This window comes from Rhinopithecus roxellana, chromosome 5 (genome assembly GCF_007565055.1).
Source record: "Rhinopithecus roxellana isolate Shanxi Qingling chromosome 5, ASM756505v1, whole genome shotgun sequence".
In the NCBI taxonomy this organism is placed as follows: Eukaryota; Metazoa; Chordata; class Mammalia; order Primates; family Cercopithecidae; genus Rhinopithecus; species Rhinopithecus roxellana.
This window is the reverse complement of record NC_044553.1, coordinates 17,281,641-17,353,729: the sequence shown is the minus strand read 5'-3', so window position 1 is coordinate 17,353,729 and position 72,089 is coordinate 17,281,641. Positions and strand designations below refer to the sequence as shown.

At 36.9% G+C, this 72,089-nt stretch overlaps 4 protein-coding genes and 1 pseudogene across 4 annotated transcripts; all 5 read left to right on the top strand.

Annotated features, from left to right (window-relative positions):
- Positions 1-6,757: 6,757 nt before the first annotated feature.
- Positions 6,758-7,666, top strand: LOC104682648 (olfactory receptor 4F3/4F16/4F29-like). The gene has a single exon (XM_010389358.2). It carries the CDS (start codon positions 6,758-6,760, stop codon positions 7,664-7,666), a length of 909 nt encoding a protein of 302 aa, XP_010387660.2.
- Positions 7,667-27,977: 20,311 nt separating this feature from the next.
- On the top strand, positions 27,978-28,916 carry LOC104682641 (olfactory receptor 4F15-like). Its single transcript, XM_010389352.1, has one exon. It carries the CDS (start codon positions 27,978-27,980, stop codon positions 28,914-28,916), a length of 939 nt encoding a protein of 312 aa, XP_010387654.1.
- Positions 28,917-41,210: 12,294 nt separating this feature from the next.
- On the top strand, positions 41,211-42,145 carry LOC104682642 (olfactory receptor 4F6-like). The gene is given in 2 exon segments (XM_010389353.2): positions 41,211-41,727; positions 41,730-42,145. Coding segments are annotated over 2 exon segments (933 nt in total).
- A 10,364-nt stretch (positions 42,146-52,509) lies between these two features.
- Positions 52,510-53,482, top strand: LOC104682644 (olfactory receptor 4F15). Its single transcript, XM_010389354.1, has one exon. It carries the CDS (start codon positions 52,528-52,530, stop codon positions 53,464-53,466), a length of 939 nt encoding a protein of 312 aa, XP_010387656.1. The 5' UTR covers positions 52,510-52,527; the 3' UTR covers positions 53,467-53,482.
- Positions 53,483-62,772: 9,290 nt separating this feature from the next.
- On the top strand, positions 62,773-63,706 carry LOC104682645 (annotated as a pseudogene).
- The last annotated feature ends 8,383 nt before the right edge of the window (positions 63,707-72,089 follow it).

Below are 72,089 nucleotides of genomic sequence, written 5' to 3'. Positions count from 1 at the left end.
CACCATTTATTAAATAGGGAATCCTTTCCCCATTTCTTGTTTCTCTCAGGTTTGTCAAAGATCAGATGGCTGTAGATGTGTGGTATTATTTCTGAGGACTCTGTTCTGTTCCATTGATCTATATCTCTGTTTTGGTACCAGTACCATGCTGTTTTGGTGACTGTAGCCTTGTAGTATAGTTTGAAGTCAGGTAGCGTGACGCCTCCAGCTTTGTCCTTTTGACTTAGGATTGTCTTGGCAATGCGGGCCCTTTTTTGGTTCCATATGAACTTTAAAGCAGTTTTTTCCAATTCTGTGAAGAAACTCATTGGTAGCTTGATGGGGATGGCATTGAATCTATAAATAACCTTGGGGAGTATGGCCATTTTCACGATATTGATTCTTCCTATCCATGAGCATGGTATGTTCTTCCATTTGTTTGTGTCCTCTTTGATTTCACTGAGCAGTGGTTTGTAGTTCTCCTTGAAGAGGTCCTTTACATCCCTTGTAAGCTGGATTCCTAGGTATTTTATTCTCTTTGAAGCAATTGTGAATGGAAGTTCATTCCTGATTTGGCTCTCTGCTTGTCTGTTACTGGTGTATAAGAATGCTTGTGATTTTTGCACATTAATTTTGTATCCTGAGACTTTGCTGAAGTTGCTTATCAGCTTAAGGAGATTTTGGGCTGAGACGATGGGGTTTTCTAAATATACAATCATGTCATCTGCAAACAGGGACAATTTGACTTCTTCCTTTCCTAACTGAATACCCTTGATTTCTTTCTCTTGCCTGATTGCCCTAGCCAGAACTTCCAACACTATGTTGAATAGGAGTGGTGAGAGAGGGCATCCCTGTCTTGTGCCAGTTTTCAAAGGGAATGTTTCCAGTTTTTGCCCATTCAGTATGATATTAGCTGTGGGTTTGAATGACTACTGGGTACATAACGAAATGAAAGCGGAAATAAAGATGTTCTTTGAAACCAATGAGAACAAAGATACAACATACCAGAATCTCTGGGACACATTTAAAGCAGTGTGTAGAGGGAAATTTATAGCACTAAATGCCCACAAGAGAAAGCTGGAAAGATCTAAAATTGACACTCTAACATCACAATTAAAAGAACTAGAGAGGCAAGAGCAAACACATTCAAAAGCTAGCAGAAGGCAAGAAATAACTAAGATCAGAGCAGAACTGAAGGAGATAGAGACACAAAAAACCCTCCAAAAAATCAATGAATCCAGGAGTTGGTTTTTTAAAAAGATCAACAAAATTGACAGACCGCTAGCAAGGCTAATAAAGAAGAAAAGAGAGAGGAATCAAATAGATGCAATAAAAAATGATAAAGGGGATATCACCACTGACCCCACAGAAATACAAACTACCATCAGAGAATACTATAAACGCCTCTATGCAAATCAACTAGAAAATCTAGAAGAAATGGATAAATTCCTGGACACTTACACTCTCCCAAGGCTAAACCAGGAAGAAGTTGAATCCCTGAATAGACCAATAGCAGGCTCTGAAATTGAGGCAACAATTAATAGCCTACCCACCAAAAAAAGTCCAGGACCAGATGGATTCACAGCTGAATTCTACCAGAGGTACAAGGAGGAGCTGGTACCATTCCTTCTGAAAGTATTCCAATCAATAGAAAAAGAGGGAATCCTCCCTAACTCATTTTATGAGGCCAACATCATCCTGATACCAAAGCCTGGCAGAGACACATCAAAAAAAGAGAATTTTAGACCAATATCCCTGATGAACATTGATGCAAAAATTCTCAATAAAATACTGGCAAACCGGATTCAGCAGCACATCAAAAAGCTTATCCACCATGATCAAGTGGGCTTCATCCCTGGGATGCAAGGCTGGTTCAACATTCGCAAATCAATAAACGTAATCCAGCATATAAACAGAACCAAAGACAAGAACCACATGATTGTCTCAATAGATGCAGAAAAGGCTTTTGACAAAATTCAACAGCCCTTCATGCTAAAAACGCTCAATAAATTCGGTATTGATGGAACGTACCTCAAAATAATAAGAGCTATTTATGACAACTTGCTCTTTAATATTTTTCTTTAAAAAGAAATGTATGTGTACCATAGAAAATTTATAAAATAAAGTAGGAAGAAGAGGAAAAAACACACATAGTCCCTCCATAGAAAAATGGTAACTGCTAAAATTTTGACATTTCCTTCAGATACTCTTTTTTAATCACTTACATTTTAAAAAAGCAATTGCAAAATTGGTTTGAATTGGATACTTAGGTGTGCAATATCAGGCAATCCATATAATCTCTTCAAGTCCTTATTTTCTAATCTGTAAAATATGGATCATATTACATTTCCTACATTCTTCATGGGCTATTTTGTAACAAAAGATATGAAAGATTTTTAAAGGCTATAAACTGTAAGGAGAAAAGCAAATCCATGGTATAAATTTTGGTATTTGTTTCCTGGAGGAAATGTTAATGAAAAGGATAAAAAGTAACAAGCAGCATTTATGGTAGGACAGAACTTGAAGAAATTGACTTAGTTGTAATTATGTGAGAGAATAGGAGCATTCTCAATTCAGATGAGTTTTTAACTGATAGAGCTAATCATCAGGACTAATGATATTCTAACATAAAATATCTTGATTTCCAGAGGATATAGTACATCTATAATATATTGTTTTCTAAAGCCCAATATGAGATCAGAATTAACAGAAGTATGACCTTCAAGATTCAGGAAATAATTGGATTATATTTGTAATTAGAGAGATCCTTATTAATGTTTTATAACCAAGATTTATTAGCACATTCCTTAATGTGCTAATGTGCTAAATGATGTGTAGATAGTGAAGAGAATCAGAGAAGAACGACCAACCTGTTTAAAAGGGTTGAGAAAGAGATGGCATTAATAACAGAAAAGTGTTTATTATGGATATCATAAAATTAAGGAGAGGTAAATAGTTAAATAACTCTATGATTGAGTCATTGACTAGTAAGTTTAGTTGATGGATTTTTGGGCATGATTTCACTTGTATAAAAGATCACTATCTGGAGAATAGTAGTAGTTTCTATCTCTACTGAGGATTTAGCAGAAGTAAATAATCCTAAATAATCGTCCTTAGTAGATTATGTCTGAGGGTTTGGAAAGGAGTAAAGAAAACAATTTATGAAACACTCAACAGAATGCCAAAGCAGATTTTGAAATTTGTAATTTGTGTATATTTAAAGTTACTTTGTGCACTGTGCATTTAGGTATGATCTGCTCTTTGGCCTCTAAGCAATGATGATTCTATCATTCTCTATGTTAATGACTCTAGTTAGAATTCTTATTTGAAGAGGTATCCTCTTTAGATTCAGCCAATAGAATAGACATTACCAATAGGGGAAGATGATAAAAGTTTTGCATATCTCACTATCTACATGATTTTTCAGACAGTAGGAAATGGTGAACAGTGTAAAATAATGCAGAGAGATCATGAGGATTAAGATTTAGTTACTCTAAGGTATTTGGTGATTCTCATGAGACCAGTTTTAGAAACGTGGAGGCAAGGGGGTCATCGATTGGCAGTGGAGCAGATAGTATTAGGAGGAATAAATATTTCTGAAAAGTAGAAGCATAAAGGGAGATTATACTAGCAATATGGTATAAAGCCAAATTACAGCAGTAGATTCTAGATTAGGAATTTGTATTTTCAGAGGTGATGAGACCCACTGAACAGTTTTTGGCAGTACTAGTTATATAATCAAGGGGCTACTTAGGAGAAGTAATCTCATGGCCATATTCAGGAGAAATTGAGAGGTCAGTTGTCCTGAATTATAGAATTTCAGTAATGGTTACTGAAAACAAATGAGAGGCTTGAGAGGAGTAGGACAGATGAGATGCTTGTGATAATATAGTAAATCTTGAGGAAAACTGCATTGGGGATTAGAGAGGTAATTATGGGTTTTGTTGCAGTCATGTAAAATTTATATGTGCATGTAATATATAAATATCTAGGTAATAGTGCTTAGTAGGCTGAGGGAAATATGGCTGTACTGTTTAGGAAAGAAGTAGGGGATGAATGATATACTTACTCAGATTCAGCTAGAAGTTATATGCTAGTGGTACTACTAGATCTTTCCATATATATTGCCTTTCATATAGTGGTCAAGTTTTAGAGGGAGAGTATGATAAGACCAAACAGAAAGCCCATTAGAGGAGGAGAACGAGGCAAGATCTTAAATAACGCTCTTATTTATGTAGTGAAGGAATGATGAAAAACTAGAGAATGACAAAAGCAGAAGTTTGAGAGTTAAGTGAACTACCAGACAAATTTAGTGCCACTCAGGATGTTTATAATAGTGTCATTACAGCTAACAGTATTGAGTTCTTGCTGTGTCAAAAACTGCTCTAAGCTCTTTACCCATGGCAAATTTTGAGGCCAGAACTATTATTACTCAATTTGATAGTATCTTAGATACAATGAGATAGATAAGTTGTCTAAGGTTAGGGAAAAATGGGAGGGTAAATGGTTAAGTCATATTTAAACCCAGGAGTTTGACCAGTTATTCATTTTTAACAAATATATTACCTGTCTGCCCAGATTATTAAACATAAGGAGGAAAACACATGGGTTTAAATAAACTATCTAATACCCTAAATTGAGATTTGAAAAGATTAACATGATTGAATTTTTATTTTAAATTGTCATTCTTTATTATCTTGTAGAGAAAATTTTACTTGTCTTCAAGGTCAGCCTGTATTGTGATGGAAAATATTTGAGATGAGTTCAATTTTAAGTTTGGATCCTTAAAAAATATCAAATTCTCACCAACTTTTCTTTAATTGCTTCATCACAAGCAATAAGTTAGAATATTGTCATTGAGAATTAGAGTTTACTTCAAACCCAATACGGTGGTATTTATCTATTTCAAAGATTTTTAAGGCACTTTTGTAAAACTCAAGTCATTATTACAACAACACAACAAGGAGTCTACCACTGTATTTTAGATGGCATTTACATCTCTGGAGAGATTAGAGTGTACAAAATAACAGACTAGGCTGGATATATTGAGTAGTTGTTGAAATCAGGTAGTTGGCATATATTTCTGAATGTTCTTCTCAAATCTCATAATTTATATGCATAAAGCATATATTAAATATATGTAGTATTAGGCTGATCTTTGATACAGGGCTGCTGGTAGAAGCAGATACTTATTTTAATAAAACATAATAATAGCATGTAAAGAGATTCAAGTGCAACATAGACAAGATTCTTTGGAGCAGAGCAATTCAGAAGATGAATTTAAAGACAGTATGATTTGTTTTTTTCTTTTTTTTTGAGATGAGGTCTCTATGTGTTGCCCAGGCTAGAGTGCAGTGGCTATTCACAGGTGTGATCATAGTACATTACAGCCTTGAATTCCTAGGCTCAAGTGATTCTCCTGCCTCAACCTACCTACTAGCTGAGATTACAGGCATGTGCCACTGTGCTTGGCTTAGATGATTTCTTTTTAATTCTTTTAAATTTTTTTTTTTAGAAACAGCATCTAGGTCTGTTGCCCAGGTTGGGATAGCCTTGCACTCCTGGACTCAAGTGATCCTCCCACCTTACCTCCCAAGTAGCTGGGACTACAGACATGTACAATCATGCCTGGTTAATCTTTTTATTTTTTGTAGAGGTGGGGTCTCACTGTGTTGCCCATACTGGTCTTAAACTCCTGGGCTCAAGCAATCCTCCTGCCTCAACCTCCCAAAGTGCTGGGATTCTAGGCATGAACTACTGCACCTGGCCAGATGATTATTTTTGAAATCCAAATTTGAGGCTGGAAGATTAGGTGCAATGTATATCTTAAAGCACATAGGATAAAGATAATGAGATGAAAATCATTAAAGAAAACAAAATAGGAAGAACAGATACAGGAGGTATGAAAATCAATATGTAAAACCAATAGTAATTCCAGAAGGATGAAAAAGAATTGACTTAATTGAAGTGGAAAGAGGAGAAAAGTAAACAGGGGAGAAAAGTATTTTGAAGTTGTCATCTTAATTGGTGTTTGAGCAAAGTAGAAAGGAAACAGAACATGTCGGTGAGGAAAATAGTTGACGTATTTTAAAATAAGAGTGCAGAATTGTATCACTAGAAAAAGGATAGTAACCATTAACAGAATAGAAAAGTATAATAGCACTTCCAACTTAATTAGGAGGTAATGAAATGAATATAGTTTTAATCAAACCAACAAAAATTAAAAAATGAAATAAGTTATCTCTTTTTGCTGATGACATGATTGTCAGGCTAGAAAACCCAAGATATTTCAGTAAAAAACTACAAAGTGTAGTAAGGTGGCTACATATATGCAAAATAAGTAACTGTTACAACAAAAATAAATAACTTTTCCCAATGTTTACACTTTTCATTCTGTAGCATTTTTTTCCATGTAGCAATTAAGAAGCACAAGTCTCTCTACTATCTGATTTATCTCTCTTTAAGTTTGTAGATGACTTTATTTACATTTTCTCTTCTTGATTATACAGTAAAGCCCAAACTAAATTTCAGCCTACATGATTAAAGAATACCAAGTATCTAGGTGTGGAAAAAATTCTGGGGCTGGCTCTCCATGAACCTTGTACTATGTAAATTCTAACGGTGTAAAATTGCAAGATCACCTTGTAATCTTGAGCAGAGTAGTAGACATTTGTGTCATTATTCCATAGCCAGAATGTCAATTTCAACTTAAGAATTATGTTTTTCTTCCTCTTTCGTTCTTCAGGTAACTTCAAGGTCAGCCTTGCCCATGAAGTTGATGAATGGAGAAAATCAGTCAGTGGTGTCTGAATTTTTCTTGTTGGGACTCACGAGTTCTTGGGAGATTCAGATTTTCCTTTTTCTCTTTTTCACAATGTTTTATGTAGCAAGTATGCTTGGAAACATTCTCATTATGCTTACTATAATCTCAGACCATCACTTACATTCCCCGATGTACTTTCTGTTGGCAAATCTCTCCTTCATTGATGCAGGTGTTTCCAGCATTGCAACCCCAAAGATGGTTTATGACCTTTTCAGAAAACATAAAGTCATCTCCTTGAAAGGATGCATTACTCAGATGTTCTTTATTCACACTGTTGGTGGTACAGAGATGGTGCTGCTCATAGTCATGGCCTATGATCGGTATATTGCTATCTGTAAGCCCCTCCACTACCTGAACATCATGAGCCTAAGAACGTGCATTTCTTTTATGGCTGTTGCTTGGACCGTTGGACTCATCCATTCTGTGGCCCAAATGGCTCTTGTTGTAAACTTACCCTTTTGTGGCCCTAACAAAATGGATAGTTTTTATTGTGATTTTCCTCGGTTTATCAAACTTGCATGTATAGACACATACAGACTGGAGTTTCTGGTCACTGCCAACAGTGGTTTCATCTCCATGGGCACTTTCTTCATCTTGATTGTGTCCTACATCTTTATTCTGGTCACAGTTCGTAAACACTCTTCAGGAGGTTCATCCAAGGCCCTGTCCACTCTCACAGCTCACATCACTGTTGTGGTTTTCTTCTTTGGTCCTTGCATTATTGTCTATGTGTGGCCATTTCCTACCTTACCTATAGATAAATTTTTAGCTATCTTTGATGTCCTTATTACTCCTGTTATGCATCCTGTCATCTATACATTTAGAAATAAGGACATGAAGGTAGCAATGAGGAAACTTGCTTAGGGCTTTAAGTATCAGGCAGAATTCTTTTTCTCCCAGTCCAAAAAAATTTAGATTCATCTTGATTATTCTTGGAAATTAATCGCTTTAATTGAACATTTCACAAATCATTTTAGTTGAGTTAGTGTGTTCAGTATCTACTGTGAAATCTCTCCTCAACAGATTCTGTTCTGATCTGGTTAGTTCTTCACGGGGAACCCTTGCTTTAAGAATCCTGAAAATATTGATGAGAAATGAATTCACTCTCTGAATGTAGCATCCTTGTTTATTTTTGAAGATTTTGGTGATAGTGATTGCTAAAATCTCACATACTGGGCACATTTCCCATTAATAACAAATTTTGGATGCTGTTCTCCTTGACATGGATTCTCAAAGGTTTATCTCTTCTAATTCACGTGTGTACCTATATTCATGTCTTCAGAGTTTCTCAGTGTCTATATACTGAGGGAAAAACAAAGTAAAGATAATTGCTTAGATAGCTTCGAGCATTTGAGGCTTTTGCAACATCTTAATTTGTTCAGTTATAATTGGAAGGTAAAATTTGAGGAAAATCATAGAGAGACAACTCAGGAAACTTTAATATTATTAATGAAGAAAACATTTCAAGACCAGAAGATGTAAATTGCTATACCACACAATGTGCATGATAATTATTTTTATCCCAATTATTTCCTAAATAAGTTATTTTTTATATTTTTATATTGAAAAGTATATAAATATTAAATGATTATAAATGGATTAAATATTTTGGAGATGAAAAGAAGAAACACTGATTTATTAACAAGTAAAAATGCAAAATATTTCCATTTTATGTGAACCAGGTTCATGACTAAATAAAAAACAAATGATACATGTGATTGCGCCACTGCACTCCAGTCTAGGTGATAGAGTGAGACCTTGTCTTAAAGAAAAGCAAATACAAAGTGTAGAAATTACAAAATATATTACAAAACTGTCTATAAATGAAGAGATATAAAGTTATAAACTAAGAAATACATTAAACTTTCCACATGATAAACTTTACATAATTATTAAAAAATATACTATTCAAAAATAGTATAAATAATTGTTCAAAGAGAGTATTTCAGTGCTTCTCTGGGTTACTAAATAAGTAGAAGTGGCTGTCATGTGAACCTGCTATTATTCAAGTGTGGATTAAATAACCTTTTAGGAAACTGGCCTGCTCTTCATCAGCTCCAGAATGACCTGTAGCAATTCTTGTGTGGCAGCAATAGACTGTTAGTAAGAAATTGGAAGCATAATGTTCAAGGCCGAAAGGAATATTTCTGACAAATCTTCACCCTCTCTCCCACACAAATTTGCCACTGAATCTTAGCTATAATATTAAACCCTCTTGAACTTGAGAAAAGATGTGTTGGCGTTCCTGTTTTGTACCCCTTGCTTTTATGCATTGAAAACTTTCATCCTAAGTGTTGCATGCGTCTGAAATATCCTCCCATATTTCTAACACTAGTCCTGGCTTCTTTCATGAACTCCAGACGACATAACTGGAAAGAGCAATTCCATATATAACTTTTATGAAACTTGTCACTTTCCCTGTAGAAACTGGGTTTTCCTGCATTCTCACCCAGATTGATGATACCACCCAGTTTTTTAAAGCTAGAATCTTGGTGACACAGAGATTTTTTTTTTTTTTTTTTTGAGACGAAGTCTCGCTCTTTCTCCCAGGCTGGACTGCAGTGGCCGGATCTCAGCTCACTGCGAGCTCCGCCTCCTGGGTTTACGCCATTCTCCTGCCTCAGCTTCCCGAGTAGCTGGGACTACAGGCGCCCGCCACCTCATCCGGCTAATTTTTTGTACTTTTTTTTTTTTTTTTTTTTGAGACAGAGTCTCACTCTGTTGCCCAGGCTGGCGTGCAGTGGTGCAATCTCGGCTCACTGCAAGCTCCGCCTCCCGGGTTCACGCCGTTCTCCTGTCTCAGCCTCCCGAGTAGCTGGAACTACAGGCGCCTGCCACCATGCCCGGCTAATTTTTTTTTGTATTTTTAGTAGAGACGGGGTTTCACCGTGTTAGCCAGGATGGTCTCGATCTCTTGACCTCGTGATCTGCCCGCCTTGGCCACCCAAAGTGCTGGGATTACAGGCGTGAGCTACTGCACCCAGCCCTGTCTGTTCTTTTAAATATTGCTTGTATTTGTCCCTTTCTCTTTCTTTTCAGTGTCATTTCCTTGGCCCAGGATCTCCTATTCCTCACCTCCTAATCAGTCTGTGGGCATGGAGCCTCGCCTCCCCTTCCTCCCAGAATCTTCCCCAGAAAGCCACCAGAGGGATCTTCTGTAATGTGAGCCTGATAATATGACTGCCCTCAGAAACCACCTACCGTATAGGGTTGGAATTCTTTTACTTCTCCAGATTTCTTGTACAGGATTGATAAAATCTTGGTGTTTGTGTAATCTTAGATATTTTGATGTCACATTTTGACAAAGCATATAAATACGTGAGCACCAAAACCTGGTCTCTCTGGCATGAATGGGGACTTTCAAGAATTGATGTTTCTGGTACACATTATAGCATAATATGGCCCATAGTAAGTTGAGATCACTGGTTGTGACTCTGGAAGACAAACATTGAAAACTAGCTTTACTGCGTGCTATAGGATGTTGCAACACTATGAGGATTGGGGTGCGAGGGCTGCCGATCTAGGAAAGCATTCAGAATGCAGAAAACTGGAGAAGAGTTTGTGGAAATCATTTCTTTGGGATGAGCTTGAGCTGACATATAATGTATGCTGATACCACTGATAGGGATCATGAGGTAAAAAAACATGATCTAAGAATCTGTGAATTTTAATTTTTCTCTGCCAGTGCTCTGTGACTTGAAGAAAGCCATAATTTCTGGAGGAAGACGGATGCCAATATTACTAATAATGTTCGACCCTGAGTCTGACTTGAAAATTTCATTGGGTTTTTGACAAATTTTCTCATGATAGCTTTACAGATAAGACTTAAAATGTAGATTGGATGATAATAAAATGTAATGGGGTCCCAATTATCTCAATACTTATGTTCTAAATGTGTATATCAGAGGAATTTTGCCTATTTTTGAGGATTCTTCTTTTTTAGAGCAGTTTTCTGATTACAAAATAATACAAATCTATTAAAGAAAATTAGAAAAATATACAGAAAGTTTGATCATATTTGAATAATACTTTTATCAAGGACCAGTGACAAACAGGCACATGGATGTCTCTCAGCTTAGATAAGAATAGAATCACAAATATGAGTTTCTTCTTCTTATTATTTTTTATTTTTATTTTTTTTGAGACAGAGTCTCACTCTGTCACCCAGGCTGGAGTGCAGTGGCCGATCTTGGCTCACTGCAACCTCCGCCAAGTGATTCTCCTGCCTCAGCCTCCAGAGTAGCTGGTATTACAGGCGCTCGCCACCATGCTTGGCTAATTTTTGTATTTTTAGTAGAGACGGGGTTTCGCCATGTTGGCTAGGCTGGTCTCGAGCTCCTCACCTCAGGTGATCCACCTGCCTCGGCCTCCCAAAGTGCTGGGATTATAGGCATGAGCGAGCCACTGTGTCCAATCATGAGTTTCTTCTTTAAAGATGGTTAGTAGCTCTAGCAAGAGCAACAGCTAAGGAAAAAGTTTAAAAGAAAATAAAATTCATCAACTCTGTGATACAGTAGACAGTGTTTTTAATAGCTAAAATACTTTCTTGAAGATGGAATTCTCCTGGTTCTAGTAGATTAAGAATTTTCCTTTTCTGTTAAGAACATTACTTACTAATAGAATAAAAAATATGAGTTGTTTCTTCTTTTTTTGAGGCAAATAATTTCAAAAATTATTTAGATTATTGTGTAATGAAGTAATAGTAGTGTAAAATTTATGATGTCTGAAAAACTAAAACTTGTTTTATGAAAATTTCATTATAATCAAAACCATGAAGAAACAATTTGTATTAATAGCATTAGGGTAGATAGATACCCTGAGATTATGTATCAAAACTTGTTTTCCTGCTGCAGAAGAAATAAATTTGGAGAATTTATTTTCCAAAAAGACTCCAACAATGTAATAAAAATAAGTCTATGTCAGCATGACAAAATGAAGGCATGCTTAGAAAATTTGTGAATAACATAAAAATGAAAAAAAGATTGGATGACAGAAAAAAGTTACAAAAGCACTCAGATGCATCAAATTAAAAAAATTGAGAGCAGGAAAAATAAATATGTGAAATTCTATATTTACATCTAAAAAACAAATTTGCAGAAGGCTATTCTGGGTCATTTGCCTCTCCATATAAACCGTTTTTAGTTTATTGATATCCTCAAAATAACTGAGAGTTTGCTGAGAGTTTTTATTTTATTTTATTTTATTTATTTTTATTATACTTTAAGTTCTAGGGTACATGTGCATAACGTACAGGTTTGTTACATATGTATATTTGTGCCATGTTGGTGTGCTGCACCCATCAACTCGTCAGCACCCATCAATTCATCATTTATATCATGTATAACTCCCCAGTGCAATCCCTCCCCCCTCACTCCTCCCCATGATAGGCCCCAGTGTGTGATGTTCCCCTTCCCAAGTCCAAGTGATCTCATTGTTCAGTTCCCACCTATGAGTGAGAACATGCGGTGTTTGGTTTTCTGTTCTTGTGATAGTTTGCTAAGAATGATGGTTTCCAGCTGCATCCATGTCCCTACAAAGGACGCAAACTCATCCTTTTTTATGGCTGCATAGTATTCCATGGTGTATATGTGCCACATTTTCTTAATCCAGTCTGTCACAGATGGACATTTGGATTGATTCCAAGTCTTTGCTATTGTGAATAGTGCTGCAATAAACATATGTGTGCATGTGTCTTTGTAGTAGAATAATTTATAATCCTTTGGGTATATACCCAGTAGTGGGATGGCTGGGTCATATGGTACATCTAGTTCTAGATCCTTGAGGAATTGCCATACTGTTTTCCATAATGATTGAACTAGTTTACAATCCCACCAACAGTGTAAAAGTGTTCCTATTTCTCCACATCCTCTCCAGTACCTGTTGTTTCCTGATTTTTTAATGATTGCCATTCTAACTGGTGTGAGATGGTATCTCACTGTGGTTTTGATTTGCATTTCTCTGATGGCGAGTGATGATGAGCATTTTTTCATGTGTCTGTTGGCTGTATGAATGTCTTCTTTTGAGAAATGTCTGTTCATATCCTTTGCCCACTTTTTTTTTTTTTTTTTTTTTTTGAGACGGAGTCTCGCTCTGTCGCCCAGGTTGGAGTGCAGTGGCCGGATCTCAGCTCACTGCAAGCTCCGCCTCCCGGGTTTACGCCATTCTCCTGCCTCAGCCTCCCAAGTAGCTGGGACTACAGGCGCCCGCCAACTCGCCCGGCTAGTTTTTTTTTGTATTTTTTTAGTAGAGACGGGGTTTCGCCATGTTAGCTAGGTTGGTCTCGATCTCCTGACCTCGCGATCCACCCGTCTCGGCCTCCCAAAGTGCTGGGATTCTTTGCCCACTTTTTGATGGGGTTGTTTGTTTTTTTCTTGTATATTTGTTTGAGTTCTTTGTAGATTCTGGATATTAGCCCTTTGTCAGATGAGTAGATTGCAAAAATTTTCTCCCATTCTGTAGGTTGCCTATTCACTCTGATGGTAGTTTCTTTTGCTGTGCAGAAGCTCTTTAGTTTAATTAGATCCCATTTGTCAATTTTGGCTTTTGCTGCCATTGCTTTTGGTGTTTTAGACATGAAGTCCTTGCCCATGCCTATGCCCTGAATGGTACTACCTAGATTTTCTTCTAGGGTTTTTATGGTATTAGGTCTAACATTTAAGTCTCTAATCCATCTTGAATTAATCTTCATATAAGGAGTAAGGAAAGGATCCAGTTTCAGCTTTCTACTTATGGCTAGCCAATTTTCCCAGCCCCATTTATTAAATAGGGAATCCTTTCCCCATTTCTTGTTTCTCTCAGGTTTGTCAAAGATCAGATGGCTGTAGATGTGTGGTATTATTTCTGAGGACTCTGTTCTGTTCCATTGGTCTATATCTCTGTTTTGGTACCAGTACCATGCTGTTTTGGTTACTGTAGCCTTGTAGTATAGTTTGAAGTCAGGTAGCGTGACGCCTCCAGCTTTGTCCTTTTGACTTAGGATTGTCTTGGCAATGCGGGCTCTTTTTTGGTTCCATATGAACTTTAAAGCAGTTTTTTCCAATTCTGTGAAGAACCTCATTGGTAGCTTGATGGGGATGGCATTGAATCTATAAATAACCTTGGGCAGTATGGCCATTTTCACGATATTGATTCTTCCTATCCATGAGCATGGTATGTTCTTCCATTTGTTTGTGTCCTCTTTTATTTCACTGAGCAGTGGTTTGTAGTTCTCCTTGAAGAGGTCCTTTACATCCCTTGTAAGTTGGATTCCTAGGTATTTTATTCTCTTTGAAGCAATTGTGAATGGAAGTTCATTCCTGATTTGGCTCTCTGCTTGTCTGTTACTGGTGTATAAGAATGCTTGTGATTTTTGCACATTAATTTTGTATCCTGAGACTTTGCTGAAGTTGCTTATCAGCTTAAGGAGATTTTGGGCTGAGACAATGGGGTTTTCTAAATGTACAATCATGTCATCTGCAAGCAGGGACAATTTGACTTCTTCTTTTCCTAACTGAATATCCTTGATTTCTTTCTCTTGCCTGATTGCCCTAGCCAGAACTTCCAACACTATGTTGAATAGGAGTGGTGAGAGAGGGCATCCCTGTCTTCTGCCAATTTTCAAAGGGAATTTTTCCAGTTTTTGCCCATTCAGTATGATATTAGCTGTGGGTTTGTCATAAATAGCTCTTATTATTTTGAGGTACGTTCCATCAATACCGAATTTATTGAGCGTTTTTAGCATGAAGGGCTGTTGAATTTTGTCAAAAGCCTTTTCTGCATCTATTGAGATAATCATGTGGTTCTTGACTTTGGTTCTGTTTATATGCTGGATTATGTTTATTGATTTGCGAATGTTGAACCAGCCTTGCATCCCAGGGATGAAGCCCACTTGATCATGGTGGATAAGCTTTTTGATGTGCTGCTGAATCCAGTTTGCCAGTATTTTATTGAGGATTTTTGCATCGATGTTCATCAGGGATATTGGTCTAAAATTCTCTTTTTTTGTTGTGTCTCTGCCAGGCTTTGGTATCAGGATGATGTTGGCCTCATAAAATGAGTTAGGGAGGATTCCCTCTTTTTCTATTAATTGGAATACTTTCAGAAGGAATGGTACCAGCTCCTCTTTGTACCTCTGGTAGAATTCAGCTGTGAACCCATCTGGTTCTGGACTTTTTTGGTGGGTAGGCTATTAATTATTGCCTCAATTTCAGAGCCTGCTATTGGTCTATTCAGGGATTCAACTTCTTCCTGGTTTAGTCTTGGGAGAGTGTAAGTGTCCAGGAAATTATCCATTTCTTCTAGATTTTCTGGTTGATTTGCGTAGAGGTGTTTATAGTATTCTCTGATGGTTGTTTGTATTTCTGTGGGGTCGGTGGTGATATCCCCTTTATCATTTTTTATTGCATCTATTTGATTCCTCTCTCTTTTCTTCTTTATTAGTCTTGCTAGCGGTCTGTCAATTTTGTTGATCTTTTCAAGAAACCAACTCCTGGATTCATTGATTTTTTGGAGGGTTTTTTGTGTCTCTATCTCCTTCAGTTCTGCTCTGATCTTAGTTATTTCTTGCCTTCTGCTAGCTTTTGAATGTGTTTGCTCTTGCTTCTCTAGTTCTTTTAATTGTGATGTTAGAGTGTCAATTTTAGATCTTTCCAGCTTTCTCTTGTGGGCATTTAGTGCTATAAATTTCCCTCTACATACTGCTTTAAATGTGTCCCAGAGATTCTGGTATGTTGTATCCTTGTTCTCATTATTTTCAAAGAACATCTTTATTTCTGCCTTCATTTTGTTATGTACCCAGTAGTCATTCAGGAGCAGGTTATTCAGTTTCCATGTAGTTGAGCGGTTTTGATTGAGTTTCTTAGATCTGAGTTCTAGTTTGATTGCACTGTGGCCTGAAAGACAGTTTGTTATAATTTCTGTTCTGTTTTTGTACATTTGCTGAGGAGTGCTTTACTTCCAATTATGTGGTCAATTTTGGAATAAGTGTGATGTGGTGCTGAGAAGAATGTATATTCTGTTGATTTGGGGTGGAGAGTTCTGTAGATGTCTATTAGGTCCGCTTGGTGCAGAGATGAGTTCAATTCCTGGATATCCTTGTTAACTTTCTGTCTCGTTGATCTGTCTAATGTTGACAGTGGAGTGTTGAAGTCTCCCATTATTATTGTATGGGAGTCTAAGCCTCTTTGTAAGTCTCTAAGGACTTGCTTTATGAATCTGGGTGCTCCTGTATTGGGTGCATATATATTTAGGATAGACAGCTCTTCCTCTTGTTCCCTTTACCATTATGTAATGTCTTTCTTTGTCTCCTCTGATCTTTGATGGTTTAAAGTCTGTTTTATCAGAGACTAGGATTGCAACCCCTGCTTTTTTTTGTTCTCCATTTGCTTGGTAGATCTTCTTCCATCCCTTTATTTTGAGCCTATATATGTCTCTGCATGTGAGATGGGTCTCCTGAATATAGCATACTGATGGGTCTTGACTCTTTATCCAGTTTGCCAGTCTGTGTCTTTTAATTGGAGCATTTAGTCCATTTACATTTAAGGTTAATATTGTTATGTGTGAACTTGATCCTGCCATTATGATAGTAACTGGTTATTTTGCTCGTTAGTTGATGCAGTTTCTTCCTAGCCTCGATGGTCTTTACATTTTGGCATATTTTTGCAATGGCTGGTACCGGTTGTTCCTTTCCATGTTTAGTGCTTCCTTCAGGGTCTCTTGTAAGGCAGGCCTGGTGGTGACAAAATCTCTAAGCATTTGCTTATCTGTAAAGGATTTTATTTCTCCTTCACTTATGAAACTTAGTTTGGCTGGATATGAAATTCTGGGTTGAAAATTCTTTTCTTTAAGAATGTTGAATATTGGCCCCCACTCTCTTCTGGCTTGTAGAGTTTCTGCTGAGAGATCTGCTGTTAGTCTGATGGGCTTCCCTTTGTGGGTAACCCAACCTTTCTCTCTGGCTGCCCTTAAGATTTTTTCCTTCATTTCAACTTTGGTGAATGTGGCAATTATGTGTCTTGGAGTTCCTCTTCTCGAGGAGTATCTTTGTGGTGTTCTCTGTATTTCCTGAATTTGAATGTTGGCCTGCCCTACTAGGTTGGGGAAGTTCTCCTGGATGATATCCTGAGAGTGTTTTCCAACTTGGTTCCATTTTCCACCTCACTTTCAGGCACCCCAATCAGACGTAGATTTGGTCTTTTTACATAATCCCATACTTCTTGCAGGCTTTGTTCATTTCTTTTTCTTCTTTTTTCTTTTGGTTTCTCTTCTCGCTTCATTTCATTCATTTGATCCTCAATCGCTGATACTCTTTCTTCCAGTTGATCGAGTCGGTTACTGAAGCTTGTGCATTTGTCACGTATTTCTCGTGTCATGGTTTTCATCTCTGTCATTTCGTTTATGACCTTCTCTGCATTAATTAGTCTAGCTGTCAATTCTTCCACTCTTTTTTCAAGATGTTTAGTTTCTTTGCGCTGGGTACGTAATTCCTCCTTTAGCTCTGAGAAGTTTGATGGACTGAAGTCTTCTTCTCTCATCTCCTCAAAGTCATTCTCTGACCAGCTTTGATCCATTGCTGGCGATGGGCTGCGCTCCTTTGCAGGGGGAGATGCGCTCTTATTTTTTGAATTTCCAGCTTTTCTGCCCTGCTTTTTCCCCATGTTTGTGGTTTTATCTGTCTCTGGTCTTTGATGATGGTGATGTACTGATGGGGTTTTGGTATAGGTGTCCTTCCTGTTTGATAGTTTTCCTCCTGACAGTCAGGACCCTCAGCTATAGGTCTGTTGGAGATTGCTTGAGGTCCACTCCAGACCCTGTTTGCCTGGGTATCAGCAGCAGAGGTTGCAGAAGATAGAATATTGCTGAACAGCGAGTGTACCTGTCTGATTCTTACTTTGGAAGCTTCCTCTCAGGGGTGTACTCCACCCTGTGAGGTGTGGGGTGTCAGACTGCCCCTAGTGGGGGATGTCTCCCAGTGAGGCTACTCAGGGGTCAGGGACCCACTTGAGCAGTCTGTCCATTCTCAGATCTCAACCTCCGTGTTGGGAGATCCACTGCTCTCTTCAAAGCTGTCAGACAGAGTCGTTCGCGTCTGCTCAGGCCTCTGCTGCTTCCCCTGTTGTTTTTTTAGCTGTGCCCTGTCCCCAGAGGTGGAGTCTATAGAGACAGGCAGGTTTCCTTGAGCTGCTGTGAGCTCCACCCAGTTCGAGTTTCCCAGCGGCTTTGTCTACCTACTTAAGCCTCAGCAATGGCAGGCACCCCTCCCCCAGCCTCGCTGCTGCCTTGCGGTTAGATCGCCACAGAATGCTGTGTTAGCAATGAGGGAGGCTCCGTGGGCGTGGGACCCTCCCAGCCAGGTGAGGGATATATTCTTCTGGTGTGCCCGTTTGCTTAAAGCGCCGTATTGGGGTGGGAGTTACCCGATTCTCCAGGTGTTGTGTGTCTCAGTTCCCCTGGCTAGGAAAAGGGATTCCCTTCCCCCTTGCGCTTCCCAGGTGAGGTGATGCCTCACCCTGCTTCAGCTCTCACTGGTCAGGCTGCAGCAGCTTACCAGCACTGATTGTCCGGCACTCCCTAGTGAGATGACCCCAGTACCTCAGTTGAAAATGCAGAAATCACCAGTCTTCTGTGTCGCTCTCGCTGGGAGTTGGAGACTGGAGCTGTTCCTATTCGGCCATCTTGCTCTGCCCCATCGAGAGTTTTTTTTTTTTTTTAAATCATGAATGGGTGTTGGATTTTTGTCAAATGGTTTTCCTGTGTCCATTGATATAATCATGTGTTTTTTTCTTCTTTAGCTTATTGATTTAATGGATTGCATTAATTGGTTTTTGAGTGTTGAGCCAGCCTTGCATAGCTGGGATAAATCTCACTTGGCCATGATGTACAGTTCTTTTTATATACAATTATCCCTCAGTGTCTTTGCAGGATTATTTCCAGGACCCCTGTGGATACCCAAATCTAGATGCCGAAGTACCTTATATAAAATGGCATAGTATTTGCGCATAACCTATTCACATCCTCCTGAATACAGTCATGTGTTGTACAATGATGTTTCAGTCTATGGTGAACTGCATGTATTATAGTGGTCCCATAAGATCATAGTAGAGCTGAAAAGTTTCTATCACCTAGTGATGTAGCCATTGTAACATTGTAGTATAATGCATTACTTGCCTGTTTTTAGTGATAATGGTACAAATAAACCTACTATGCTATCAGTCATATAAAAGTATAGAACATATAATTATGCACAGTACCTAATACTTGATAATAATACCAAATGATGATTTTACTGGTTGATGTATTTACTATATTATACTTTTTATTGTTATTTTAGACTATACTCGTTCCACTTATGAAAAAATCCCCGCTAACTGTAAACGTGCCTCAGGTGGGTCCTTCAGGAGGTATTCCAAAAGAGGGCGTTTTTATCGTAGAAGATGACAGCTCCATTCATGTCATTGTCCTTGAAGATCTTTCAGCTGGAAAAGATGTGGAGGTGGAAGACAGTGATATTGATGATCTTGACCCTATGTAGGCTTAGGCTAATGTGTGTGTTTTTGTCTTAGTTTTTAACAAAAAAAATTTGAAGAGTAAAAATAAATAAATGAAAAGCTTACAGAATAAGAATATAAAGGAACATTTTTGCAGAGGTATACAATGTATTTGTGTTTTAAACTGTTATTACAAAAGAGTCAAAAAGTTGAAAAGAAATGGAAAAGTTTATGAAGTAAAAAGTTACAGTAAGCTGAAATTAATTTATTATTGAAGAAATAAAAATATTTTAAAAATAAATTTAGTGTAACCTAAGTGTACAGCGTTTATAAAATCTGCAATAGTGTAGTATAATGTCTTGAATTTTCATATTCACTTACCACTTGCTCAGTGATATACCCATAACAATTTCCAGCTCTGCAAGCTCCATTCATGGTAAATGTTTACCCTGTATTCTAAATTTTTATGGTGCCTTTTCTATGTTTAGATATGTTTAGATACGCAAATACTTAACAATTGCCTACAATATTCGGTACAGTAACATGCTATACAGGTTTGTGGCTTAGGAGCAATAGGCCCTACTGTATAGCTTAGGTGTGCAGTAGGCTATAGCATGTAGTTTGTGTAAGTGCAGTCTACAAAGTTCACACATTGTTGAATTTGCTTAACGATGCGTTTCTCAGAATGCATCCCCCTTGTTAAGCGACACATGACTGTACTTTAAATTAGATTGTTTATATTACTTAATACAATGTAAGTGCTATGTAAATAGTTATTAACTTTATTGTTTTTTAAAAATTTGTGTTATTTTTTAATGCTGTATGGTTATTTTTTGTTGTTTTTCTTTCTGAATATTTTTGATTCGAGGTTGGTTGAATTTACAGTTGTGGAATCCATGGATAAAGAAGAAGGACTGTACTTTGGATTCAATTTGTAAATATTTTTCTTTTTCTTTTCTTTTTCTTTTTTTTTTTTGAGACGGAGTCTCGCTCTGTCGCCCAGGCTGGAGTTCAGTGGCGCGATCTCCACTCACTGGAAGCTCCGCCTCCCGGGTTTACACCATTCTCCTGCCTCAGCGTCCCGAGTAGCTGGGACTACAGGCACCGACTACCACGCTCGGCTAATTTTTTGTATTTTCAGTTGAGATGGGGTTTCACCGTGTTAGCCAGGATGGTCTGGATCTCCTGACCTCGTGATCTGCCCGCCTCGACCTCCCAAAGTGCTGGGATTACCAGCATGAGCCACTGCGGCCGGCCTCAATTTGCAAATATTTTTCTAAAAATTTTGGCACATTTGTTCATGAGAGATATTGGTACGTAGTTTTCTTTTCTTGTAATATCTTTGTTTGGTTTCAGTATTAAGGTAGTGCTGGCCTTATAAGGATGAATTAAGGTATATTTCTTCTACCTATCTTTTGGAAGAGATTGTACAGCATTGGTATATTTTCTTCCTTGTTTGGTAGAACTTACTGGTGAGTCTGTCTGGGTCTGACACTTTCTGTTTTGGAAGATTATTAATTATTAATTGAATTTCTTTTTTTATTTGTATAAATTTAAGGGGTACAAGTGCAGTTTTGCTACATGGATATATTGTATGGTGGTGAATTCTGAGCTTTTAGTGTAACCATTACCTGAATGATATACATTGTACCCATTAAGTAATTTCTCATCTGTCACCCCACTTCCACTACCCTATGCTTCCAAGACTCTGATGTCTATTATTGCACACTCTGTGTTGTGTACACCTTATTTAGTTCCCACTTTTAAGTGAGAACATGTGGTATTTGACTTTGTTTTTGAGTTGTTTCACTTAAGATAATGGTCTCCAGCTCCAGTTCCGTACAAGTTGCTGCAAAAGACATTATTTCATTATTTTTTAAGGCTGAATAGTATTCCATTGTGTGTGCATGTGTGTGAGTTTATATTTATTTATATATATATATATATAAATATGTATGTGTGTGTGTGTATTCCCACCAAATAAACCCATTAAAAAGTGGGCAAAAGATATGAATAGACATTTTTCAAACAAAAAACCATACAAATGGTTAAGAAGCATGTGAAAAAATGCTCAACATCACTAATCATTAGATAATGCACATTAAAACCACAGTTGTCATCTTACTCCAGTGAGAATGGCTATTACTAAAAAGCTAAAAAATAACAGATATTGGCGAGGGTGTGGAGGAAAGGGGAAGCTTATATGCTATTGATGGGAATGTAAATTAGTACAAGCTCTACGGAAAACATATGGAGAGATCTCAAAGTCCTAAAAATAGAAGTATCATTTGATCCAGCAATCCCACTACTTGGTAACTACTCAAAGGAAAATAAATCATTGTATCAAAAAGATAACTGCACTTGCATGTTGATCACAGCACTATTCACAATAGCAAAATCAACCTAAGTGTTCATCATGGATGATTGGATAAAGAAAATGTGATTCAATATCTTTAACAGATATAGACGTATTCGGACTCTTGTGTGAGTTTTTGTAGATTGTATCTTTGAAGGAATTGGTTCATTTCATCCAGGTTATCCAAGTTGTGGGCATAGAGTTATTTATAGTATTTCTTTATTTTTTTAATGTCTGCAGGATCTGTAGTAGTTTTTTCTTTCATTTCTGATATTATTAATTTGTATCCTTTTTTTTTTCTTAGTTAACATAACTAGAGTCTTACTGATTTTACTGATGCTTAAAAAAACAGCTTTTTGGTTTTGCTGATTTTTTTCATTTTAAAGAATAGTATTTTATTGAATAAGTTTTTATCACAGAAAAATAAGCTTTAATCTACAATGAATGGCAGAGCATACAGCAGAAAGAAATTTCTTGGTTTCCCACACTGATGGAAAGCTTTTTACTAAGTAAAAAAGCCATAAAATTATATTCACAAATATAGTACTGTGTCTCAAAACATTTCACATGATTATTCGCAATACTAATACCATGACATAAGAATCAGTCATTTGGTCAGGTTAAAGTGTAACAGTAATGAAAAAAATGCAAAAATCTAACATAAATTACATTAAAACCTTTGTTACATCAAATCAAAGATGCAAATTTCTTAGAAAATACAGAAAAATCGTAAAATATGTAGTAATTTAAGTTATTACATTAAAGATACAGAATAAGAAAGTAGTAAACTCCAAATAAACTATAGGCATATCTGCAAGCTTCAGACTTCAAAACAGAATCTTACCACTCAAACGTTAATGTAGCATTTATCTACTTTTTTGTTGGTTTGTTTTTGAGACAGAGTCTCACTCTATCACACAGGCTGGAGTGTGGTGGCATGATCTTGGTTCACTGCAACCTCTGCCTCCCCAGTTCAAGCGACTCTCCTGCCTCAGTCTCTTGAGTAGCTGGGACCAGAGGCATGCACCACCTCACCCAGCTATTTTTGTAGTTTTGCAGAATCGGGGTTTCACCATGTTGGGCAGGCTGCTCTCGAACTCCTGATCTCGGGTGATCCACCTGCCTCAGCCTCCCAAAGTGCTGGGATTACAGGTGTGAGCCACCACGCCCAGCACATTTGTGTAATTTGAGGACACAATTGTCCCTTGATTTTTTTGTATTGGTTTTCTGTTTTCAATTGTATTAATTTCTACTCTAATTTTTGTTATTTCCTTTTTCTGCTTACTTTTTATTTAATCTACTCATCTTCTAGTGTCCTAAGTTGAAGCTTGGGTTATTGACTTTAAAGCTTCTTTTTCTACTATATGCATTAAAACCAATAAATTGCCCTCTAAGCATGCCTTTTGCCACATCCCACAAATTTTAATACATTGTATTTTCATTTTCATTTCATTTAAAATATTTTTAAGTTTCCCTTGAGATTTCTCCTTTATGCTTGTGTTATTTAGAAGTGTGTGTTTAAACTCCAACTGTTTTAAAATTTCCAGCTATCTTTCTTTTATTGAGTTCTAGTTTAATTTTATTTTGAACTGAGAGCTTGCTTTCAATTTTGAAAGATTTTTGCTATGTAAATAATTTTTAATTGCCACATTTTTCTGTCTTTACAATATTTTTAGGATACATCTCCTTTGTCTTCTGTCTGGATTTTGAATTAGAGTTAGACATATTTTCTCTACTTGCAGATTATAGAGGAATTTACTTAGGTTTCTTCTAATTCCTGTTTGTTCATTTAAAAAGTCTTTAGGGCCAGGCGCGGTGGCTCAAGCCTGTAATCCCAGCACTTTGGGAGGCCGAGACAGGCGGATCACGAGGTCAGGAGATCGAGACCACCCTGGCTAACACGGTGAAACCCCGTCTCCACTAAAAAATACAAAAGCTAGCCGAGCGAGGTAGCGGGCGCCTGTAGTCCCAGCTACTCCGGGAGGCTGAGGCAGGAGAATGGCGTGAACCCGGGAGGCGGAGCTTGCAGTGAGCTGAGATCCGGCCACTGCACTCCAGCCTGGGGGACAGAGCGAGACTCCGTCTCAAAAAAAAAAAAAAAAAAAAGAAAGAAAGAAAGAAAAAAAAGTCTTTAGACTTCTGCATCCTTTGGAATTTATTTTGGTATAGTGCCAGAAGTTGGTTTAATTTAACCTTTTCTACATATAGTTCTCTAGCATCCTCAGGTCATTTATTAAAATGTCCGTATCAACTGGTACGAGAGGTTGTCTTTATTGAATACTACATTTCCACTGGCAATTTGGGATATTTCTGCATTTTCTATTTGGTCCCAGTAATCCATTTGTTTATTCCTGTAATTTAAAAAAACGTTGTAGGAGTCTTTAAAATATTTTATTATCTGTTAAGGCTTCCTTCCTCTTCTTCCACTCCATCGAACTCTCTTTTCAGGTTTTCACAGCTCTTACTTGTTCTTTCAAATGAAATTTATAATCAATTTGGCGCCTCAATGAAACTTGATGATACTTTAATGGAATGGTGCTAAGTTTAGAGATGAACCTAGGGAAAATTCACATCTTTGTATTGTTCTTTCAATTCTTGCTTTTTTGTGTGTCTCTTTTCCAAAGTGTTTCCCACTTTAAAATTTTATGCTTAAATCTCAGACTTTTCTAGTCTCCTCCCATCCCTAACTGTCCTCCAAAGGTTTGGAAGAAATATTAAATTCAAATACTAGTGCTCTGGCACTAACTAGAGAGGATGACTTCATAAAATAAACTCTTTGGGGTATTCTTTCTTTGTATTTTCAAAATAAAAATGGACAGATGAAAATTTTCTATTCAAAAATTATAAGAGGTTATTTAGATATCCAGTTCCTTTTCCCAGAGGTAAGCATTGTTCTATTTTTATTTTTTATTCTTTATATTCGATTGCTCATGCATATGTAAAATATTATGTCTTGTCCTTTCATTTTAAGAAATATAACTGATTTCCTCCTTTCCGGAGGCGTTTCATATCTGTAGAAAGAGAGATTTCCCAAGCTTTTCTTATTGTTTCAAATTATTCTGTTATATATTCTATAATTTATTTAGCTAATTCTTCATTGAGGAACATTTTCTCCAATCTTGTATAACTACAAATATCTTACAAATTATTATTTTGTCTAACAAAACGCATACGAGGTCACTAACACCATCTGACAGAGTCCATTTTCAAGTGTTCTCAGTTTTTACAAGGATTTTTTATAGCTTTTATTTTTGCCTTTGATATATCTATGAACAGTTATTTCATGTTTTAGATTTCTTCCCCTCTATTCCTCTTTTTAAATGTAATTCAACTTTTCTTAGATTGTGATTAGAGTATGTTATTTGTACTATTTCCAATTTTTGAGATTTCTGGTGGTATAATATATGGTCACATATATGGTCTCCGTGGATATTTGAGAAAAAAGAATAATCTGGTTTTGGTTTCAGAGTATGATGTTACTTAGATTTACATTATTACTTATGTGCTTTAGGTCTTTTATATTAGTCTTATGTTTTTGATCTCTTTTTCCCTCTGTTTGTGATTCATTTATAGCTTTCTCTGTTGGCTTGCCAGGATTCTGGGTGACAATTCCCTTGGATAAATGAACTTATATTGGTGATCCCAAGTCTCCGCAGTATCATTTGGTCAGTACCATCTGTGTGCCAATTAGCCATATCTTTCACAGTAATAGCATTTTTATCGTTCGTGCATGAAGCAATGGTAGTTCTAACCACAGTTGAATGTGGTTAAATCCTTGGAAATAGACACACCTTTGGTCTTTAAAGAAGTACATTGGTGGCAAATATAGAAATGGCTTAGGGGCATTGGCTGACAGTGCTCATGTCCCCAAGGGCTGGTACTGAATAGATGTTTCTGATGACAGGTTTGTTTTGTATAGAAATTAATTAAATATACCTTGTACAAAGGAAGCAGCTTCAATTGAATCTATGCAAATGAGCAAGAATCAATACAAATGAGAATAAAAAGGACATCAAATCAGAATCTAAAATTACTTTTCTTTCTTTCTTTCTTTCTTTTTTTTTTTAAAGACCTCATTGCTATCTAAAGTTGAAATCCAAAAAAGGGAGTTAGCATGGCTATGAGGCAATCTTGTAAGTGGGAATAGAATCTGATTTGCTTTAGTTCTGGGCTTTATTTTATTTCTTGACATGCAGACAGAGCACCTTTATTTTCTTCATTCATTATATTATAGTAGAAACTGAGTCTCTTATGGAAAGCTGAAGGATTTTATGTGGATCAAGATAATAGCAGTCAGGAAACTCAACCAGGATCCTCTGAGCTGCAGGTATTATACCAATTCACCTTCTGCTACTATGTTTATTTAAAAAACCAGGCTAAATTGTGGATGCATTTGCAGTACCTTAAGAAACCCAGATGCTATGAATACTTAAGGACAAAGCTATCTCCTTCTTTTTCACTTAGATCTACCTAGGGTGCTGAGGATAGAACATGGGACATTCAGAAATGGACTAAGATATATCATACAATCAGAAAATCATGAGGAAGAAACAGTTTTCTCTCCATACTGGCTGAGAGGTAGACTACAGTATCAATCTCATTTCTACCTCTTATGTTCTATCTTGTTGCTTCTCCACTCTTGGTCTTGATTTCCCTAAATGTAAAAAGGAGCCTATAATACCAACTTTCACAGTTTTTGTAGATATCAAACAAGATAGTGTATGTGAAGCAGTCATTGTTGTGTCTTGCACATGGTGGCCACTGTTTTTGTTTTACCTTGGTTATCATTATTTCCACAGAAAGCTCATCAAACAATGCTCCAGACTGGGAGATATTCCCTGATAATGTCTAAGTAATTCTTTAAGCTCAGACATGAAGCTGTGTATTGAAATAAATTAGATCCATCTCTTAAAGTGCAGCATAGATTCTGTTTCCTTTCTGAAGACAGCTCTGATCACACTGGCTCAGGAGTATCTTTTCTACTTCAACAATTTTATGATCATATTATATTTGAAATTTTTACACAATATATTTTTTATTGTTCATATTGTGTGTGCTCAGATTTAAAATCCTTAACAGTAGTAAATATTTTAATACTTCTATAAGTAAATAGTGCCCATTGTGCATGGGAAGCATCTAGTAAATATTTATTGATTGATTACAAATGGTTATGATAAAGGGCAAAATAAATGATACAGCAGATTTATATCTGCTATTTAGCAGATTATAGATTTATATAACATGCTAATTGAGTCAAAAAGGAAATTAGATAAGAGGGAGATTACTGTGAAGAGACAGTCTTGTATGGGATATGTGACTTACAACCAACCACAAACAAGGGAAAGAAATAGTGATATGGGAGCTACCCAATGCAGAAAATACCGTCATTATGGTGAACTTTATTACATACCGGGATAGCATAGGATTATAAAATAATAGTAATTGCAGACTTGGAAGGATTGTCTCCACCCCTTTATTTTATAAATAGTACAACTGAGTTGAAAAAGTGTCTCAAATGTAGAGGGAATGGGAGGAAGAACTTGGTCAAATTTCCATGAGCTTAGGGCTAGGACTTGATCATACTTTTTTGATTCCAAGTGTAATGTCTTTCCACCATGAAAAGTTAGCATGGCCAATGAATTTTAGATATCAATTATGTGGAATTGTTTTTGCTATGTTGCATGAGCTCTATTCATGTGTAGATCCTGCAGCGTACATCTCTTTCCTGGCCTTCTCCTTCACCATATGCTGTCACTGCTCAGGCTTTGTGATCACCTCCACTCCCTGGGCTGGGCTACAAAGGTAGGATAATTTTAGGGTTTCTACATTATTTTCTCTCCTTATAAGGAAAAGGTGAATATAATCTGATAAAACTATAATAGCATGAGGCTGAACGTGAGAGAGTATGAATAACAGTAATATATTGCACATGGAAGAAATAAAAAAGGTAAGAAAAATAAAGGTCATCAGAAATTGCTTGAGGTTTGCGGAGAACTATGGCCAGGAATAACAAACTGTGAGGGAGAAATCAATGAGTTCATCTTCATTTCCTCTTTTTTCCCCTCATGTTATTCCAGTGCATTTAGCATTTGTTTTTGCCTGATCTTCTTTTATCACAACCTGTAGATTGTTAGGGAGTCTAGGAAATTGGAAGCAATGCTTTGTGACAGTGAGTTACTGCCTATTTTCTGCAACTACAGTTTAAGGGGGTTATATAGAGATGTTTTGGCTCTGTGAGTTAAAGCAATATTTTTTCCTTACAGTTTGAAACTCATGCAATCAGAGACTCCCCACAAAGTTTGATTTTCTCTTTACTCTCCTTTTCAGGTAATGTTAAGCTCTGCTCACAGAGGCAATGGATGGAGCCAACCTCTCTGTGGTGTCTGAGTTTGTGTTCCTGGGACTCTCTAACTCATGGGTGATCCAGCTTCATCTTTTCCTCTTTTCCTCTGCGTTCTACATGGCAAGTCTGGTGGGAAACCTCCTCATTGTGTTCTCTGTAACTTTTGACTCTAACTTACACTCCCCTATGTATTTCCTGCTGGCCAACCTCTCCTTTCTTGACCTGGGAGTTTGCTCTATTGCAGCCCCCAAAATGATTTATGCCCTTTTTAGAAAACGCAAAACCATCTCTTTTGGGGGCTGTATAACTCAGATCTTCTTTATTCATGCTGTTGGGGGCACGGAGATGGTGCTGCTCATAGCCATGGCCTTTGACCAATATGTGGCCATATGTAAGCACCTCCACTACCTCACCATCATGAACCCACGAATATGTGTTTTAATTTTGGCTGCTGCCTGGATCCTTGGCCTCATTCACTCAGTGGCCAAACTGGCTTTTGTCATAGACTTGCCCTTCTGTGGCCCTAATGTATTGGACAGCTTTTACTGTGATCTCCCTCAGCTCATTAAACTTGCTTATACAGAGACCAATAGACTGGAGTTCATGGGCACAGCCAACAGTGGACTCATCTCTGTGGGGTCTTTCTCCATATTAATTATTTCTTACATCTTCATTCTGGTCACTGCTCAGAAACACTCTTCAGGTGGTTTATCCAAGGCCGTCTCTACTTTGTCAGCTCTTGTCTCTGTGGTTGTTTTAGTTTTTGGACCATTGATTTTCTTTGACATCTGGCCCTTCCCCTCATCACATTTGGACAAATTTCTTGCTCTCTTTGATGCAATTCTCACTTCTTTTCTGAATCCAGTCATCTATACGTTGAGGAACAAGGAGATGAAGGCAGCAATGAAGAAACTTTGCCATCAACTTGTGAGTTACAGGAAGATGTCCTAGCTATTCTAAAGATAAACAACAATGTAGCTCTGCACTTGAAGACAATGGAAAAAATAAAGTCAATGAAATGTATATCTCAATTACTTTTGTGTACTAGGTTACATTTAGGCATTTACCATGTTATTGTGTGTCTCTAGTACTCTAATCAATAATGATAAAGGGAGCTAATGTTGGAGGCTTCTGTGTTTCAGACCGTATGCTGGATGTTTAATAGAAATCATTTAATATTCATGACAAATCTGTGCAGTGAGTATTTTTACCTCAATAATATTTTTTATAAGTGAAGACATGCTGTCTGCTCATTGTTTTTGTAATTACTATGTGAAATGTTTCAAACCTAAGCTATTTTTCACCGAATTTCCCACTTTCATTAATCTTCTCTCTCAAAAGGTGCCAGAGGATGTGTTCAATAATTCAGTGTTGGAAGTTAGTGTATTATTCCTCTTCACTGTTATACTTTCCCTGTTTTGAATTGCTTAATGTCCTTTTCTCAAACTACCTACCAAACTGTCATAATGCCTAATTGCTTTCATTTCACTCACTCTTGCTTTAGTATCTGCTTGCTTCCTGTATCCTTTGGCTACTTAGAGAACTGTTGCTTATATAATAGAAGTATGGAAATTTAGAACTGGAATTTGAGAGATCATTTGTTCCAACCTATTATTTTATAGATGATTATATTCAGACACAGATGTTAGATGATAGATTTGAAATGAGAATTTGGTTTCCTCACTTTTAGATTAAAAAAAAATTTAAGCTCACTTATTGATTTAGATTCTTGAGCTTTCCACTAACAAACTGTACCTCTGCCCTTCTATTGCTTTTTTATTTCTGACCCCAGTGAGCAGAAGAGACACCAGTGAGTTCATTATTCTTTCTTTTTTAAAAAAATTTCAACTTTTCATTTTAGATTCAGTGGTACCTTTGCAGGTTGTTACATGGGTATATTGTGTGAAGTGTGTGATACAATTGATCCTATAACCCAGCTAGTGAGCATGACACTATTTTCATTGTCACCGATTTCATACAGTTATTTGTTGTTTCCAAGTTCCTTCTTTATTTGCAGCCCAACAAGAAATTTCTTGAACCGGGTTCTGGTTATTTTTCAAAATGCATGATTATATCATCACTCATATCTGGTTTCATCCATGGCTTTTATTTGTGTCACTTACTTAAAAAATCCACAATTAAACGGTATTCCTCTGTCTATATTGCTTTTCTACTCTACTGAACACTCCAAAGAGCATTTGCCATCACCTTTCTTTCTTTCTTTTGTTTTTTGAGAAAGGGTCTTGCTCTGTTGCCCAGGCTGGAGTGCAGTGGCGATCACGACTCCATCTCCAGGTGGCAATCGCGACTCAAGTGATTCTCCCACCTCAACCTCCAGAGTAGCTGGGACCACAGGTGTGTGCCACCACACTCAGCTAATTTTTTTATTTTTTGTAGAGATGAGGTCTTAAACTCCTGGGCTCAAGCTATCCTCCCACCTCCACCTCCCAAAGTGCTGGGATTATAGGCATGAGCCATTGCGCCCAGCCTACCATCACTTTTCTTACTGCTACCAAATCTAGCAGTTATCTTAAATAAGCTTAAAGAATTTCAGGCATGAATATTACTCTTTTTTTTGTTGTTTGTTTTAGAGGATTATAGTTTCCTTGAATGAAATATTGGGGACCTTAGAACTTTTGGGACCCCAAAATAATATAAGCCACAAACAAAGTCTTTCTGTTCTATAAACAAACTTTTTGATTTATAAATGAGTAACTATGACAATATTACACTAATACTTACTTACTTTAAAGATTCTTTAAAATGTCACGTGTATATATCCCTGTAAGTTAGTGATTTTTGGTAGAACCTTGTAATGAATCCATCTTCTTAAAGAATTGACTATTTCAGGATTCTTTAGAAAGTTATTTTACTCTTTTATATTCACTTTTCTTCTTTTTTAAATTTTGGACTTCTTTAAAACTGTTAATTCGTTTATAAAACATTTGTTAGGACAAACATATGCTAAGACATTAACTTAACCAAGTGAGAGATGTTTCTTTTTAGTAAAATTAACTGTTGACCAAGGGTTGTCTAATTGAACAGTTATGATGTGCCAGGTACTATCCTTAGTTGTTTACATACCTTAACTCATTTAATTTTCACAGCAACTGGGTAGGTAATACTCTCGTTCTTCTTTTACAGAGGAGGTAACTAATGCACAGAAAGATTCAGTAACTATCCCAGGGGGACACAGCTGGTAAGCAGTGGAGCTGTGACATAAATTCAAGCAGCTCCTGCTGCAACATCCTTGCTCCTAATCACCACACTCCACTACCTCCCAAGATAGGTCAAAGACCCTCTCTCCTGAACTGCGAAAATCTGAACACATTTTTCCTTTCCAGACTTACTAGGATAAAATGGTAACATAAAATATGCATCAACTCAATAAAATATAATGCTATTCAAGATTTGTGTTCTGTCATTTAGATGTATCATTAAAATATCCATATATTTACTATTCAAAGGAGTTAAGATTCAGAAGCAGCTTAGGTACTAAAATAATTTTATAAATTTATCGTATTCAAATACAATTTTGCATAAGTGAAATACAATGCACCGTCTGTGCTTTGGAGATACTTAATCCATGATAGAGTAATTTTGTTGCAGGAAACGAACGAAGCCTCAGGAACACCTCATGCGGTTCCTTCACTCTCACGGAACAAGAGAGTTTGCATTAGTCCAGGCAGAGGATAAGCCAATTTTAATGACTGTCTAACTGACAGTTGGAAATGACTGAACAAATGATACACTGCTTCTTGATTCCATACCATTAGACATGTCCAAAGGACTCCAAAAAGAGCTTAAAGAAAAAACACTAAACTTCAAGCACAGCTCTTTCTAGTGTATACAAAACGCTTCCTCCTTAGCTAGTATATTTAATCAGTAGGGCTTCTCTCCTCCTTCCAGCTACCGTTTATTAAGTGCTGTGTGCCAGACACTATCTAATTTATACATAAAAATTATATGGAGCAGGCATTGTTATGTCCTCATTTAGAAAAGAAAATCTGGAGAGGTAAAACGATTTGCTATCACTTTGCCCAAAGTTTCCCTGTTACATCTTTTAGGTGCTGTGTAGAGCAGGATCCGAGACATAGTCATCCCTGTGCTAATGTCAGCCTGTTTGCAGCAGCAAAACCCAGATCTGTGGTGATGTGGCATGAATCCTGCCATTGGGTAATTTTAAAGACCTTGCGTAACTTCAAAGACCTTGCATACTACTCCTAATCTGAGGATGAAGCTATTCTGTTCCAACTCCAGTGCTAGGAATCATAACATTGCTTCTTATGGAAAGTAAAATTTAAGAACTGTGTCTCAGGCTAAATAAACAGAATCTAGGATACCTTTATAGACTATCTATGATAGGTTGTCAGGTGAGCTTTTATTTTATAACTGTCTGGGGAGGAGGCAGGGACAGAAACAGAGACAGGGGTGATTGGCAGAGACCTTGGGGAAGAGACAGTGATTTGGCAGCCTTGCATGGGAAGGCCCTCTTGTATTATGCCTCAGTTTTTGTTATGCCTTATGTATTCTCAGATTTCCAAAGGAGCTTAAAGCTTCTCTACACTCTACAATCATTTTTGGTGGTGAGATTTTCTTTAGTATCCATTTCTGAGTGCTTATCACAATAAACTATCAAAATAAACTATTTGGGCAGAGCTTTCTGTTTTCCTCAAGTTACCCCTAGGGAATGGGCAGGGGAATTAACAGTAACCAAATATCTACTATACTTCAGGGCCTTCGTATGTATTCTCATTAAAAACTCATAAAACCAATGCGGTAGGTTTTGCTGTCCCTCATATGTCCCTCATATTTGCTTCATAAATGAGAAAGCCTCAGCCTAGAAGTCACACACCTAGAAAGTGATTGACTTGGGGTTAAAACCAAATTCTGTCAGTTTCTTAGTCACAGCTTCTTGTTGCAAGTCACAGATATGGGAAGAGGAGACTTATCTTCACACAGAAGTATTTGGTGGAAATCTAGAGCAGAACCACCAGGAACTGCAACATGAATGGTTGAACAAGGAACTAAACCCGCTATTTCTTCCGATGCTCTGAGGTTACGGGCCTCTCATTTGTATTTCTTTCTGTGTCCCATCCCTGTAGCTACATCACTTTAGTTTAAGGGACTAGCAGAAGCTGACCAGCATTTATGAACCCCAAATTTCAAATTTCCAGGAGGGAGAATGTGATTGGTTAGGTGAAGGCAGGATCCTCAAGATGCAGGGCCCTTTCTGTGGTTGAGTTATAGATCTCATCCTCTGCCACCTCCTCAGGGCCTTTGCTCTGTCAGTTACTCCCTCCTCCTCCTATATTTTTAAGCCATCCTTTCTCTTGGTTTCTTTATATCAGTATTAAAACATGGCCACATCTCTTCTAAGCTTAAAAACATCAAACAAATAAATATAATCTCTTTCTTGAATCCACTTTACTTCTAATGATAGATTCATCTCTGTATTAGTTTCCTAAGGCTGTCAAAACAAATTAGTATGAATATGATGGCTTAAAAATATGTTGATGCCCAGTGCCATCAACAGTGGATTGGCTAAAGAATATGTGGTACATGTATACCATGGGATACTATGAAGCCATAAAAAGGACAAAATCATGTTCTTTGCAGCAACATGGATGCAGCTGGAAGACATTATCCTAAGCGAATGAGTGCAGACACAGAAAACCAAAGATCACATGTTCTCACCTGTGAGTGGGAGCTAAACATTGGGTACACATGGTTATAAAAATGGGAACAATAAGGTTGGGTGAGGTAGCTCATGCCAGTAATCCCAGCACTTTCAGAAGCCAAGGCAGGTGGAGGTCAAGAATTCGAGACCAGCCTGGCCAACATGGTGAAATCCCTCTTTACTAAAAATACAAGAATTAGCCAGGGCTAGTGGTGCACACTTGTAACCCCAGTTACTCAGGAGGCTGAGGCAGGAAAATTGCTTGAACCCGGGAGGCGGAGGTTCAGTGAGCCGAGATTGCACCATTGCACTACAGCCTGGGCAACAGAGAGATTCTCTGTCTCAAAAAAAAAAAAAAAAAAAAAAAAAAGCCACAGAAGAATGCCAGAGTGGGGATAGAGAGAACAGGGTAAGGGCTGAAAAAAACCTACCTATTGGGTAGATGTTTACCACCTGGGTGATGGATTCATTTATACTCCAAACCTCAGCACCATGCAATATACCTATGTAACAAACTGCACATGTATCCCCTTATTTTAAAGTAAAAGTTGAAAAAAGCAGCACAAAAGATAATATAGTCAGGCAACATATGGAAAAATGTATATGAAATTTTGTTACTGTTTGTAAACAGCAACAAAAAAAGGATATCAGCAAACCATAAAAAAGAAAACAAAAGTTGATGAATTCAGCATACATTTTGAAAGAATAAACAAACTTTCTGTGAATTTGCTTTGGTTGCCATAGAATGCTCTCTTATTGGGTGAGCCAATTGGCAAGTTAACTAATTGGGAAATAGGCTTTTTCTGAAACCCTAATGATTTCTTATGGCAGCAATTAATAAATGTAGATGCCATATGTAATAACAGACACTAACCATGCATCTGTGCTGTATAAGACACCAGTAGGTGGAATGTGCAGGATCTAAAATCAACAGATATTGATATGCTTTCTTCATGGGCATTTAAATTAAGAGATTTATAAGTAAAACCTTCCTCATATCGACACATTCATTTTGTAGATATAACCTTTGGATAGTAAATATAATAGTATCTGGAGTAAGTAAAATATTTGTCTTGGCATTGGATATTTTAATAAATGACATCACATGCTGATCAACAGATGTGCACTGGAATCAAGTCAAAAAAATAAAATTAAGACAATCAAAACACCAGACTGCAAGACCTGCTGAATACAAATGTGCCACACTTGCACAATATTCTTCCCAGTCTCGTTTCTCTGTCCTGCTTGATAAGCAGAATTTTAATCTTTTCTGGGATTCTTCTTCCCAACTGTTCTCTCTAGAGTATTAGGATGGGAGGGTTTGCATGTAATCAGTGCTACCCCTTTGTTCTGCTGGCTGTGGTGAAACCATTCTTCTGCTTCAGAGACAGAAGCCACTCGGTGGCACACAGCTATCTGCTTGAGCCACTGTTCATCTCTCCCGAATTGCTTATCTCTGCATAGCCTGCACTGCCTGAAACTGTAGGAATCTGGGGAGTTTCACCAGATTCTCCCTGATGTGGGGAGGGGTAGAAAGTGGGGAGGGGTAGAGAGGCTGTGTTAGAGCATGTTCATGTACATCCCTGCTCAATTGCTGCCCATGCAGTCGCCAGGCCTTGCTGCTTAGTCTGGCCTATTCTGCTAGATATCTTTTGCTTTTATAATGGTTTTATCTGAGATGCATCAGACTACCCTCCTTTGGACAACTCAAGTTCATCAAATCATTCTATATATGTTTGATCTCATTTGTTGATGGTGAAAATTTCTTTCCACAGGGCCTCCAGACTTCTTTCGAGTAATGTGATTGTGCCTCTACCTGAGTGTTCTTGAACCTTCTTTGACAAGTAGGAGGCTGGACTGTCTCCTTGGTGCTAAAGACTCTAGCAGGTCATGTGACTTAACTGAGTTTTGTATCAGGATATAAACTCATTAATAACAATAAAAATTACTTATTACAAATCTGTTGAATCTAAGACGAAAGCAGGAGTGGTAGAGAGCTGATGTTCCTTTGAGTTAGTGAAAGCTGGAGTAACAGCACCTTAGAGCCCTGGATAAGACATATATCACGTGCTGATATTAAAACTATTTCTAAGTGAGACTTAGTCAATGGATACAACTGAGAATGGTTAGTTACAGAGTATTTAGTTGATTGAAAAGCATGGCTACAATATTTTGTAGCTCCTCCTGCGAAGAGGTGGAGTCTATTTCCCCACCTTCAGTCTGGACTGGGGCTATGCTTGCTTTGAAGAAGGAAATATGACAAAATTTCTGTTGCATGAGTTCCAGAACTTAGGTATAAGTTGCTTTGTAGCTTCTCTCTTTGCCCTCTCATAGTATCCTCCACCACCGTGTAAGGAAGCTTCGGCAAGACTAAGGAATGATAAAAGACCCTGTGAGAGACAGGCCCAGTCTATAGGCAGGATTAGGCTTCAGACAGGCAAGTAAGGCCATCATAGACTCTCCAACCCCAGTCAAGCTACCAGATAACTAACGTCTCATGAGAAAGCCCAGGGGATACCAGCAGAAGAACTGCCCAGCTGACCTTAGCCTGAACTGCAGACACGTGAGCGAGTAAAATGTTATTGATTTAAGCTACTTCAGTTGTGCAGCAATAGATAAGTGATATAGTATACTCTGTATAATTATAATTTATCAGTGGCCCTTTCACTGACTCTTTGCATATTTTTGATGTAAAGAAATAAAACAAAACCAGAGGTTTTCTGTTTTGTTGATTTTTTTTACAAATAAAAAAAAATCTATGAGAGGTTAAATCCATTACTGATTTTCTTTATTTCAGCTGTACTAGTATTTTTAGTCCATCCTCATGTGCTGCTTTTATAATACCTTATTCATTTCCCCATATCATACACACAATTAGGAACTAACCAAATTTGACTACACAACTGTATGTATTATTACCTCTAATTTAGTTATCCTTTCTAGTGGGGCTTGGATCGCATTTTAGATGTCACCTTGGAGGCCTCCCCCTCTCCTCCCCTTCCCTTCTCTTCTTCCTTCCTTCCTCAATGGTAAACTTGATTTCACTTTTTGGGAAGTATATATTTTCATTCTTATGGCTTTTCTTCTCTCATAAATAAGGAAAACAAGCAGGTAAAAAGATAAAACAGGCAGGGTGCAGTGACTCATGCCTGTAATCTCAGCGCTTTGGGAGGCCGAAGTGGGCGGATCACAAGATCAGAAGATCGAGACCATCCTGGTTAACACGGTGAAACCCCATCTCTACTAAAAACACAAAAATTAACCGGGACGTTGTGGCGGGCACCTGTAGTCCCAGTTCCTTGGGAGGCTGGGAGGCTGAGGCAGGAGAATGGCTTGAACCCAGGAGGCAGAGTTTGCAGTGAACCCAGATCTCGCCACTGAACTCCAGCCTGGGGGACAGAGCGAGTCTCCGTCTCAGAAACAAAAACAAACAAACAAACAAAAATCTGTAATTTTTACACACAAAAGGTCCATAGTTTCTCTTCTTCCTTCTCTTCAAGTGACCCGTTGCCAGCTTTTCCCTTTAATTGCTGTGGCCAAAGTTCTGTGGATGGCACAGAATTAATTCCCTTGGCCAAATGTACTCAGGATGGCAATCCCTGGTCTCTACAGCAACATTTAAGTAACTTTTCTGTGCTGCTAATTAGCTCCCTTTCCCCCTATGGAGGTATTACACATGACTTTTTATGCCAAGTGATGATCATAATGTCAGTGAGCTCTGCATTTTGTGATCCTCTATTTCAACATTGGTCCAGGTAGGTTAAATGGATAGAAACGGTCTTTGATGGCGATCAGAACTTTAAGTGGAAACACACAGAACAGTGAGAGGGAGAATTTAATCAACTAGGAGTAATGAATTATCTGTTGTTCAAAAGGAAAATTGTAGCAGATTAACTAACTACCGAAATATAGAAGGCATCTGAATGAGTAGAGTCAAGTGATGATTTCATGTTCAGTATTGGAAAGGTTATTCCAGTGACATTTGCACAGATGTGTCGTGTGTGGGTCTCCAGGCAAATAATAAAGCCAGAGTGGAAAATTTGAGTACAGTGCAAGTAGACAATGCTAAACAAACTAGTTTTGGTATGTTATGGTTTCCTGGGCCACATACAGTATGCAAAGACCATCACAGCAAGAGAAACACGATGTAGTAGAAATAACCTGTACTAAGGAAGCCAAAAGTCAAATGTATTCTGGATTTGCCACCAACTTGTTCTGTAGCTTTAGCAGAGTCATTTACCCTCTTTGTACCTTGGTTTTCCTAACCCTAAAATGAAAGAATTTTACAATCGTTAGCACAGTTTCATTCAAGTCATAACAACAGACTTCTACAAGGCTTGCTGTATTGTTGATGGCAGTAAGAACAGTAATTTTGGGAGCATGCAGCTCCGGTGCCCATTTCCGTCCATCTTTGTCGTATTTTGAGTGGTGTCCTGAGCTCTTTCTATCCATCTTTATCTGAGAGACTTCAAACACTGATCTACTTAAAAATCATTAGAATTATCATCCTTATTTGGATTGGTGATTAGCTCACATGACTTTAATTCATTTCCTATTTATGTTGGGCAGCACAGGGATGAGCAACCTGAGCAGAGGAGAGAATGAGTTGATCAGGAGATGATCTTTTAAGTATCTTTCTTTTCTTACATTCTAGGCTTAATAGTAGGAGTGTGGGAGAGGTCGGTGCTCTGTGTTAAACACAATCATGAGATTCAGAACACTACAAAGCCACACTGGGATTGAGTGGCTTATCACCACTGATAACCTGTTTTCCTTTTGTAGGAGTGAGCTAAGTGGAGAGCTTAACTCTGTTATTATGGAAAAGATCAGATTTAAACAACAATTCTGCCCTGCTTTAAAAAAAATGTTCAGTGGGGACTAATACAAAGTGTGATACCTAAAGACCTTAAGTTTAAAATAGAGATAGAACACGACAGACTGGCTAGAAGGCAGTAGTACCAACAAGGAGCGGACAAACCTGTTTTCCAAATTTTTAGCAACACTGGGAATAATCTAATGTAAGTCTTTGCTAATCTTATATATAAAAATAAAAAAGTGTTATTTTACAAATAAAACAAAAGTCTTGTGTAAAAATTAAAATGGTTTTAGGGGTGAGTGGAAATTGGAGACATTCATAGAGTACCTTTCAGCTTCTAGGGGAGCAATTTAGAATTTAATCATTCACTTAAATAAATTGCTTCAGTGGGAAGGGTGCTGATGATAATCAGTGTGAAAGGAACTTAATTTATTCCAAGCTGAGTTGCCCTTTATGAATGTAAATGCCATTTATACTATTATCATGCAAAAGTCTGAAAAGGATAATTTGAAGACACATTGAAGACACATTATTTACAATGATCAGAAATTCAATAGTGTTCTTTGTTAGATCTTTCTTAGCACACTATTAGTACAAAGGTTTTCGGTTTGGTTACCACAGCATAAACAAGACTTATTTCCATTTAGTGTATATAAAGGTAAGGGTATCAAAGAGGACTTCATGGAGAAAGGAATTAGACAGAGTGGGTACTAAAGAAAATTTGAAGAATTAGAGAGATGTAATGATGACAAAGGCATGTAGGCTGAGTGAAGAATGTGGAGTGAAGACATGAACTGAAGTGCGTGTGTGTGTGTGTGTGTGAAGAATAAATGCCTTTTGGGAACATGTCCGGCAAAAAAGAAGTAGTTTAGCTCAGGGTGTATAAGGTGTAGGGAGAAGTGAAGTAACAAGTTAGTGAATATTTTGGGAGTAGCTTTGATTCTTATCTTAATTTGAGTGTTAGATTACGGTAATATCTGTGGATACTCTGAAGACACTAATTGTGTAATTTTTGGAAAACATTTACCTTATTGTAAGAGTGAAATTGATGTGTGCTCACTGCAAAAATGTAAGCTAGTAAGAGCACAAAGTGAAACGTAAAAGTTATCTTTTCCTTCATTACTGTCTCAATCCCACCCCTTGGAGATAATTATTAACAGGTTTTTGTGTATCAATCTAGACATTTTCTATCTACTTATTATTTTATTTGACTAATTTTATTTTTAAGTCCAGATGGAATGACGTAGTGCAGGCAACTGACAACCTCTCTCCTATCTATCCTCAGTATATTTAGATCTACCTCAATATTATAAATGGCTGAATAGTATTTCACGGAAACCAGTATAAGTTATTTAACTAGCTTCTTAGTCTATACATTGACGTAAGTGTCAGGATTTTGTTCTTAAAACAAAGCTTTAGGCCAGGCGTGGTGGTTCACGCCTGTAATACCAGCACTTTGGGAGGCTGAGGCGGGCGAATCATGAGGTCAGGAGATCGAGACCATACTGGCCAATATGGTGAAACCCCGTCTTTACTGAAAATACAAAAATTAGCCTGGTGTGGTGGCGCATGCCTGTAATCCCAGCTACTTGGGAGGCTGAGGCAGGAGAATCACTTAAACCAGGGAGTCGGAGGTTGCAGTGAGCCGAGATTGCACCACTGCACTCCAGCCTGGTGACAGGGTGAGATTCCATCTCAAAAACTAAAACAAAACAAACAAACAAACAAAGCAATGCTTTAGCAAAAATAACAAAGACATGCTATTTCTTTGTCCACTTTGTTCATGTCTCACATTCTTTCCTCCCTCAGGAAATAATCTCTCTTAGAATCTCCTTAACAGCACCCATAATTGTGTCACTTTTTCTAGCATTCACGGTTTGTGCCATGATCTGGCATCCTCTACTCCTATAGTTCTTGCCTTCTTATAGGTAATTCACCTTATCTTCTCAATTTATAGATATTAGAAATTTACATCTCCAGGCCTTAAAAAAGCATATTAATATTTGAAAGAACTTGTCAATGTGGTCATATAAATGATATTAGTATATTGAGGGCTGGGCATGATGGCTCATGCCTGTAATACCAGTACTTTGGGAGGCTGAGGTGGGAGGATCACTTAGGCCCAGGAGCTGGAGACCAGTCTCCAGTGAGACCCAATCTCTACAAAAAATACAAAAATTAGCCAAGTGTGGTGGTATGTGCCTGTAGTCCCAGCTACTTGGGAGGCTGAGGCTGAGGTGGGAGGATTGCTTGAACTCAGGAATTGCAGGCAGATTGTAGTGAGCTGTGATCATGCCCTGCACTCCAGCCTAGGTGACAGAGCAAGATCCTGTCTCAAAAATAAATAAATAAATAAATAAATATGTATATCAAGGATGCCCAAGTTATGAAACCCACTGTCACTTAACTATTTCACATACTTTATGCAAAGTCTTTATCTTATAGTTATATCTGAGATATGGCTATAAAACAATACTTAAAAATAAAACAAAGGTATCCATTCAAGTAAGTAAATGAGTTCTTATTCTGTGCAATTTACTTTCTGGTGACAAAATTTATGATAGAGGAATATGAGTTGCTTTGTGACTGAAATTGTCTCCAAAGGCATATATTAGCCCTTGTCTAGTTTTCCGACAACATATGAATTGCTCGTGATTTTGCCAACATCAATGCTTTTTGTCCTAAATCGAAGTTTCTCTTTACTCTGCTCTTTCAGGTAGCATGAGAGTCGTCACAGCCGACAGAGGCAATGGATGAAGCCAATCATTCTGTGGTCTCTGAGTTTGTGTTCCTGGGACTCTCCAATGCGTGGAAGATCCAGCTCCTCCTCTTCCTCTTTTCTTCAGTGTTCTATGTGTCAAGTCTGATGGGAAACCTCCTGATTGTGCTAACTGTGACCTCTGACCCTCGTTTACAGTCCCCCGTGTACTTCCTGCTGGCGAACCTTTCCATCATCGATTTAGTATTTTGCTCCTCCACAGCTCCCAAGATGATTTATGACCTTTTCAGGAAGCACAAAACCATCTCTTTTGGGGGCTGTGTGGCTCAGATCTTCTTTATCCATGCAGTTGGGGGCACTGAGATGGTGCTGCTTATAGCCATGGCCTTTGACCGATATGTGGCCATATGTAAGCCTCTCCACTACCTGACCATCATGAGCCCACAAAGGTGCATTTTGTTTTTAGTCATTTCCTGGATTATAGGTATTATTCACTCAGTGATTCAGTTGGTTTTTGTTGTAGACCTGCCGTTCTGTGGCCCTAATGAATTAGTTTCTTTTGTGATCTTCCTCGATTTATCAAACTGGCTTGCATAGAGACCTACACATTGGGATTCATGGTTACTGCCAATAGTGGATTTATTTCTCTGGCTTCTTTTTTAATTCTCATAATCTCTTACATCTTTATTTTGGTGATTGTTCAGAAAAAATCTTCGGGTGGTATATTCAAGGCTTTCTCTACGCTGTCAGCTCATGTCACTGTGGTGGTTTTGTTCTTTGGGCCATTAATCTTTTTCTATATTTTCCCATTTCCCACATCACATCTGGATAAATTCCTTGCCATCTTTGATGCAGTTATCACTCCTGTTTTAAATCCAGTCATCTATACTTTTAGGAATAAAGAGATGAAGGTGGCAATGAGAAGACTATGGTCTCAGCTTGTGAATTACAGTAAAATCTTTTAAATGTATCAAGAATATACAAAAAGGCAAATTATACTAGAATTTCAGACAGATATGTGCTAAGTAAGTTATGTTAAATTTAACCAGAATATCACTTTCTACTAGTATGTGTTGTGTTGTCATTTTTTTCTTCCCAAATTGAATTGTGATATCAATTTCTTGCTTATATAAGAGATTTAAAGATTAAAGAGTGTGGTTACTTTATCTCACCAACATTCCTACCTATATATAGTGTCAAATAGAATTACTCTAAATGTTAAACAATTCATTTTGAATGTCAGTATGTGGTTTATTGCTCATTTTCTATTTTTTTCCATTTAAGGTAGACTATCTTGCTTTAAAGATAAAGGTTAATTTTTACTAGACTTAATGATTTGTCTTACTATGTAGCTAAGTATTTTTTTATTTTTTTCAGTTCATTATCTGTTAGCTATTTACTAAAGTTGTTTTTCATTTTTTCAGTTCATTATCTGTTAGCTAGCTATTTATTTTCTAATCTTTTCTCAAAGTCCAGTAAAGAGAAAGTACACTGTTGTTTTTTTTTTTTAAAGGGGAATTTTGGTATAAAGAATTAACTAAGTATGAATTTGTGTTAAATAAATTTTATGGGAGCTACTGTTTTGGGCTAGCCTCCTGTATTAGGCCCCAGCCAAACAGGTGATATAGTTTGGCTCTATGACCTCACCCAAATCTCATCTTGAATTATAATACCCATGTGTCAAGGGAAGAACCTGATGGGAGGTGATTGGATTATGGGAACAACATGGTTTCCCCCACGTTGTTCTTGTGATAGTGAGTGAGTCTCACGAGATCTGATGGTTTTATAAACTACTGGCATTTCCCCTATTTGCACTCACTCCTTCCTGCTGCCTTGTGAAGAAGATGCTTGCTTCCCCTTTGCCTTCCAACATATTGTAAGTTTCCTGAGGCCTCCCCAGCCATGCAGAACTGTGAGTCAATTAAATCTCTTTCCTTTATAAATTACCAAGTCATGGGTATTTTTTTATAGCAGTGTAGAATGAACTAATACAGCAGGCAAACCAGAAGAGAGTCACTTGTGCTAGGTGCCACGTAATCAGACTAAACTTCAAAATTAGCCATTTTCAACCCCCCGCCAAAAGAAAACCCACATTACAGTCAGCCTGAGTCAGTATAATACAAAAGTCCCTTCTGTTTTAAGTATCTTTAAAAAGGCCAGTCTGTTTTTTGTCTCTGATTCTGCTGTCTTCAGCCTTTTTCTGCCTATAAAGCCAAGCTCTTCTGCTCAGCTCATTGAGAATACTCTGTTTGATAGAACAAAGTATTGCCCAATTCTAGAATCACTAATAAAAGCCAATTAGATCTTTAAAATTGTAACTTCTTAGTTTTGACAGTTGTTAACTAGTTATTTGAAAAAACTGAACTTTGAGATAAAAATGTAGCATTTGTAGGAAGCAGCTTTCACTCCTAGAAAAGGGAAAACAAAGGAAAGAGGTTAGAACTACTGAGACTTAAATAAATAAAAAACCCCAAACCCTTAAAGCTTGGAGGAAGAACCTGTGGAGGTGAAACTCAAATATCTGAGCGGAGGCAGATGCTGCCTGGCTGGTGCTAGTGTCTCTCAGCTTAGAGGAGGCCCTGTCGGTCATAACACACCCCTGAGGAAGAGGCACCACTGGCTGGTGCAGGTGTTCCTGAGTGAGGGTGTGAGGAGCAGAGCTCCTCTAGCATCAGAAAACCTAACTGGATTCAGCTGCTGCTTTGGAAAACAACCAAGGTTGCTGAGGTGATGAGTGTGGTTGGGTGATGCTGACAGGCACAGCAAGCAGAGAGGAGGCAAACAGGAAGAAGGAAGTCCCTTTTTCCATCTCCAACCTTTCAACTTCCCTCTAGTATCCCTAATGGTGAGTCCAAGCAAGGAAAAACTGAAAAGAAAAAAGAGAAAATTGGCAGAGTGCCAGCTCCTGCATCATACAGAGTATAGAAAGATACGTTGGCACTGAAAGCACGTGTAGTTACTTAGTAGGATAATAGAGTTTTTGAATTTTAAAGTAAATTATAAATAATTTTAGTTCTTCCTCATTTTGGAAACTCTCGACTGCTAGAAAAGAAAGTGCTAAAAGTAGTGTATGGAAGATCCAAATCTAGACCCTAGAACCCAGACTGACAGACTCCTGGTCTTCTGCTGTTTTCTATCATTTTAGAACATATTTTCTTAGTTGATAAATCTGGTGTTCCCACTGGACTGTTAATTTTTTACTTACATAAGATATTATTCACCTTGTATCTTGAGTGACTGTCAAATAGCAGAGTTTCAACAAATCTTCAAGCATGGTTTTCACTTAATCTATTCAGTCCTATTTTATATTTCTTTTTCTGATCCTTTGGATTGTTTTAAAATAAGGCTTTTATTTTGGAATAATTTTAGATTTACAGAAAAGTTACAGAGATAGTCCAGAGGGAGCCCATATGCCTCTTACCAAGTTTCAATTTCCCCTAACGTTATCACCTTGTATTTCCATGGTACATTTTCCAAAACTGAGAAATCATCACTGGTATAATACATTACTGTAAACTAAATTCTAGACTTTATTCAAATTTCACCAGTTTTTTCCATTAATGTCTTTTTATGTTCCAGAATCCAATCCTGGATATCACATTACATTTAGCTATTATGTCTCTTTCATCTCCTCTGAGGTTTGTGACAATTTCTCAGTCTTACCTTGCTTTTCATGATGTCACATCTTTGAGGAATATAGGTCAGATATTTTGTATAATGTCCCTCAATTTGAGTTTGTCTGATATTTTTTATTATAGTTATACATGGGTTTTGGATTTTTGAAAAGAATACCCAAAAGATGAAAAGATCTTCTAATCACATGATATCAGGGAGTACATAATATCCACACAGCATCACTAGTGATGTTAAATTTGCTCAATTGGTTTATTATTTGATCTTGATAGAAGTGACTTCTTACATGTTACATACGGCATCTGTATTCTTCCTTCCTTCCATAAGCCAGGCAAATCTTGGGGGTGTTCAGGGCACTCAAAGTCAGAGAGTGGTGTGTACCCACCATGGAATGCTCTGTGGTATTTAGAAGTGAGATACTAGATGTACATATAGCAACATGAGATAAGTGGAAAAGAAGAATTAGAATGAGATGTAGAATACTCTACTCTTTTATATGTATATGCATACAAACAATACTACATGTTTCATGATAAGACAACAGCAAGACGTGCTTAGAAAACACCAGAATGGCTGTCTTTGAGAGAAAGGGATTCAGAATGGAAATTATAGGGGATAAGCAAGTAAAACAAGCGTGCTTGTTGTAACCCAATGATCATTGCTTGTTGATCAATTGATCAATACTTGTTGTAAACCAATGGTCATTAAAAACCATGGACAGAGACACGTGATTACACCTAAGGTTAAAAATCCACACAAACAAGTCCTGTTGCTTCCTCTTAATATTTTGAAGTCAATCCTTATTCATATTATTCCTGCTTCCTAATGACAGACATAGTAAAAGATAGTGGAATTACTTCAACAACTGGATTCTTTTATTAAATTCAATGAATGTAGTCTTCTTTGATTACAGAAAACTGCAAGTTGCTTTGGAAAAAATGTTAGATAAAGCCTATATCTTCAAAGTGCTTGGTACAACATGTTAAATTTATAACTTATAAAAGTCACATTATAAGATATTTAAAAATTTTTATAGTTTACTATTTTACTTGCCTACTTTATTCACATATAGATAAAATTTATAAGGATTCCATATGATTTTTATGAATCTCTTGGAAAGCGTATATTATTAGATTATCTGGAGACACTTTCATTTATCATGATAGGGTTTAAATTGTCAAAGATTGTGTCCTTTGCAGGGACATGGGTGGAGCTGGAGGCCATTACCATTAACATACTAACTCAGGAATAGAAAACCAAAAGCCACATGTTCTCACTTCTAAGTGGGAGCTAAATGATGAGAACACATGGACACAGAGGGGAACAACACACACTAGGTCCTACTGGAGGGTGGAAGGAGGGAGAGGATCAGGAAAAATAATGTATACTAAGCCTAATACCTCAGTGATTAAATAATCTGCACAATAGACCCACATGACACATGTTTACCTGTGTACCCACACATGTACCCCTGACCTTAAAATAAAAGTTAAAAAAGAAAAATAACCCAGAAAAATATAAAGAGGTGGAGATTGATTTTTCTTAGAGATTCTAGAGTCATTTCTTCCTCCTGTGACTCATTATCAGCATTTCTTCTTTGTTGCTTTGAATATATTTCTAGGAGACAATTTCTTGGCTCATTGACTTTAGAGTTGCCGTCCCAGGTCATTATAGCTTTATTAGGTCACTGTCCTCCAGTGCAGTTAATTAGCTATTTTTTTCCATTTATATAAATACTTTAAATTTCTGTGTATGCTTGAGATGATAGTCTGTAAATAGATACAAGGTAAGGATGGCGTGAAGTTCACAACAGGAACAAGGTAAACTAGATAAACTTCAGCTGCAAGAAAGACTCAGGTAACAGTTTGCTAGCCTGGGGCAGAAAGAAACAGGTGGTTGTTGTGGGGAAATGATCACAGCAAAGGAGTAAATATGAATTACGATGGATATGGAGAACAAGAATTAATCTTAGTTTTTAACTAAAACTTAGAAATGACTTGGAGATGCAAAGGTGCAACAGAGTACGCTACAGAGTCTGGAGTCTGCACTGTGGCTTGGTTCAGGGCAGGACTAGGATGCTTGTAAAGTTGTTTGTGGTACCCAGAGACCTTTGGGGAAATCTATTAGCCCTGAAAAAGAAAAAAAAAAAAAGCCTGTGGTCTTCCTAACAAGCTTGTTGTTTACTTCTATTTCTAGAGAAGACCCAATATATAAAAAGGAGAAAGTTCATTAGATACTAGTCATAAGTGAAGTTTTAAAAAATAAAATCCCAATTTCATGGAATTAAGATGGAGAAGGAATAATTGAAAACTTATCTGGAAGAAAAACATCTAGGGTTCTAACTCACCATGAACTAAAAAAAAATGTAGTGTCTGTTAAATTTAGTTGATTGAAGAATGAAGAAACAAAGTAGGAAACTAAATGTGTAGTGTTCAACAACCTGCAATATATCTTCTATACTTGTTTATGTTTTCAAAACATTTATGATAATATTTTTAGATGTATACAACAAGAAGTTTAGGTAGTGAAATGGAATGATCAGACAAAAGTGACAAAGATAGGTAGAAGATGGATCCTTTGAGGAAGGCTAAAGAAATTGAGGTGAATAAAACTAGAGGGTACAGATGAGTGATCTTTATTTGCTTTTACCAATATCAAGGATATTAAGCACTTATCTGACAGAGTAGCTGACAACTTTATATCCACAGAGGATGAATTAAGTGGACATCAGCTTAATTGAAAGGATGAGAGATTTCCTTTTTGTAAGAGAACATTTGGACTTTTATGTTAATGAAAAACAGGACGCAGCTGGGCGCGGTGGCTCATCACCTGCAATCCCAGCACTTTGGTAGGCCGAGGTGGACAGATCAGTTGAGTGCAGGAGTTTGAGACCAGCCTGGCCAACATGGTGAAACCTCATCTCTATTAAAAATACAAAAATTAGCCAAATGCAGTGGTGCATGACTGTAATTCCGGCTACTCAGGAGGCTGAGGCTGGAGAATCGCCTAAACCCGGGAGGCGGAGGTCACAGTGAACCAAGATTGTGCCACTGCACTCCAGCCTGGGTGAGAGTGAGAATCTGTCTCCAAAAAAAAAAAAGGTTTGACACCTGTTCATAATAGCTAAGAAATATATTTTTAAACCTTGAAAACTGAGGAAAAACTGACATTTCCTTGATGGGTAAATACAAGAAAGGAAGCAGTTCAGAACATATTCTCAGATCTTTTCCAGCTCACTGAGTTTACTAGTTGAGAATAATGAACATACTTGTTTTCAAAATTTTAAATGTAGTGATCATAAATCTATTCTAAGGAGTTACCCAATTCTAATGCCATGCAATTCCAGTTAGGTGAATTTAAATTTAAATGATTCCATCAAATGCTAGAGTATCTGTATTTGTCACATTATCACAATTGTTTAATATAAATAGATGATGACTGTAATTCATGTCATTATAATTATTGAAAGCAATAGCCAGGCCAGACTAGGGAACTCAAAGCAGGATATCTCCTAATGGCAATGGCCTTAGGAGAGAACACATGCTTTCCATGGAGGGTCTGGGATGCATCAAAACAGTCAAACAATTATAACCCAGTGTGTCATCCAGGAAGCCATTCAGCGACCCAGAGATGAATACTTAATACTCAAGAAATGTGAAGACAAGAGCTGAGTAAATTTTGAGATCTGCTGCTATTTGCTCTTTGTATTATTTTCTCATCTTTGCTTTACGAGGGATTATGAAGTAGGTACATGTTGTGTTTAGCTCAATTTATTCTTTTACTCAGTTCTAGCTTTCATTCTTGTAACTCTTATTCTCCTACCTGGCCCTTAAGCTCTTACTCTGTCTCTTGAAGCAACCAATCCTTGATAATCCTTCTCGGGTAATGATTCAGCTTAAAAATTGATCACTTATTTCTTCATCATTAAGACTCTTATGTCTTGCATGCGTAAGATTTCCACTAAGGAAAACCAGCTGGCAATTTTTTTTGTTTGTCTGCAGTAGCTCAATGGAATATCCTTCCTGTATCAATGTAAGCAAAACTAGGGACTTCAGTATGTTACCCTAAAAAGAAAGCAACTCTAGTGCTGCAATATGTTAACTTAAAAGAGAGCAACTCTAATGCTAAAAGGAAATAGTTTTGGGCACTTGAGCTTTTAATATTGCACATCTAGACAAACTCCTACTTTGCCATCGTTTCCCTTTTTCATAATGAACAATCTTAGTCTCCTGTTGAATTCAATAATTCAATTTCCCCTTTTTTCTCATCGATTTCCTTTCTGATTTAAAAAATGTATTTAACTTATAAAAAGTTCGCCTTGCCTCTGTGTAGGCTCTGTCTTTGAGTAAACTTTACACAGAATCTCATATTTTTTTGAATGACCTAATAAACCCTCTTTTACTTTTGTTCTTTTCCTTGTAAATTCATTAAAAGTGAAATTTCCATTATTTCTTTTGCTATTCTGAGTTGTAAGTTTTGCTATTCAAATTTCACTTTGGAGGAAGCACCACATATATTTCCACTTCATAGCATATTTTTATTATTCCTACTCCATGGAAGCCTTAATAGCATTTTTTGCTAGAAGCCTATTTTTTCTCTTAGTGATCAGAAGGATTTACTTTTGTCTCTTTTTTTTTTGCCCATTTCTAGACAAGTTTTGGTTAGTTTATAGTTCAGGTCACGAGGATTTAGATGTAAATCATAGAATGGTTTGCACAAGTCTTACTTAAAATTGTTCTGATGACCTTAGATTCTCATTTTATCTACGTTCAATTTCTTAATTTTTTCAACATAATTAATGTCTATATTTCCACCTTTATATAATCTCTAAGGTTTAGTGCATTGTTAAGCACTTGACAGATACAGCATAAATACTTGTTGAATGAATGAATGAATAAGCCAAGAAATCTTCCCAGCATTGTTTTTGAGTTGCTTTACAGTCAATACAAAGAATCATTGTATGTGAAACTAGACCCCACGAGTTTTATATGTATATGTGGGGAGATAAAACCAATGCATTTTTTTTTGATAAAACCCACTGGAAAAGACTGTAATAGAAGTTATAGTTGTAAGAATTCAGATAAAGGAAGAAGTCAGAAAACTGAGATATCCTGAAAGTAGAAATTGAATTAGAAATAGAGTGTTTGAGACTCCCCAGGTAGTTGATAAATTATAGACTTTCTTCAAATGTTCTTACCCTTTCTGTAGAATGAAAATCTGTGACACCAAAATTGCATTTGCTCTGGTGAATATGGATTCCACAAAAGCAAGAATTCTTGTCAATGCTATAAATCCAGCCTCTGGAATCATGTCTAGAATCCTGCGCACTCAAGATATTTTTTGAATTAATGAGCAAAATCATTCAGAGAACCACTCAGGAGTTATATACCTAGCATAACTACTTTTCTAAGAACATGTTGGTTGACTAATGATCATTGTTTCCTTACTGACAGTCATTAGTGGCCATGCTTGGTCCTACATGTAACTGGAGTCAGGAGTCACTAATGTATAGTTACAGAGCAAAAGTCAGGATGCACACTATCTCTCTCCATTCCCTCAATATCTCTTCCACCTTCCTGACAGGCTACTTGAAATCCCTCTGTAGATTCATTAGTTTAAGATTTTCCTTTTTCCCGTAAAGCACTTGTTCACAGTAAGAAAGCTGTGCTGTATAGAATAATAGCCTTCAAAAATGTTCATGTCCTAATTTCTGGATCTGGCAAAAAGGTACAGATATGAATAATTTAAGAATCTTGATTTACTTGGATTATCTGTACCTTCCCAATGTAATTACAAGGGTCCTTATAAGAGGAAGAGTCAGAGAGGAGATGCAATGACAGAAGTTGAGGTTGGAGTGATGCACTTTTAAGAGGCAGAAAGTCACGAGCCAAGCAAGGAATGGAGGCATCCACTAGGAGCTGGAAAAGGCAAGGAAATGGATTCTTTTGTAGAAGCTCAAGGAGCAACGCAGCTCTGTTGACACCTTGATTTTAGCTCTGAAAACTCATTTTAGGCTTCTTTCTTTTAGAACAGTAAGAATATAACGTGTGTGTGTGTGTGTGTGTGTGTGGTAAGCCACTGGATTTGTAGTAGCTTGTTACAACAGCAATAGTAAACTAATGTAAGAAGTATTTACTGTCAATAACTTTGGGAGTAAAAAGTTCTTGGTCCCAGTGTAAATTTTCCCACCAATTACCTTTGTGAGGCTGAGCAGATTGCTTCCTGTATTTCTTCCTTTAAGAATTATTTATAAAACATAAATGTTGGACTAAATCAGGAACATTCCATTGAACAATGAAACTCGAATGGTTTATTTCTGCCCGTTGTTCTTCATCCTTAAAGAATTGTAATATTGTCACACCTCCCCATGCTGGGACCTGGCCACCATTCTTTAGTTAATTTTCTGGACTTAATCTCCATTACTCAATCATCATCTTCTTCCAGAGTGCAGATACAGACACTGTCTGGCTCTTTTCACTCAATATTTTATTTCTGTCACTTTTATTCACTCCAAATGTATTTCGATAAAAAAGACACTGCCTTTATGTGACATGGTTTTTATCTTATGGTATCCTCTGGGTGTGTATATCTACATTAGAGGAGATTATTTGTTTCAGCTCATTACGTATTTTATATAAAAATTGAGATTAAAAATCACTTATAAAATGCAGTGGTTTCTTCCTAGAAGCCTTTTATTGACTTTAAAATGAGTAAGACCCCATATTTATTTTTATGACACCTTATATAAATGTTTCTTTGAGTAGTTAAATAAGTACAGGATTGAAATAGGGATAGTATGATAATTCCTGATTGGCAAGTTGTTAATACACTATTAATATAAACCTTACTGAATTATGATGTACTCTCTTGACTCGAGTCAATCTTCAGTCCCGTTAATGTATGCCTTCATTCAACAAGTGTGATACACTTATTATATGACTGTGTTGGTCACAATTGGTCATTGCGATGATGGTGGGAGCTACCATTGTGGATCAGTCATGGCTTCTGTATCCAAGAGTCTACATTTTAATTGGAGAAATGGACATTTCTATAACTGTGAGAAGCAGAGTGAAATAAATGCCGATGGTGCAATGAGAATACAGAGTCTTGGTCACATTGGGAAGATTTCACACCTAAGTGAGAATTTGGCTGGGATTTTGAGAATTAGATTTTGTGAATTAGAGAATACAATAAGAGAAATTTTGAAATTTTATAAAAGAAGGGAAACGTCTAAAGTCTGATCAAGCAATATAAATAATAGAACAGAGACTTTGAAAGCTGTATGCTGTGCATGAGTAACTGTTAGGTGGCTCATGTCACTGGTTGAAATCATATCCATTGATAAGTAATCATAGAGAAAAGTATTTAAAGATGACCTTATATCTCACCCAAATAGATCATCCTGGGAAGGATCAAATAGGAAATATTCATGTAACACAAAAGCAGAGGAGAGATAGGTCTAAGGATGGAATTAATTTAATAGTAGTAGTTTTGAAAACCCTAATGCCAAATAGGAGCCAGCTGACCCCTCTAAGTAGAAGTCCAGCATGCATGTGATGAGGGTTATTTGGCTGTGTGAGATGTTAATATGATACTTATTTTCATGGCTGGAGGCTTTCTTTCTTGAACATGAATACTTACCTAGGTAATTCTTTCTCATTTTCTTTCTTCCTTTAGGTAAGTAACATGAAAACTGATCTTGGAGTCTGAGGCAATGAATGGAATGAATCACTCTGTAGTATCAGAATTTGTATTCATGGGACTCACCAACTCATGGGAGATTCAGCTTCTACTTTTTGTTTTCTCCTTGTTGTTCTACTTTGCAAGCATGATGGGAAACATTGTCATTGTGTTCACTGTAATCACGGATGCTCATCTGCACTCCCCCATGTATTTCCTCCTGGCTAACCTCTCAATCATTGATATGGCATTTTGCTCAATTACAGCCCCTAAGATGATTTGTGATATTTTCAAGAAGCACAAAGCCATCTCCTTTTGGGGATGTATTACTCAGATCTTTTTTAACCATGCTGTTGGGGGCACTGAGATGGTTCTGCTCATAGCCATGGCCTTTGACAGATACGTGGCCATATGTAAACCTCTCCGCTACCTGACCATCGTGAGCCCAAGAATGTGTCTCTACCTTTTAGCCACTTCCTCAATCATTGGCCTTATCCACTCATTGGTCCAATTAGTTTTTGTGATAGATTTACCTTTTTGTGGTCCTAATATCTTTGACAGTTTTTACTGTGACCTCCCTCGGCTCCTCAGACTTGCCTGCACAAACACCCAAGAACTGGAGTTCATGGTCACTGTCAATAGTGGACTCATTTCTGTGGGCTCCTTTGTCTTGCTGGTAATTTCCTACATGTTCATTCTGTTCACTGTTTGGAAACATTCTTCTGGTGGTTTAGCCAAGGCCCTCTCCACCCTGTCAGCTCATGTCACTGTGGTCATCTTGTTCTTTGGGCCACTGATGTTTTTCTACACATGGCCTTCTCCCACATCACACCTGGATAAATATCTTGCTATTTTTGATGCATTTATTACTCCTTTTCTGAATCCATTTATCTACACATTCAGGAACAATGACATGAAAGTGGCAATGAGGAGACTGTGCAGTCGCCTTGCGCATTTTACAAAGATTTTGTAAATGAGTTGGCTGTGAAGATGTGTAACTATGAATTATTCCTCATGCTGGTTGCATAAAAGAAACTATGCAATTTCAGAGAAATACGGAAGACTCAGGCCATATTATATGCCTGAAAATCTATTAAATTATGGTAACAATTTCACTGTTAAATTAGAAGTGGTGTTATTCTTTGCACCGTGTGCATCAAAGTGCTAAATGTTAAATCTTAATGTCTTTTGTAACCTACCACTTCGAAAGACCTTGTTCTAGGCAAGTGCCATGTAATTGAACAAATAATAATACTATGTATCTTTTTCTCTATTGGACAGATTATTCTATCGATAGACAAACTACACATTCAATTAACCTGTTTACTACCTAACTCCCTTTTTTTTTTTTTTTTTTTTTTTTGAGATGGAGTCTTGCTCTGTCACTCAGGCTAGAGTGCAATGGCATGGTTCAGCTCACTGCAACCTCTGCCTCTCCGGTTCAAGGGTTCAAGCAATTCTCCTGCCTCAGCCTCCTGAGGGCTGGGATTACAGGCACCCATCACAACCCCTGGCTAACTTTTGTATTTTTAGTAGAGATGGAGTTTCACCATGTTGGCCAGGCTGGTCTTGAACTCCTGACCTCAAGTGATCCACCTGCCTCCGCCTCCCAAAGTGCTGGGATTACAGGCCTGAGCCACCACACCTGGCCTGTTTAGTATCTAACTCTCTTGATTTTAATTCTTTTTGTTCCTAAAGTGTTTGCTTTGTATTGCACCAGTCTCTACATATTTTGCCTCCTTTTCAGGCTTCTCTGGCCATCTGGAAAATTGTTAGTCCTATATTTAGAATTAGAGTGGATTACCAACATCATTTGTTGTAATCCCTTCAAATTAGACGTACTAAAATCCAAGAATTGAGTGGTGACTACAGTGTGCCCAAAGGCACACAGCTGGAAATCATCAAAGAGCCGGGCACCAGAAACCATGACTTTCACTTTCAGATCAACTTTGTTTTTGATTTGATGCTCATATTCCACTCTTTCAGCTTTTCCTGTAGGCCTAATTTTGAGTCTATTTGAAGAGAGAGATTTATACTAATCATTTCTATTGCATCCTACCAGGAAATCATTAGCTCTTAGCACTTCTTTATCATTTCTGAATCCTTCCCTAATTTCTTCCACCATGATACATTGCCTTGTTCAAGTCCTACCAAAGCTGAATTTTAAATCATTACTTTACATTTTCTTGTTCAAGTTCTACCAAAGCTGAATTTTAAATCATTAATTATAAAAAAAAATGCTTGAACTTTATTATTAAACAGTGTTCTTTTGTCTGTGGTAGTATTCACAGAGATCCTTGATTAAATTCTATTTTATAGGTTTGAAGTTCATTCCATTGCTTACAGCGGATGACGTTTCTTCTTTTGGGAAACAGAAGTGTGATTGGTGAATTACATAAGTTACACTAAGATATTTATGCCTCTTTCTCAGAAGGATAAATTTCAAATATTTCAGCAAAAATGGAAAGATTTATAAAAGATGTGTGAAAATTCTTTTTCCCCAAATTCTGTGACTTTTAATCTAACATGGTTACTAAAATATAGAAACAAACCTATTAATTGAGGTTTCCATTATGAGGTAATGAAGCTCTGATTGCCTTTCATCATTTGTGTCCTAGGGGAGATAATTCATGTTACTCATAGTGCTCCTTATGGTCCAGGTACTGTTCTAAGTGCTTTATTTGAATCTTATGATGCAGATTCATTCTCTCATTATACCCATTTTAGAGAGGAGGTGTCTGAGGCAGAGTTGCTAAATATCCTCAAGGTTATGAAGTAGTAAGTCTGGACTCAAAATCTGCTAGTTTGAATTCAGAGTTTGTTCTTATAACCTGTGCACTATAATGCATCTCTGTCAATAAAACATATCAGAATAGCTTCTTTACTTAAAAGCAATCTCTATTTGTGGGCTCTCTACTGGGTTACCCCATCACCAGCAAACCCAGCATTTATGGGGTCAATTAATTTACAAAAATTTATTGTGTATGTATACCCATTCAGCCGTTTTGTTGTAGGCTGTCACTATAATCAGGGAAGTTGAAAAGCCAGAATTTCCCTGATATAGTATTGAGGAAAATGTCTAAAGTCTCCAGAAGATATTAAATAATTCTTAACTCTACCTTTTTGGGAGGAGCTGGGAGGACACAGCACCACCGTGGCTGCTTTAATAAATGGCAGAAGGAAGGACTGTGCAACAACTCTAAGTACATATACACATAGTAATGATCTACCAGTACTTTGCTCGAACATACCTATGACCATTTATTTGCACAATTAAATGCCTGGAAGAAAAAGGAATATCATAATATTTAAAGGACTGTTGGACAGAGTTGACATTTACTCCCAGATTCCTGAAGGGTCATCACTCCTCTTTTGAATGGAGGCATTTGGGAGTTGGGTAATATGTGGAGTCCTAGTTCAGATGGGTGCATGTTGGGTTCACCAAATGACAACCTCCCAGGGATCATTATATCATTTCTTGAATGTATAATTGGAAAAGATATACTTTGTAGTTGGTACAACTCCACACTTGTTCCTTGTCGTGTGGGTGACAACTATGATAGTAGGGAAGCCACGAAACTACTGTCCTATTCCCCAGTCTAAAATAGTGTTTCTTTTTTCTTTTTTTTTGAGACAGAGTCTCTCTGTTGCCCAGGCTGGAGTGCGGGGGCACGACCTGCAACTTCTATCTCCCGGGTGCAAGCAATTCTCCTGCCTCAGCCTCCCGAGTAGCTGGAATTATAGGCACATGCCACCACACCCAACTAATTTTTGTATTTTTATTAGAGACAAGGTTTCACCATGCTGGCGAGGCTGGTCTTGAACCCCTGGCCTCAAGTAATCCACATGCCTTGGCCTCCCAAAGTGCTGGGATTACAGGTGTGAGCTACCACACCCAGTCTAAATAGTATTTCAAAAATTATACTGCATTATGTAGGGGTAAAAATATCCCAAAGATACAGAAATAGTCCCCATCCTATCTCCATTTAATTCACCAGTGTGTCGCCTATAAAAGCTAGTCACTTCCTGGAGAATGCCAATGGACTATTGTAAATCTATCCCAGCAGTAGTCTAAATTGCAGATGCTATGCCAAGGGTGGTATCTTTGCTAGAGCAGATTAAGGTAGACCTGGGTATATAATATGTGATCATTGGTCTGGTAAATTTTCTTTTCCATTTCTTTTGGAAAGGAGAATTAGGAACAGTTAGCATTCACTTGGAATGGATAACACGTACATATGCTGTCTTACTCTGTCATAACATAGCCTGAAAAGACCTGAACCATTTAGATATTTTATATTGTCTTAATGGTCTATTAATAACACTGCTGTCAAACCAGATGAAGAAGTGGCAAGTATTAGATAATTTAGTAGTACACATATGCTCTCAAGAGAAGGAATAAACTCTATAGAGAACCGTGAAATTGTCACATCATTAAAATTTTGAGAGTTTGATGGTCCAGTCCATGCCAGGAGGTCCTTTTCAAAGCCAAGGAAAATGATGTTTTTTCCTTCTTTTTTTTTTTTTTAATTTCAATAGGTTTTGGGGTACAAGTGGGTTTCTTTTTTGTTGTTGTTTTTACATGGATGAATAATATAGCGGTGAATTCTGAGATCTTTGTGCACCCATCACCTGAGTAGTGTGCATTGTACCTAATGTGTAGCTTGTTTTTACCCCTAGCCTCCCTCCTCCTCTCCCACTTCTGATTTTCTAAAGTCTATTACATCACCCTGTCTGACTTTGTTTACTCGTAGCTTAGTTTCCACTTACAAGTGAGAACATAACGATTTTGGTTTTCCACTCCTGTGTTACTTCACTTAGAATAATGGCCTCTAGCTTCATCCAAGTTGCTGCAAAATACATTATTTCATTCCTTTTCATGGCGGACTAGTATTCCATGGTATATATATATACATTTTTGTCCGTTCATTTGTTGATGGGAACTTAGGTTGGCTTTCCGCATCTTTGCAATTAAGAATTGTGCTGCTATCAATATACGTGTGCAAGCATCTTCTTCATATAATGACTTCCTTTCCTTTGGGTAGATACCCAGTAATGGGATTGCTGGATCAAATGTTAGATCTACTTTTAGCATTTTAAGGAATTTCCATCCTGTTTTCCATAGAGGTTGTACTGATTTACATTCTCACCAGCAGTGTGTAAGTCTTCCCTTTCCCCCACATCCATGCCAACATCTATTGTTTTTTGACTTTTTAGTAATGGCCATTCTTGCAGGAGTAAGGTGGTATCTCGTAGTTTTGATTTTCACTTCCCTGATGATTAGTAATGTTGAGCATTTTTCCATACATTTGCTGGCCATTTGTATATCTTTTTTTGAGAAATGTCTATTCACGTGCTTTGCCCACTTTTTGATGGGATTATTTTATTTTCTGCTGATTTGAGTTCCTCGTAGATTGTGGATACTAGTCCTTTGTTGGATGCATAGATTGCAAATATTTTCTCCCATTCTGTAGGTTTTCTATTTACTCTGATTATTATTTCTTTTGCTGTGCAGAAGCTTTTTAGTTTAATTAGGTCCAATTTATTTTTGTTCACGTTGCATTAGATTTTGAGGTCCGAGTCATGAATTCTTTGCCTAGGCTGATGTCTACAAGAGTTTTTCTGATGTTGTCTTCTAGAACTTTTTATAGTTTTGGGTCTTATATTTTAGTATTTCGTTCACCTTGACTTGATTTTTGTATGAGGTGAGAGACACAGATCCAGTTTCCTTCATCTACATGTGGCTTGCTAGTTTTCTCAGAACCATTTATTGAATAGGGTGTCCATTCCCAATTTATGTTTCTGTATGCTTTGTGAAAGATCAGTTGGCTGTACATATTTTACTTTATTTCTGGGTTCTTTATTCAGTTCCATTGGTTCATATGTCTACTTGCATACAAGCACCATACTGTTTTGGTAACTATTGCCTTGTAGTATAATTTGAAGTCTTGTAATGTGATGCCTCCAGGTTTGTTCTTTTAATCAAAGGAAAATTATTGCATGTTGCACCTTTTGTCACTAATAAGAAAGAACTATACCTGGTAGATTTCTTCCATTTCTGGAAAAAGCATAGGCTATAACCAGGATATACTACCACAACTCATATGCTGAAAGCCATGAAAGTCTATCAACTTTGAGTAGGGTGCAAATCTGGAAAAGGTTTTTCTGCAAAAAATCCAGACTTTGTGCAAATAGCCCTACTTCTTGGGTCATACTACCTGGCATACCCAGGTATTAGAAAAATTGGTGGTGAAAAGAGAAGAAATGAGTTTTATAGCAAGCACCAGCTGGATAATTACAACGCAAAGCTTTAGGGGCTTAAGCAATCATTTTTCTAAAAATTACAGAGTAATTAACACATAGACATGTAATTCCACAAGATGTCATATTATACCACATTAAAGATATGGAGGTATGAGAGTTAGCACATGAGCATTAGATCTACTGGCCTCTTCACATACTGCACCACCCAGAATCTGCTTATCTAATGAAGCAATGAAATGGCTGTTATCAAAATAGTCCTCATGGTGAGCTACAGGAAAGAGGATTTCAACAGCCATGTTTTATATTAATTACCTTTTCCTTCCCCTCCTTTCCCACTAATTCACATGAAAGACACTGGCGGCTACCATTTTGGGTTAAGATTACTCTGCAAAGATATAACAACTCATTTCTTCTATTTTGCTAACTTTCTTCTGCCCTGATATTATTTGTCCTGCCCTGTTTGTCCCCTGGATAAAAAATGAGTGGATTCAGATAAGAATAGCACAGCTTCCATTTGTCTCTCCAGTGTCACTCTTAACCCTTCTCCACCCAGTTTTGTGCCTTTATTAAGCTCTTCTTCAGTTACCTAATTTGAGTGTGCCATCTCTGGTCCTGACAGGATCCTGACTGACACAAGTGTACAAAACTGCAAGTAAAAGTACCTTGTTTTCTTGCACAACAATCTCATTGTCAGAAGTACTTATTGCAAAAACTTTGTTGTCTATTTATTCAGATTTATATGCACAGCAGCATAGTATAGGCTGTATTGGTATCCACTGTTTCACTCAATGGTGTGTTGTGGTTGTCTTTAGCTATATAGATATCAAACTTGCTTTACAGTGGCTTTAGAGAATTTGATTGTATGGATGTAGCATACTTTTGAAAATTTATCATCAACTGCTGAATGTTTTAGTTGTTTCATTTACTATTAAGCTCTGAACACCGGAATGAATTTCTCTACAGCTAAATCTTGGTAAGTATCCATAACTACTCAGTATATGATTATGTGAAAATGAAGTGTTGTATACACTCTTCTGCCATTTAAACTGTACTAAAAATTTGGCACAATGGCTTTTCTGGAGATGATAAAATGATTAGAGTTAATTTTTTGAGTTAACATTTACTTATTTTCAGGGATTAATTATAATGAGTAGTTATCACTCTTGCCAACAAAACAGTACAAGTATATTAAGCAAAAGTATTCCACTTTTGTTTCCCTCTTTTTCTCTAGTGTCTTATTATGAACTTTTGCATCTTTTGGTTGCACTGGTCAAAGCAAATAGTTCTCTAGTGGCAAAGCTCATGATCCACAAGCTCCTTTAAACTATCATGTTTTTGCAGTATCACTTGGTCACTGTCCTCTTGAGGTATATGTAATTAGACTTATATTTCCTACGGCAGGATACGATATGGCATTTCACGTTAGAGAACACAGGAAACTCCCAGAGTACCTGAACATGTTGTTTTCTCTATACAGGTAAAGTGGAAGGATGCAAATAAATTTAACAATGGGATATTGGCTTTAGTTTTAGACAAGGTTCTGTTGTGGGAATTCCTATGCAAATGAGTCATAATCTAAAGCAAAGTAGATAGGGTCCAGGATAAGGAATTGAATAACATGAGAAAATAATTGTGAAAAAGTTTATTGACATTTTGGAAGAAGTTAATTGGCATTGGCTTTGAGCTAGGATTACGTTGTGTCTAGGAAAAGGTGAAAGACATTAGAAAAAGTGTGATTTTGCAATATTTTAAATTCAGCATAGGTTGTAATTAATCACTCTCTTCTCAGTGATTACACGAATGATTCTTATCCTTTGTCATGTGATAAATAGGCAAGAAAAACTGACACATGCAGATAGAAAAACATAGGTTATTATATTTTTCTCTCAATTTTCTTTTCAAAAGAGATGGGTATAAACTGATCATTTTCCATAACAAGGGAAGCAAATTTCTTAAGAATTTGTCAAGTTGCAAGACGGAAGAGTCTCATAGATACTTCATTAGAAATGAAAGACATGGAGACCAAAAGACCCAGAGCTTAGTAAATAATTTCCAATTTAATGTCATTTAAAAATGTGATGTGAAAAGTTTAAAAATAAAATAATACATAAACCACCAGGAGCTTGATTTCATTTCCTGGTCTCTTATATGATTTAGAATTACAGTGTTTGTATTAATTGTATCTTTGAACTGTAGATAGAATGAAGAAGGATTTAGAGAATGCTTATAAATAAATTTTTTTTAGGAATCAGGGTAAGTGAGAAAACATTCTAAGAGTAAATATTGCTTCAGAGAAGCCAAATGTAAGTCATAATCCCTGCCTTTTTTTATCTTTAAATTTTTTTTAGTTATTATTTATTGGTAGAGATAGGGTCTTGCTGTGTTGCCCAGGCTGGTCTTGAACTCCTGGCCTCAAATGATCCTCCCACCTCAGCCTCCCAAAGTGGGAGGTGTGAGCCACTGGACCTGGCCAGTCTCTGTCTTTAGGATACTTATGTCAAGATGATGAGTTAGAATTGTACCCCATTTACTAAAATATAAGGGATAGTAAAATAAATGCTAGTAATATAAAGCAAGACCTAACAGATATGGTAAACCTCTAATAAACCTTGAAGATAAATATTTCATGGAGGTGGGGAATGGGAAAGAAGGGCTTGTTAGCTAGATTATGGCCATAGTCTTGGAGATTAATGCAATAGTTGAGAAAACGTTTTGTATGACTAGAACCAGGCTATGTAAGTCTTGAAGCAAAATCCAGATAAATTGGGGGTTAGATTGCTGTTACCCAGTTGTCCAATTTTGTGTCTCATAGGAAACATCAAAGCAACTACCTTCAGAAAAGCAGAGAGATATCAAAGCAGAGATAACTTGTTGGAAGAGAACACCTTCATATGACAGCCACCCTCTGCTCTAAGTGATTACAATATCAGAACCTGTGAACATATTAGGTTTTCCCCAGCTTTCCTGAGGTGTAATAGACCAATAAAAATGACATATATTCATGGTAAACAGTATGATATTTTGTTATATGTATTGTTAAATGATAAATCAAGCTAATTAACATATTCATCATCTCACTTTTTTGTCATGAGAACAATTTAAGATCTTTCTCTTCACAATTTTTAAGTATGCAATATGTTGTTATTACCTATAGTCACCATGTTGCACAATAGATCTCCAGAGACTCTTCATCCTGTCTAACTGAAACTTTGTACCCTGTGATCAATATCTCCCTATTTTCTTCCAGCTCCCAATGAGCTCCTGGCAACCACCAATGTACTTTTTTCTTTTATATATTTGAATTATTTAGATTGTACATACAAGTGAGATCTTGCAGCTTTTTGTCCTTCTGTGTTTGTCTTATTTCAGTTAGTGTAATGTCCTCTGTGTTAACCCAGGATGTTGTAAATGCCACGATTACCTTCTTTTTATGACTAACTAGTATTTCATTGTATGTATTCATTTTCTTTATCCATTTGTGCATTGATAGATATTTAGGTTGATTCTACATCTTGGCTCTTGTGAATACTGCTGCAGTGAAAATGAGGGTACATATATATTCATTCATATTCTTCAACATATATATTTCATTTCCTCTGGATATATATTCAGTAGTAGAAATTGCAGAATCATATGATAGTTCTATTTTGAGGTTTTTTTTTGTGGAAATTCCACATTGTTTTTCATCATGTTCTACTAATTTTCATCTAGACCAACAGTATACAAGGATTCCCTATTCTCCAAATCTTCAACGACACATTTTATCTTTCATCTTTTTGGTAATAGCCATTTGAACAAGTGTGACATGACATCTCATTGTAGTTTTAACTTACGTGTCCTGGATGATTAGTGATGTTGAGCGTTTTTCAATATACCTGTTGGACATTAGATGGATTTTAGTGCTAAAGTGGAAATAGACTTTTATAACTTTGACTTCTTTCCTTCTTGTTTATTAATATGATTATTATTTACATTTTGGGCTGTTGTTCTCTAGCTATCACTGCTAACAAAGCCAATGGTTGGGGCAAATCACTCCGTGGTGTCAGAGTTTGTGTTCCTGGGACTCACCAATTCCTGGGAGATCCGACTTTTCCTCCTTGTGTTCTCCTCCATGTTTTACATGGCCAGTATGATGGGAAACTCTCATTTTGCTTACTGTGACTTCTGATCCTCACTTGCACTCCCCCATGTATTTTCTGTTAGCCAACCTCTCCTTCACTGACCTGGGTGTTTCCTCTGTCACTTCTCCCAAGATGATTTATGACCTGTTCAGAAAGTGCAGTCATCTCCTTTAGAGGCTGCATCGCTCAGATCTTCTTCATCCACGTCATTGGTGGTGTGAACATGGTGCTGCTCATAGCCATGGCCTTTGACAGATATGTGGCCATATGTAAGCCCCTCCACTACCTGACCATTATGAGCCCAAGAATGTGCATGTTCTTCTTAGTGGCTGCCTGGATGACAGGATTATCCACTCTGTAGTTCTACTGGTTTTTGTAGTAAACTTGCCCTTCTGTGGTCCTAATATATTGGACAGCTTTTACTGTGACCTTCCTCGGTTCATCAAACTTACCTGCACAGACACCTACCTACTGGAGTTCATGGTTACAGCCAACAGTGGATTCATCTCTTTGGGCTCCTTCTTCATACTGATCATTTCCTATGTTGTCATCATTCTCACTGTTCAGAAACACTCTTCAGCTGGTTTATCCAAGGCTCTGTCCACACTTTCAGCTCACATCAGTGTGGTAGTTTTGTTCTTTGGTCCTCTGATTTTCATCTATACATGGCCATCTTCCTCCACACACCTGGATAAGTTTCTGGCCATCTTTGATGCAGTTCTCACTCCTGTTTTAAATCCTATCATCTACACATTCAGGAATCGAGAAATGAAGATGGCAATGAGGAAAGTATGCAGACAACTAGTAAATTACAGGAAGATCTCCTAAGTCATGGCTTGTATTGTGAGTGTCTTTATTAACTATTGAATTTTATTCCTGAAGCTTCTCTTTGTCCTGCCTTAATTTGATCATCCACATGGCTACTGGGTCTATTTTTTCATTTAAGAGGGAGGGAAATTTGCTTCTGAAAAGAGAAAAAAGTTACATATAAATTATTTAGAAACCAAATATTATAGTTTTGAGCCTTAATTCCTAAGAGTAATTATTAGAAATATATAAGATGGAAGGCTATTTGAAGGCCTTCTGAAAAGGGAGAAATATCTCCTTCATCCACTGTAATTCAGTATGACCTTAAATTGACTATATCTGCAAAGACAAACGTTTGCAAAGAAGGTCACATTCACAGTACTCAGTGTTAGAATTTTAACATATCTATTTGGTGAACACAAATCAAACCACAACAGTAGTACAGGTAGTACAGATATCTGGGAATAGAAATGATTGTAGTATAGTTATCTATTTATCAGAGTAAAACTATTTTTAAAACAAAGTTAGTAGAAGTAACTTTTGTGATCAACTATGTTTTTTAAAATAATGGAGCATATAAAGTCAGCATAAAGCACAAAAAGTGATTCCTGTGGGCCACAGAATTTTTGTCTACTGTCAGGGACATTTACAAAGAAGACAAAGAATAACACTTACTGTTTTCTTAAAAGAAGAAAGAATAAATTTGTTATGTCATTCAAACAGAGAGAACGCCAAATTCTAGTCTTGCTTTAATGTAATATTTGGCAATAAAGCATTTTTGAGATTTAAAAAAATAGATCAATCAAAGCTGAACTGTGAAAAACTTTGCCAAAATTTTAACATATATCATTGCTTCTATTCAGAAGCATTATTTGTAGTTACATATATGTAACAAAACAGAATTTACTTCCTCACACTTCTAAAGCTTTCTGTATCCTTTGGGTTTTGTCTTTTACTATTGTTCTTCACTTATTGGAATAACTAGACATTTTATTTTAGAATGAATCTATCCCTTTCTCCCTCTTGATAAACAAAACCAGATCCTATTACATTGCATAGCCTGTCATATTTTTTGGTTATTATTACTTCTAGTTTCAATGACTCATAATAATTATGACATTAACCAAAGAAACTGACTTTTATTTCAGAGAGAGTATTTGCTAAAGAAAACCAAAACCTGACAATATTTAATGTGGTAAAAACATTAACTGGTTTTTGAGGAACCATATATTTTATTGAGGAATTATTATAACAGAAGAAAAGAGACCTCAGTAAAGGTTTGGTCTCAGTTCCTAGTACAACAAATACAAGTGGGAATTTATGGCTATGGAGCAGGCTGTAGTTTCTGTGGGTGGAAAATTATTAAAAAGAGACCTCAAAGGTGGGGGAGAATTCTTGCTAAACTGACCTAATAGGATTCTTGCTGCAGGCAGGCAAGAACATATCAAGGATGGAGAAGAGGAATTAGATCAGATATCAGGCATAATCAGATATCAAGGCTGGAAGATTCTCCCTAAACTCTTAGCAGTATTCTTGCTAAAACTGGGCTCTGCAGGTTCAGTAGAGAAGAGGGCCAAGGTTGAAGCTTATTTGGAAGGTGGGATAAGAAGAGTCTGACTAAATTTTGGTCAAGGGAAGAGTCTTTGTCAATTCAAAGATGGAAAATTGAGTATTGTCTTACACAATTATTTTATTAACCAGTAAACTCATGAGCACGCAAAATATAACCATTGACCACCACAATTATTCTATTTACATCTTCTTAAAGGAAGTAAATGTTTTTCTTAAAGTAGGAAAAATGAAAACATTTACTAAGATGATTTGAACACTCTATAAAGGTATGAATAAAGTGACACAAACACATCACACACACACACACACACACACACATAGCACATTCTCCATGACTACTGCCCTCAGCATTAGAAACAGTAATGGCTTCCTGCTGTAGCTAGTCCTGGATACTTAACCATTCCTTGTTGGTCTTCTATAATACCACTTGCACTGTTGGAAATTAAATTTCCTCATTTATTCCATTTGAATATGGTACTTTTTCTTGGTGTGACCCTGAAATAAATATTTGTGCACAGAAAAGCCCCAGGAAAGAGCACCTCAAAATGATTTCTGGGATTAGCTGGCTCACATATTTAAGGAGTACCTGTATAACTTCCTTATCGCAGGAATACTGGACTCTGATCACAGAAGCGTTCTTCTACAAGTTCATGGAAAATGCTTCTTATGAAAAAAACTATACATGGGCTTCAAATTCTTTTTGCACCAAAATAAATTCATACTAACTTGTGATAACATGTCTAAAAGGAATCTAGTTTGAGGTACTAGGAAGGACAAGACATCAGTTTGAAAAGAGCCCGTATCAGGGCAACATGATTTCTTCTAAAATTGAAGCAAGAACAAACATCAAATTTATGGTAAAGCTTGGGCAGAAAAATGATGAAATCATTGATGCTTTACAGAAAGTTTGTGGAGACAATTCCCTGAAGAAATTATCAGTTTAAAACTGTATAACTCATTTTAGAAAGGGATGACTATGTTCTACGTTGGAAGACAGTTTGCAGGAGCAGAGCATTCACATCAATTTTTGAAGAAAAAAATTAATCTTGTTATACCCTAATTGAAAAGGACCACTGATTAACAGCACAAACAATAGCCAACTCCATAGACATTTCAATTGGTTTAACTTACACAATTCTGACTGAAAAAGGTGAGCAAACTTTTTACTCGACAGCTGCCAAAACTGTTGCATCCAGATCAACAGCAGAGAAGAGCAGAGCTTTCAGTGGAAATTTGAAACAAGTGGGAAGAATATCCTGAAGCATTTCTTTGAAGAATTATAATAGGACATGAAGCATGGCTTTACCAGTATGATCCTGAAAACAAAGCACAATCAAACCAGTGGCTACCAAGAAGTGTAAGTGGTCCAGTCAAAACAAAAGTGGACCAGTAAGAGCAAAGATAATGGCCACAGTTTTTTTGGGATTCTCAAGGAATTTTTCTTTTTGACTTTCTAAAGGGCCAAAGAACAGTAACATTTGCTTATTATGAGAGTGTTTTGAGAAAGTTAGCCAAAGCTTTAGCAGAAAAACACCCAGGAAAGCTTTACTAGAGAGTTCTTCTCCACCAAAACAAAGCTCCTCCTGCTTATTTCTCTCATCAAACAAAGGCAATTTTGTGAGAGTTTGATGGGAAATCATTAGGCATCTACACTGAAGTCCTGATTTGGCTTCTTCTAACTTTTTTGTTTCCTAATCTTAAAAAAAAATCCTTACATGGAACTACTACTTCTTCTTTTCATAATGTAAAAAAGCTTCATTGACATGGTTCAATTTCATAGGACCCTCAGTTCTGTAGAGATGGACTAAATGGCTCATATCATTGCTTACAAAAGTGTCTTGTACTTGATGGAGCTTATGGTGAGAAAGTTTATATTTTTATCTTTTAATTCCGTTTTTTTCCCACAAACTTTTGGAAGTCCTCCTTGTATGTAGAATAAATGTAGACTATTATTATTCAAGTTTTCACTTGTGTTTGTATAGAATGAAATGTAGGTCAAGGCAAGGAACTGTAATCTCCATTACAACTAAATGTCACTGCCACTTGATCTCCCAATGCCTTACCCTTTTTGCTGGTGGAACTACTCCTTCATCCAAGTCTGAATAAACCAGCCTTTCCTTGCAGTAAAAAAAAAAAAAAAAAAAAAAAAAAAAGACATTTATTTTTGGTTGGCTTTATCTGGACCAGTTGCCCTTAGGACTATAACAAGAATTAGGTCCCACTACAACTTATATAGAGAAGTACAAAGCCTGCTCTGAAAATATAAAGTTTAAACTAAAAGAGTTATAGTATTTTCTAAGTATTTGCTGGGGTCTGAGGAAAAGGCATATGAGTAAATTCAATGGTTAGGCTGAAAAAGACTAACAAGACTAAAACCAGAAATCAGTATGGTACATCATATGGGATTGAGGCATTAATAATTGATTTGAGTGCCTGGATAAGTGCTAACAGCCTGCTAGGTTGGTTAATGCAATCCTGTACTCAGTGAAGATGTTCCAGTATAAATGTCCATCAAAGGTCATCCATTTTTGAGGAGGCACTTAAATATCATACGGATTAGAAATCTTCCAGCAAACCTGAGGCATGTGATTAAAGTTAAGTTGTTATCAGCTTAAAATAGACTAGTATAACTTTATGGTAAACACAAAGCAGAACCTATAGTTGATTTGCAAAAGATAAAGAGAGTGGAATCAAAATGTACCACTACAAAAAACATCAAATCACAAAGGCAGGCAGCAAGGGACAAATAAAAGGAACAAAGGCTCCACAAATAGCCATAAAACCATTAAGTAACTGTCAATAGTAAATTCTTATTTATCAGTAATTACTTTAGATGTAAATAGTCAAAGTTTGGCAATAAAAAGACAGAATGACTAATATTAAACCAAAACCAATTCAGTAAAGTTGCATGTATAAAATCAACATACAAAAATTGGTAGCATTTCTATACACTAACAGCAGATTCAATGCAATTTCTATCAACATTTCAATGGCATTTTAAACGGAAATTTTAAAAAATTCTCAATTTTGTATGGAACCACAAAAGACCCCAAATAGCCAAAGCAATCTTGAGAAAGAAAAATAAAGTTGGAGGCATCACACTACCTGATTTCAAATTATGTTGCAAAGTTATATTAATCAAAACTGTATCATATTGACATAAAACAGATATATAGATCAATGGAATAGAAAGCCAAGAGATAAACCCCAGCATATATATCTAATTTTTAACATGGACACTGAGAAGACACAATGGGGAAATGAAAGTCTTTTCAATACATGGCACAGGAAAACTGGATATCTACATGCAAAATAATGAAACTGGACTCTAATCTTTATACTTTTTCAACATAGCTAAACCAGAACTATGATTCTCAGAATTCCCCTCCATGTATGTTTCCATGTCAGGGCTTACCGCAAGAAAAGTTTGTGTAAGATTTGGAAGGTGGAAGTGAAGCAGTAGTTACTTTTGATATGAGGTTGGTGTGGGGAAGGTACTGCTGCAGCTCACACATATTGTTATTGGTATGCTGGTTCACCTTGTGATGTGGAACAGCAACTCTGCCTGCAGTTCCTCTACTTCCCACTGGATCTCTCCCTTTAGATCCTCTGAGTCCTGAACCAGGTGCAAGTACATCAGAGTTGGAAGCACTGAAAGAGACACAGTTCTAATTTGTCCTTGGCCGCCTCTACTTTGTGTCCATTTTCCCTTCCATAGTACTGGCTCTACTGGCTTTAGGCCCAGCATGAGATTCAATGGCAACAGACATACGTAGATTGCTTGATGGCTTCCACAATTGTGTAAGGTCTAATGCCTATAACAAATTTCTTGTTCTGTATCATTTATAGTGGTTCTACTTTTCTGATCAACCCCTGAGTGATACACTCTCAACAGATCACAACAACACAATCATTATTGGGCATATAGAATACCTTATTGATCACCATGATATTGACACAACATTGCGTATGACCAGGGGATACATTTTACAGCAAATGAAGTGTAAGAATAAGCTTACATTGAACTCACTAGTCTACTGACATGCACCATCAATTACAAGCATCTGATTTGATAAATTGGTGGAATGGCCTGCTTCTGCTAAGATGTGGTTACAATGCTAGTTGGGAACCACATTTCATGATGATGAGGTGCTCTTCAACAGGATGCAGGAGAAGCCTATGAGAAGCTACTAAAGCAGGCTGTACTACTGTTCACAGCTCCTGTTGGGTCATGCTCTTCTGCAGCCTTGGCTTTGATTTGTGATTCTTGAAACCCCTCCCTCATTAGACGCCCATAGCCCTAGGGATTATAAGAACTCACTGCCCTTACTAGCCCTGGGTTCCTTTACCATTTCTTCCTGGTTCTTATAATCCTGCCCAAATTCTTGTATATAATTCTTTCAATCAATTATTGTCAATCACCCATTTTAGTGTGATATATTTTCTTATCTTGACCCTGATTAATTTTCTACAATAGCTGTAAAACTGAAAAAGGAAGTAGAGTCATATGGATTTACAGAAGTAAATGCACATAATTGTCAACCATAAAAAAGGTCTGGAAGAATACATACTACATGATAGTTACTCTTAGAGAGGAGGGCAGGAGCCTTGGATTTAGGGTCATTAGTAAAAGGTCTTTGTCTTTGTTTGTGATGGTCTAGTTTTTAAAATGAGAACAAATTCATGTACTCTCTGCAATTAAAATTGTTAAAAATTTAAAATATCAATTGAAGATCTTTGCTGACATCAAGTCATTCTGTAATACTTCAAACTGGATTTCAAATTTTCAGAGTATCATTTGCTTATAATTAAGATTTAATGAACTCTAATATATTAGATATATATTTTTTTCCAGCTAAAACAAAACAGATAATTACATTGTTTGAAATTTCGGTTTCAGACTGCTCTGGGGGTTAAGGATAAGGTACCTCTGAGCTGCCTGATTATATGCCTGTTATATAAAACGTATTCTTTTGGACTTCATGGACACTTGTAAGGGAGCCTGTGGGTCATAGATATGAATGACTTTTGGAGAAATGATCAAGTGGTTTCCTTTTCCCTGCTTTGCTGCTCTGAAGAGAGTCTCTCTTGGGAGGCAGTTTCAACCCAGAAGTTAGTCCTAAGAATTCAGTTATTTGCATGTTTTTTCAAACTAATTTTTAACTTCTTAGCTCTAAAATTCATGATCATCGAACCATTATACCATTATTTATGTTCCCCTTTTAGTCATTGCCTATGGTTCTATTTTGAAACTATTTTTTCTTTCTTTTTTTTTTTTTTTTTTTTTACATTTTTGCTTTGGCCTAATTTTATTCTTTAGATGTTAGTTTTATTCAGTTAAACCAATATTTATAGAGTTCCTAATATGTTCCAGAAGATGTAAAAGACATTATAGATATAGAGAAAAATAAGGCACATCCTGACTCTTGAGGAACTTCCATTCTGCAGGACATAGAGAAATAGTTTCAATGTCACCAGGTAAGTGTAGTGATAGAGTTATGCATACGATGGTAGGGGAGTACAAAGAGGAGCAGAGGGCACAGCAGTGGTTTTCAACAACAGTTGTACATCAGAGTTACCTAAGACACTTTTAAAAATTAATGAGATTCTTGGCCAGCCTCCCAGAGAGTCTGATTCAATTGGTTTAGTTGGATACATTGTTACTATTATTATTTTACAGTTGAGACTCTATTTTCCTTTCTATTTTTCTTCTTTTAATAAAAAAGTAAATCGTTAAATTTTTTAAATTTTTAACTTTTAAAGATGAAATTATAGATGCATAATTAAACATACTTATGGGGTACATGTGGTACAGTGATACAAGCATATAATGTGTAATGATCAAATCGGAGTAGTCAAGATATCCATCTCCTTAAATATTTATCATTTATTTGTGGTAGGAACATTCTAATTCCACTCTTCTAGTTATTTTGAAATTCATAACAAATTATTAATTAGTCACCCTATTGTGCTACCAAAAACTAGATCTTAATCCTTCCATGTAACTGTATTTTTGTACTCATTAACCATCCTCGCTTTCTCTCCTGCATACCATTACCATTCTCAGCTTAGAGTAATCATCATTCCACTCTCTAGCTTCATGAGATCTACTTTTTAAGCTTCCATCTATGAATGAGAACCTGTGATGTTTGTCTTTTTGCACCTGGCTTATTTCACTTAACATAATGTCCTCCGGGTCCATTCGTGTTGTTTCAAAGGACAGGATTTTACTTTTTTTGTGGCCAAATAAAATTCCATTGTGTATATGTAACACATTTTCTTTATTTATCCATTGATGGGCACTTAGGTTGATTCTACATCTTGGCCATTGTGAATAGTGCTGCAATAAACATAGGAGTGCAGATTATCTTCAATATGTGGCTTTCTTTTCTTTTAAATAGACACCCAGCAGTGGGACTGCTGGATCTTATAGTAATTTTACTTTTAGTTTTTTGAGAGACCTCTATATTATTATCCATCATGATTGTACTAATTTACATTCTCACTAACAGTGTATGAGGGTTCCCCTTTCTCCATATCTTCACTGGCATCCATTATTGCTTGTCTTTTGGATAAGAGCCATTTTAACTGGGGTGAGAGTATATCTCATTGTAGTTTTAATTTACATTTCTCTGATAATTAGTAATGTTGAGCATTTTTCATATACTTGTTTCCCATTTATGTCTTCTGAGAAATGTCTATTGAAATATTTTACCCATTTTTAATCAGATATTTTTTGCGATTGAATTATTTGAGCTCCCTATATATTATGGTTATTAATCACTTGTCAGATGGGTAGTTTGCAAATATTTTCTCTGATTCTGTGGATTGT

Bases quoted from the DNA above. Each gene is read 5' to 3' on its own strand.
- LOC104682641 (XM_010389352.1), top strand. From the start codon at position 27,978: ATGGATGGAGCCAACCTCTCTGTGGTGTCTGAGTTTGTGTTCCTGGGA.
- LOC104682644 (XM_010389354.1), top strand. From the start codon at position 52,528: ATGAATGGAATGAATCACTCTGTAGTATCAGAATTTGTATTCATGGGA.
- LOC104682648 (XM_010389358.2), top strand. From the start codon at position 6,758: ATGAATGGAGAAAATCAGTCAGTGGTGTCTGAATTTTTCTTGTTGGGA.